Below are 72,089 nucleotides of genomic sequence, written 5' to 3' on the forward strand. Positions count from 1 at the left end.
TTCCTCTTTAAACCGTCAGCAGCTTTGCTCCGTTTTGTATGACTTTGTTCCGAGAAAAGTCGTAAAATTACTGCGTAACAACTGCAACAAGGTGTTATGAAAAGGTGCAACTAGGGGCCTGCTGGATGCCACCGGTTGGTAACATTGTTTGGGCTAATAGAAGTAAAATTGTTAATTGCCAAACGGTTGACTTGGGTTTGCCGGTTGATTTATACAGTCCAGTGGCCAGGCCATACGTGAATAATTACCAGTCGCGCTCATCGGCGAGTGGATGCTCCAAATGTCGTGGGAACGCTCTGAAATTCATGGAGGAAAAGCTCCAGGAATGCAGTCCGCCACCTCGGCAACTCAACTGGGAACTACTTTTATGCCGCTGCAGTTGCGCACAGTTTGTGCCACATGTCACATGCATTCGGGCACAGATTCAGGCACCCATTGAGGGGCGAATTAATTTCTAATTCGCATGCAGCCCGGCGCTGGATTTGGCCCGCAGTGGCACTACAAGCGATTTGAGCAGTTACCTACACATGTTTCTCGTCCAAATCCGAGCTGTCGGCCTGTCGGCACGTATAACACCTCCGTCCGGGGCCTCTGCGCATGGGCAGTCGATCGGGCGCGGCATTAGTGCGGAAATAATGTTCCCAGTTAACCATACAGAAGGGCCTCGCCCACATGCCCCGATCTGCATTTTCCCCTAATTGATTAGGGAAGTGATCCTCGACACTAAAAGATTTTATCCGTCTAGCCGAGGGGGCGATAAAGATCAATGGTGAAACATAAATTGTCATAGGTTCATATGTGGGTAACATTGAAAATCGTCGAAAGAGAAAATTCCCAAATTTCTTTTTATATTGAGATCATTAAAGGTGAGCAATACAATTTAGTATAAATTAAAATATTAACAAAACAATAAATATTTATGTACAACCATCGATTTTAGACATCATAAACAATTACATAGTAAACAAAAAATATTATTCCAATAAGAATTTGATAAAATTGTATTGTGAAGAGAAAAAAAGTTTTTCAGAGCTAAAATTAGCACAGTGTATAATAGGATATTATCATTGAATAAAAAACATATAAGTTTATTAAGAGATATCTTTTTTAGCAATAATTTCGAAATTTATAAGTGTATAAATTATGTTCTGTTAAAAAACATTCCTTGCATATTTTACCATACAAAGTTTGACATTATTCCTAGTCAAGTTATTAAATTCATATTTATTTATTTGGAAAGATAATCTTTTGAGAGCATATCCCACTGAGACAGGCACTTAATTAGGGGGCTGGAGAACAAGTGTTTAGAGCATGTTTTTGTGCGAATGCTCGAGCAGGCAACTGAAATATGAAATTATGCACTGCGAGAATGCTTAATGCATTTGTGCACAGACACAGACGTGTCTGCAGAGTGCTGGATTGCTGGATGCATTGGATCTTTGGGCTCGGCTCGAATTGCTCACGCAAAACGCTGATAATGAGCTGGCAATTATCACTTTAGCTGCGACTCGAACACGGCGAAAGCACAGTTATCACTCCAGAGCGGATTCACACGGAATTATGTGATACACGAATGGCGAGAAATGCATAAGAATAAAACACTGTATGCACTATTAGTAACGGTAGACTTCCAAGCCAGGCCATGGAACACAGCCAGCCCGACTCGTTTCGTGCCGCCAATCTGAAGACCGACTTGCCTCGACTCACGGATCACGGATCTCGGATAGTGGATGGTGGATAGTGGATAGTGAAGAGTGGAAACTGCAGCGTCAGGTCCGGAGAACCCAAGCTCCATTCGCGTGCACTGGCGCTAAATTGAGCGGAGATGGAATCAGTGACATCGCCTCCAGCAGTGTCGTCTCCCAGCGGAACAGACCCACTCAGACCTTCCAAAAAAAGGGGAAATCCGACTATGAAGGTGAGTTTTCGATGCTCTACCAGAAACAGTCATTTTTTAATGAATATTTGAACTGCTATTGGGCTTGGCAAGTAACTTTTTATACATTTTAGGCCTGCAAGTATGGCTCAAAAACTATTTACCACCTAAGATATTCAAACATAGCAGCTAAGAAAACTAAAATAGGTAAGGAAATTTGTTATGTAGTACTAGTATCGAACAGCAACACAGACATTTAGTAATTTATTTCTTTTGATAGTTATTTTTCGAAATTATAGATAGATTTATTAAAAACAAGAGTGGTACAAGCAGTCATTTTGAGTGGCTTAAATTACTAAATATACTTTAAACTCGACAAGAAGGAAAATGGGTTAGCAAGGCAAAAGTAGTGGATTTTTTTTTAATTAATGTATAATTGAATATATTTTTTTAATCATTTAAAAAAATGGGAAGATAGCTATAGATTATTCGACACATTATATATTTCAATCAGTGCTTTTCTTATTATGGTTTACTGAAATAAAAAGTTTATAGCATCTATCAAAAGAGGGTTGGAATAATTATAAGTTCCAGAAAAATGGCTAATCCCCATCGGATAGGGTATTATTGGCCGACGTTTAATAACATGCTTCCATAAACAAACTTGTTTATTGCCCGGCCGCCGAGATGTGCAAAGAAGGGCTGTGCTGGCATCTCCCACTGTGAGTGCGACTGCGAATGTGACGGCGAGTGTGAGTTGCTTGGCTCTGCATTCATTTCTGCAGCATTTGCAAAAGTCAATAACACTGCCGCCCACAAAAAAAGCAAAAGCGGGCGGAAATGGCAAGGGGGATGGGGTGGGGGCAGGGCCGGGGGCAGCGGTTGGGTTGGGGGGTGGAGGAAGTTAGTGGCGAGTGCCAGTGAAATTAATAATAATAAGTGCTGAAACAAAACAAAATGTAAACAATTAAAATGGGCTCGGGCTTGGCGAAGCGGCGCGCCGTTGCCAATTTGCAATTCCAAGCACCGCAGAGCCATCGGATCAGAGGCGGAGCTGTAGTTGCAGCTGTTTCAGGGGAGGGGTTGGGGGAACTACAGTACCCCCCCCCCCACTCAATTTCAGCCTAGCCCCCCTCTCACCACCACTTACGTGTGACATTGAGGCGCGAATCGGCGAGCGGCGACGCCAACTGTTCGGAGCTTGTTTGTAAAACAAGCGAAAGGTCACAAACTATTTATGTAGAGTGGCGACCTCTGGCGCTCAGTTTGCGGGTTCCACGCAGTTCCGTTTCCCCCACCAACACACACGCACATGCACAGGAAGAAATGAATAAATTTAAGCAACTATGAGTGGTCTTATTATTATCAAATAGGGCTAAAAGTAAGCTATGGTTACAAAAAGAATAAAGACAACTTTTTAAGCAAGAAGAAGTTGGGGCTTAAATGCTAGTTAAGTATTCATTATGAAAATGACATAATTAAATTATACTTCTTCGCCAAATATAAATTATTAGTTCTAAAAAAAATGTACTTAAATGTACTTACAAAAATATACAAATTATATATAACTTTCAAAATTTATTATAAAGTCAATATGGTACATTTACAAGAAAATTTTTATTATTGTATGTCATTGGGCTTAAGTTTCTAATAGTTCTTACAAAATGTTCAAGAAAAACTTTAGACACTGGTTGTTTCTCTCAATGTAATACAAGTACCAAATACAAAATACTTAAGAAATAACAAAAATATTTTCTTTTCGCTGTGTAAAGCTACACTCGTAATTATGGTGATAAAGATACAGATACGGAGCGTATTTTCGAGTAAGTGTTTTAATTGCAGTTGCGCAAATAGCACAAAGGCAATTAATTAATTGCGCCCACCCACCGCCCATCAGCCCCGCCCACATAACACCCACACACACACACACATTGGGATGACGATGACTATGTGTCTATGTGGGCTAGTTGCATGAGTAAGTGTTGGTATGCGTACGTACATAGTACATGTGTTCCTGGAATGTTGACATGTGTTCCCATAGATGTATGTACAAGCACGCCCGCACATACTCACAGAACACAGAACACCGAACACTGAACAACGAACACCGAACAACGAACACTACGACATTTACCCGCTGCCATGGACAGTTGCAGTTGTCATGTTCATGAATTGCCAATGGGGAGCAAAACTATGCAAAATACAGAACACACGGATATACACTCCAGCCCACTATACTCCACTACACTCTACTCATCCGGCGCCCATTTAAATACCCGAGTAAGAATATTAATGCGACCGACGATCGGCGCTTCGACACTACGCGTTACTTAATCAAATCAAACCCACATTTGCATACGGGTGTACACTGTACATGGGTAACTAAATACACGGACCTGCCTGTTGTTGTGCAACAACGTCCATATTTTCGTTTTCCATTTTCAATTTGTTTGCCATTTGAATTTACACACCCATTTGCACATCTGCATGTAATGGACGAACTCGAAAACATTCGGATTGTAATTATTTTTTAAGTAAATGCACAGACCTTAATCAACTGGAAATGGCATTCCTATTAATGAAGTCTAGGGGTTGAAAACTATTCCAAAAAAATTTGAATAAAGAAATAATCCTTACTGCACTGACGAATAAGCTGCTTACATGTGCCATCAAGTAATGTTCAATTCAATATTTGAAAGATGTATAATAAGTTTTAAAGAAGAAAAGGAATAATAAAGGAATAATTCAACTAAAGTAATGTATTCATCTAACAATTGGATATATTAGCAACTATTTCCCTTACATAAATAATATTAATAGTTTTAGTTTAATAGTTTTTCAGTTTATTAGTTGTTTCTAACTTATTCTTTAGTTAGGACTTCTACTCATTCACTTCTCCTATTTTACGAATTTTCGCTTTTTTAATTGTTTTATTTGATGAGGTATAAAATAGCAAAAACATTTGATATTGTTGATTCACAAAGTGGCAAACTCTTATCTTTGAAAACAAATTCCTAACTTCTTAGCCATGTATCTTTGCCTTAAAAATATCAATAAAATACACAAGGCTTCTCAAGAATTATTCAGAGAATGTGAGTCAGCCAGACAATTATTTCCACATTTTTCTAAGAGATATCAAAACAAAGACCACCTGTACGAAGTCAAGTTTTTGTTGGCACCCTTTTTTTTTCTCCTTGAGCTCTCAGGTATGCAGATACACACATTGTTCATTAGTGCTAAACCATCTTGTATACAAAGATCCAAGAATATGGGGACTTTGTTGGCGAGTGAAAAAAAACAAGTCCTGGCTACCTTTTGCCCGATCTGAATGCGTAACTCTTGCACTGCGATATCAATCTCCCATCAAACAAATTCCTAAGCTGCTTCAACAGCATTTAACAATCTTTTGATCATTTATCTATAATTCTCCCAAGAAGCCGATGAGATGAGGCCGGAGACCATCTCGTCAGACATTGTGTCGTCGGATCGGGCGGAGGGATTGGATTCCCGACATAGATGGGCATCCGATAAGTGCGTTTGGGGCTACCGACGCTGCCTAATTTGTTTTCAAAGAAACGCCGCGACAAGCCCTATTTTGGAAATGGCATCAAATGGACTCTATCAACCGGTCGTCATGGGCAGTATTTTGATTAATATCGCAGGTCTACGACCTCTTAAACCAGTGGATTTGATGGAATAAAAATCAATAGTAAGCCCAACACTCGAGTGGGCAGAAATGGGTTTATTTCTGACCTTTTCGGTGTAATGCATTTTATGTTATATATCTAAAAAAGATAGAGATAGATATTGACAAAAAGGCATATTATTGAAATTATATGGTCCGAAAATGTTGTTAAAACTATATACTTTAAGCCTATATTAAAGTAGCAATATGAAATGAAATATAAATTTTGATACTGAAATGATTAAAATAGTTTTGGTTATATTTGGTTATAGGTTGAGTTATTTTCTAGATTCTATAAATCAATATTGTTAATTTGATGATACTTAAACTACTGCTTCTAGAGTTTAACCTATAAAACCATATTTATCATCTGATACTTTTTAAATAATAATTTTTAAATTGTCAGGATAATCAACCCCCTATCATGCCAGTTGGATCCCCCACGACTTCCGTTAAACTTTCACTTGACCAATTCTAGATGAAGATACGCACTTTCGGAAGTGTGCGGTGCTGATGTCGGCGATGATATGCCCTGTCATCTGCGGCTCATTATGCGTATCTGCAAGATCCTTCCTGTTTATTAATATTTACCATGCTCCTTGGGCACATTGGGCAGCTCACCCCCGACTCCTACGCCCATTATCAACGCCTCCCATCTAAGTGAAAAGCAAAATTGAAAAAATTACTCATTTCCACTTCCAAGGAAACGATCGACAAGCCGCTGGACAACTCGGAACGCATATCTGCTGCGTATCTCAGGCACATTAATAAATTTTAGTTTGCTCACCTCGGAGTGTGTTCGTTAGCTAAGCTACCGGGCATTTGCCGTTGGCCAGGGCTCCTTCTTTTTTTTTTTTATTTTCTTTTTTAGTTTCTTTATACACATTTTTTAAACATTTCTTTCCAGCCCGGCACTTTTTCAATTTGTGGACGGGACCACCCGATTCGACGGCGAACGGCAGTTCGCGCGCTCATTTGACTGCTATTCGTGGCTGAAATTCTTCAAAAACAATAAAATAAAATTAAGCAAAACGGCATTTTAATAATGCTGCTGCTACCTTTCTTTCTCCCCCAAATAACTCAGGTGTGCTGGTGTCGGTGTTGGTGTTCGTAATGGCCCATAATGGATCTTCCTAACAATTCGATGATTTATGTTGTGCACATAGCGGTTGCTGTTTTCGTTTTGCTTCTTTATAGTAGTTTTATGATGTTAATAGCGTTTTTGTCTGTATCTTTATCGCCGAAACCCACACTCTGTTTCCTCAAAACGCTAGTTAGTGTTGCGACGATGACGTGCCGAGGTCTTGGATCTCTGGGCTCTGAGGTCCGAGGTCTGAGGTCTGAGGTCTTTGGTCTGGGGTCTCTGGGTCTTGGGATCTCGGAACTGGAGTGGGTTCAAGTCCCGATCCGCCGACCGCCGCGCATGGGCTGTGCCGTTCCCTTAACCTTTGTGCGCCGAAATTTGGGTTAGAGTTTGTTTTGTCATAATAAACCACTAAAACGAGCATATAAAAAGTAATTTTCCGCACCTGTCCACCAAGGTGGGCAACTCCGGTAGCAGCGGTACTTCAAGGGCTCGTCCTGCCACATGATTTACGATCCGAGCCAAGATCTAATCGGCCGACAATGGTGCCATTCAATGGCAATTGGCTTAATTGAATATATACTTTTTAAATTATTAGATGTCACACAAAATAAATAAACGGCAAATGTGATTGCTTGAAATGGGGTAATAAAGCTGTCGTTATAAAGGATTATCTTTAAGGGCTATTAACTTGGCACCGTATCTTGTTTCTTAACTTTATTGCTTAATTATTTTATTTTCAAGATAGCAACTATGAGGTGCTATTTGTTGTAAGCTTTTGCAACGAATAAAAAAAATATAAAACTAAATTGAATTAATGCACATAAAGATCTATATCAAATATATTATTAGTTTTGCGTCAACTACTTACTCTTACTTACTTTAGTATTGTAATATTACCAATATAGTAAAATAAAAAGAGTTTACTTTTAATGATCATAAGACATATTAGTAAATAAAAATCTTGGAACCTAATTAATTGTTTTTTTATTTAATAACTATTTATAACTTTATTCACATGGTACAATAAATATTGGGTAACTTCCCGTGACGCTTAAAATTTTGATTTGATTGAAAATTAAATAGTATAATTTGGTGTTCAAATTCCCTGTCACATTTATGATAATTTAAAATTTATTATTGGAGAAAAGACTTACTCATTGTGAGTCCAAATATGAAAATGTGTTTTTCCGCCAGGTGTGACGGCTTTTATCATAGCGACACAGCCCATTAAGGCCCACTTCGATTCGGGTGAAGCTCTTGTTTGGTAACGAAAAATGTTTGCCATGCTTCTTGGGCCTGTGAATGAGGTTTTTTTTTTGGGAATGGGGTTGGGTTTGGGGATGGGGATGGTGATGGGATTTTGGTGGGGCAGAGAAACCGTCGACTAGCCAAACACGACACGCTGCGCATATGAAGCGGAACATTCAAATATGATATTCCATCGATAGATCGGGCGATCCGCATCGCGTCTGATTTTGGTTGTCGTCGCACGCAGTTAACAATCGCATTACAAACAGCAAATGTGTCAGAAATATTGTCGTGAGTCTTTCTCATTTGTTTCTGGTACAATGCTCGTAATTTGGGACTTAAAGAGCTTTCAATGTGTCGTTTCGGCGTGCGCTGATGGAATTTTAAATTAATTATTTCTTTGACCCCACACATACACTCGGTTCGTGCCGTCGAGTTTGTGGGTATCTGAGTATCTACGTATCTTGCCATCCAAGTATCTGAGGAGCCGCTCGAATCGATACTTGGTAACCTGGGAATGGCTGCGTTACTGACATAATATTATTGTAATGTTCGACTTGGGTTCCATACCATTCGATTCGAATAGCTCGATCGGCCGGATGACCAACACACTGTGCCACTTTCTGTCGACTCACGAAGACATGAGCATATTTTGTTTGTAATTTATTAGACAAAGCCGTAGCTTTGCCTACCAAATTAATATCGAACTGCCGCTGGGCCCTGTGCATTTACCTCGTCCCTCGAAGTCCCCCGAAACCCACAAAACACTCGAACGAGCACATACCGTGGGCAAGCTTAATTCGTAAGAAACAATTTGCATATATATGTCTTGTCGTCCAACAATGGATTGGCAAGGTGTGAATTAATTTGCTCTGCACGCCAGAAGTCAGCCGCTGAGCAGGAAAGCCACACACAAGGGACGGATTCGATACCAATTCCACTTCCAACTCCAATTCGAATACCATCCTTCCGTCCGGTTTTTGACACTGGGTCCCTGACTTTGACACTGGGTTTGGGGGCTCTCGGTTCTGGGACACTGGGACCTCGTTTCTGCGAAAAGCCCGCATTTGGCATCCCTTTTACCACTCTGCCCGACTTATCAATGACAAATCTCCAAAATCGTTTACTCTGCCTTTGCCTGTCAATTTGGCCGGTTGACACTTCCCCGGCTTTAACACTAGAGCGTCTTCGTCCCCGATCCCCAGCTCCAGCTCCAACTCCAGCTTCATCTTCAGCTTCCAGTTCCCCAGTTTTTGGTGTTCAGTTCCCAGTTCCCAGTTGGCGGTGTTAACAACCAGACAGGTTTTGTGTACCGCCGCCACACATACCGCACTTTTTGTGTGATTTCTTGTCTCGACTCCTTATTTTCCCGGTGGGATTTGGGTTTTGGGCTCGGGATTGGGGGCTTCATGAATGAAAGGCAAAGCCAAGGCCCTGAGCCGGCAGTCCTGAGCCCCGAAATCGTCAGCGGACAAGCGGAAGTTGGCGAGCATCTTAGCCTCGATTGAGACAATAATCAAACACTCTCACAGTTCCCTCGGTGAAAGTGATGGGTGTGTGGCGAAGTAGTCGAGAATGTCCGTTCTGGACCTCACACAGCCATTAGGTCTCAAATCGCCTTCATTTATTGAGCGGACTTTCGTTGATTGAAGGGGATTGCCCCAGCCTCTGAATTCTATTCCTTTGGGTGATGACTTTTGCCTGGTCCCTGCAGTGGAAAAAATGTAGAAAAATGTAGTTTCAACATTTACTAATAGTCTTAACAAAATGCGCTTACTTAATATGCTCGAAAATAAGGCATATTTACAATTAAATTTAAGGATATCAATAAGGAATATAAATTAAATACAAATGCACTTAAAACGTTAATTAGGTATATATAATTTTATGAGTCTAAACTATTTATATCTTATTTTCTAACAAATGTTTAGTAACCCTAATTGATTTATTCCTACAAGAAGTTGTGTATTATAATTTGTATTTTAACTTATAATATTTATAGTAAAATATAAAGTATTTTTAAGCTTTGTAAATATGTATATTCTAATGGTTAAATTAGTTGTAATTAAATTTGAATTAAAGCACTAGGCACATGAACATGTTTTAATATTTAAATATATGTTATTTGGAATGTTCAATTTGACTAATTGATGACTAAATGATTTCGATTTGATGGAGGTAATTATAGATTGTTTTTTCTTACCTACTATTTTTTGATTTTTTTTCGATTTCTCTTAGTGATTAATTTACTATGTATTTCTCTCACTGTTTGACCGCGGAGATGAACCATGAATTTGTCGCCTGCACGCCGCATTTATTGCGGCCCCTCGGAGCCAGGCGGTGATTAGATCTACGAGCTCCATTGAGCAAAAGCCAGGCCAAAAGCTACGGCTACAGAAAAAGCTAAGGCCGGAGCAGAAGGATAAATATCAACGGGCGCGTTGTCAGCTCGGCCCGTCGTCCCAATCGAGACACATTTATTTAAGCCTCACGTTGCTCGCATTGCAAACGGTGATTGCCGCTGCTGCTTAAATATTTCGCGTTTCGCCACAGACAAAAGCCAGGTTGGAAAGGCTGGGGCAAATAAAAAATAAACAGCGACACAGACACGCTGACAATCGAAATTCGAAATTCTGAATGAAGGCGCAAAGTAAAACAATATCTGATTTGAAGCATCCGGTCGCGATTGTCATTGCCACCTATGCCATGCCACCGACTTGGCGACACGCGTGGTGGTTGGAGGAGGTGTTCGCTTGGAGTCCAGGAGGTGGTGGTGCAGGAGGTGGTGGTGCAGGAGGTGGTGGCGGTGCAGGAGGTGGCGGTGCAGGAGGTGGCGGTGCAGGAGGTAATGGCTCAGACAGAGGCCAAAATGAGGGCCCCAAACTCACTTCCTGCGTCTGTCCGTCCGTTTGTCCGCTTTGTCCGTTCATTCTGGCCATTCGGTTGCCATCCTTTTGGCTCTTAGCTGCTGCTGTTGCTGTTGTTTTGCTGTCGCCATTGTCACTGCTGTTGTTGATGGTGATGCTCTGCCTCTCCTGCTGCCCATTTCCAGATACAGATACATAGGACCAGGACCAGGCCCAGATACAGATACAGTACAGAACAGAACAGAACAGAACAGACCCACTGCGGGGCGAGTGTGAGATCAATCGTATTTGATTGCAGAATGCGCGGTAGGTAAGCGTTAACGACGTTTTTGAAGTCTCGCTGCTCTGCTCTTTGGTTTGCCCGTTGTTTTTCGAACGTTTCTCCTCGATTTTTCGTACTTTTTTGTATTTATTGTATTTTTGTTTGGTTACTGCGGCTGGCAGCAGGCAGCAGGCATCAGGCAGCAGCACAAGGAGTAGCGACAAAAAATTGCGACACGTTATTTCAATTTAAAATGTTTATAATTCAGTGTGTTCTGTTTTTTTTGCTACCTCCTCGCATTCACGAGTGCTGGCGAGCTGTCGCCACTTTTGTCATGCTCGACGGGAAACAAAAGCGCTGGGAAACCAAACCAAAGGCGAACGATTCGATTCCATTCGATTCGATTCGATTCGAGTCCCATCCAATCCAATCCAATCCAGATTCGGATTCAGATCCCGGGCACAATGCCATGCCATTAGCGTATTGTATTTAAAGTTTGCACACCGAGACTCAACCTCAACCCCATCACTAAAACCAGCCACTTCCCATCCCATCACCATTCCCATTCGATGGCTACATTGTTAGCGTTTGCTTATTAAGTGTACGGATGCAGGCCTCTATATAGATTACCACATCATTTTGTTCCTGCGGCGTCTTGCACTCGCGATGGAGATGAGGAGATGCGGAGCCAGAGATCCAGAGATTCGGGGGCAGACGTGCTAATATCCAATAAATGCAAATTAAATGCACTCACGGCGCCTCCGCCTGCGGCACTCCACATACATCAGGATGTCTTCACGGTTTTATCACTTTATAGTTGGCAGTCAACAAAAGGTTCTCGGCTCCCCGGCAACATTGTTTTCCTGGGTGGCCATCATCACATGCTAAAAAAACATTTTAAACTAAGCTTGGGTACACGGAAAAAAATTTAATGATTACAGTTTAGGATCTAAATTTTGTAGTTTCAAATTAATTTTGAATATTCACCAGTTGCCTCTTTGATAAATAGTAAATAGAAAACTAAACATATTAAGAACCTATTAAGAACCTATTACATTTTAATCTTCGAAATTGACAGCCTTTGGTATGAATTGCCTTAAAATGGGCGAAAGATATTTTTAAAAAAAAACATAATTTAAATAGTTTTAATAATAAATTGTATGTTGTAAAGGACATTTTATTTGCTCTTTTTTAAATGTTCGTGATATTATTGGTTGTAATAACTCAAACAATATTTATTTAAAAACATAATAATATTAATACATTTTTCTCTAAGTCATTATTTTACCTTAGTTAATAAATTTAACCTTGTTAAATTTGTATACTAGGCATGTATTTTTAGCAAAATATATTTTAAAATAAATAGTTTTGTGGACTGAGACCCAGATTTTTGTCGCTGTGCTTGGACCCACACACACAGTCCGAAAGCCCTGTCCATTAAACGGCAAATACATTTATGACCGTAATTACACCATAAAATTCAAATTATATCAACAGACCAAAAACCGCACATTGTGTCCAGGCCGTGACTCCATCCTGGGGTAGCAGCAGCCTTCGGTCTTCATTCAGAGGCCTTGGCCTTGCGGTTCGCCGGCGACATGGAGTTGGACATGATACTGGCCATAAACAGCCAGCCAGCCAGCTGTGTGTGCTGACGGCTTGGAGCCAGGCCTATTTAGCATGGCAATAGCAGCAGCAGCAGCATCTATGTTCTGGCCAGGCCACTCTTACTCACTTGCTTTTGGCCAACTTGTAGGACAATAGTAGCAAGGCTTTGTCGGCACGCCCACGCCCTTTGCCACGCCCCCGGAGAAAGTCGCCGTCGTCGTCGTTGTTGACTTGACTTGGCCCGGCCGGATTATCCAGCAAATGCTAAAAACTTTTTAGAAGTCATTAAAACCTTGTAGTGGTAAAATTAATTACTTGTAGTTGCAAACAATGTAGCCACGCCGCAAGCAACGTTTCCATACCGTCTTTCCCTTTCTCGGGACCCCTTCCCTATATAAATGGTATACTTTTTGTGTGCTTTTCGCCTTTGCCGCCGAAAACACAAGGTCCGAATGGGCCAGACGCCCCACAAAAACATTACCGGCCAGACTAAATGCATGATGGTGAAAACATATTCACTTTGAAATTTATTAACTTTGCGTGTTTTGTTGAATTAAGAATCCGAACGTAAAAGTTTCGAAAATGTTAGCTAAAAGCCGTAGAGTTGTAGGCAGACCCACTCAAGTCTCATGCATATTTATGTCGCATTTCCTTCACTCGGCCGCGGAAAGCAATTCGTTTTGAGCGTTAAGCGACTTAAAGCGCTTCCATTAAAGAGTACACACTTTCATTGAGTGATGATCGCCGAATTACGACCGAACAAGTGCTTAATCCGTGCCCAAAACAGGGAAGCAATATGCAATTCCAATTTTGTGGTTTTTATTTAATTGGGTTGATTATTTGTGCCTTAATAACGTGTTTTTGGTTGTTTTATGTAATTTATTACGAAAATGTATGATCAGGAAACTAAAATAATAGAGTGACTTGAGTAATGCATTTTCTATATTTTATTCGTTGGGTGGATTTTGTTTTTTAGTCATTAAAAATAATCAAAGAGTGACCAAGTTTTAAATATTTTCAATTTGTAAGTTTTTGTAAGGTTTACTTTTAAAAAATTTAGATAAAACAATTAACGATTGAACAATTATAAACAGTTTTAAATCACTCAAGAAAATTTACCAAGTCTCCTATTATTTTGTATCTGTCTTAAAACATTTAAAACCAACCTGATTAAAACATGGCTATATAAAATTTAAAAGTAACAATATAAAAAAATATAAAAAATTAGTAGAAAAAATGTTGAAAAAAATATTAACTAAATCTGTATTTTAAGAATAAAAACCTGAGCAAAATTAGAACATTTGAAACCAACCTGATTAAAAGATGGGTATATAAAATTAAAAAATAACAATATATAAAAATATTAAAAATTAGTAGAAAAAATGTTTAAAAAAATATTAACTGAATCTGTTCCTAAAGAATAAAAACCTAATCAAACTTATGACACATCAAAGAAGCATGGCATCATTTTTTCGCAGTAGACCTTTAGAATTGATGCCGCTGACAAGTTACATGTGCCAAACTACTTATTTTTAAATGAATTGTTATAGGTGGGCCCCTCGTTGCGAAGTGCCACTTCCACGTTTCGCCGGCTCCATTATCGATAAATGTTCATTACTTTCAATTAACGCTTCTTAATTGAACATGACGTATTTATGAGTTGGACATCGACCAATCGCAGTGGCGCAGGACGATTGCCGGGCGACAATTGCAGTGCTCTTAATTGGCGGCCAAACCCGTGGCCGTAGCTCATATGGCCATATGTATATGTATAGCCCATTGGCTCCATTAGGGCGATGATGATGCAGCCCCGAGAATTGGGCGATATCGGGGCAGAGATAACTCACTGTTCGCCGCTTCGTTAATTGTTTATAGGCGACAAACTGACAAACTGAAAAACTGCAGTGCCGGCAACAAAGCGACGAAAGTGCAAAACGCCATGAATCATATTTTGCCAATTAAGCATGATCCGATGTAACCCCACAAGGGCCATATAGTGGGCATAAGCAAAAGCCGATTCCGATTCTGATTCTGAATCCGAATCAGAATCAGAATCAGAAAAGAAAGAGGAAAAACGAAAAGCCATTGAAGGCATTCTTACACCACGCCGGAAATCCAATGTAGACAGCATTGGCGACTGGGGCGTCGACAACGCCGTGGAAGCAGCAACTTGTCCGTCCGCTTAACCGTCCATCCGACCATCCATCCATCCGTCCGTCCGTCCGTCCGTATAGCTGTCCGTCCGTCCGACCGGATGGGCTATTGGGACCACCAAAGAACAACAAAATGTGCACACTTTCCGACTGCAGAATGCGAAAATGCAATCGCTGCACTTACACTCGCGTTTGTAAATGCGATCGCCGATCATATTTCAGACCGCTCTCCCGCGATTTGCGCCCCTTCTTATTTTGCCTTTCATGTGGGGTCCGACCCCCCAGAGAGTGTGTTAGTGTGTGCAAATCACAAAACTTTCGTTTAATTACAATTTGCATTTGATTTGCATAAAACAAGCCGCTGTAATAGACCACAGAAAATTAGCTCGCGCCTTTGAAGGTCGTGATCGCGGAATGACGGAGGTGAATACAAAGCGACATGTACTCATAAAATAGTTTGTGAAACAACAGAAGTTGTTTAATTAGTGTCATTGAATAGGTATTGAAAGGAAAACAAAAAATTAGACTTTTTAAATACTTTTGTTTTGAATTTTGTTGGGCTAAGCAAGTTAGAACTCAATTTCATTAAATAAAAAAAAAAATCTTAAAAATATGGGTTGAGTTTTAAAATTATGATGAATTTTAGACCTAAAATAGAGTAAAATATAAAAATATTTAGGCCTGAAAGAATTTTTAATTTTGTTATATATGGTAGATTAAGCTTGAACAAAAAAAATAAATATATTTGAATATAAAAATATATACTTAAAAAATAAATGCCAAAAGCTAAAAGCCTATGCTTTTCCTATTTACTAATTTTGTTTAGCATCCCATCACTGACGATTTTCTATATTATAATAATGTACATATTTGATCCGGTGATGTGATTTTCGCCTATTAATAAATTCAGATTTCATTTGAGAAAATCTTCCACCCTTAAAAGAAAATGTTCACAGAACAGCTGAAATGTTTCCATTATTTTTGGCACATCCACATGCCAACCCCATTTCAACTGCGTCATCGGAATTAATTCACAGCAGCAAACATACTCATTTAATAAACGAGAACTGCACTTCTTTCTGAATGAAACCTCAGCGCTGAACTTTCCGCAGTGTCGATGTCAGCAAAGTTAATTGATCAAGCCCCCACGAAAGTACACACATGCAAATGTACATAAACACCGTAGCCCAAAAACGCTGAGATTGGGCTTTAGCACTGAGGCCAATAAAAAATCCAAAAAAAAAAGGTTTAAAGAGGCAATCTGAACGAGAAACGGAAATTGACAATGAGTTATGCGTCTTAACGAAGAAGTATAAATATAGGTGGTAGTCAAATTAATTCAATTAAAGTATTCATTTATCGTATTTTGCCACCAATTGATTAAAGGTTTATTTAGGGTTTTAAAGCATATTTTATTAGATATACATCATCGAAATATTTAGGACCGTTGTCAGGTCAGATGATTACTTGAAAGGCTTCCGGCAATTGGATACGTTTTCTGCACTTCCCAATTAATTAAGCCGATACAATCAGCCGGGCTAAGAAAATTAAATTTATCTGCTTATGCATTCATATTTCCCGTGATATTATTATATTCAATTTTGGGTAACAAGGGGCCTGGGCGCCGGCTTATCGCTGTCAAAGAAAGCCGCTGTTCAGCGCCAGACGGCGTTCAAAGTGCAGAATGTTTCATTTCGAATACGGATTTGTGGTTCTAACTCTGGTTCTGATTCCGTTTTTGCTCCAAACCATTGACTGAAAGTCTCGCCAGCTGGAAATTAATTGGCAACCGTATGGACATGACACGGGAGATCACGAGACCGAATAAAATCGAACTATTAATCGGCGCACAAGAGTGACAAACATCTATTAGGCATTTAATTAAAAGTTTCGCATGAACGGAGGCGGATGGCTTTGTTGCCATTGATAGCGACCATGGAGGCTCCACTTCTCTTGTCTGTTGTCCGTTGTCCGATGGCCGATGTCCGATACTCGGACAGAGTGTCAAATTCGAGCATTTCAAGTTACCGCTTCAGATAGCGGCAAAGAGCAAACACAAATATTTGCCTACAATTACTTACCGGCCGGATAGATAGGCCGTGGTCAGTTGGCCGGATGAGACAATGGTCTCCGCTCTGTTCTTCCCTGTCCGTGTGTCTGTACATAATTGGGCTATCAGCCCAATGGCCATCGGCGGAGGCGCTCGGAATGAATACGGCAATTAAAGTGCGATGGACAGATACGTCGGCCGATCGAGCATGAAGTGGCTATGGCGACAGGCTGCTGATCAAGGCGCCCATCCACCCATCCACCCACCGCCTTATCCCCCAATCATCACATATTTGGGTTGTACACTAAAATTCGGGTTTATTTTTTTTTATAGAAACCAAGATTTTATTTGGAACACTATTTCTGATGCTATGTTAAACAGCTGTACATTTTTATTATGTGTGTTGCTAATCTGTGAAATGTTTTTGTGGTTTCTTAAACCTTTTTAAGGTCTGGGGGGTTTTATGTGATTTTTTATTTTTTAAATTCACCAATTGAAACCTTATTAAATTTTTAGGTCAATAATTTAAAGCATTGTTTGATTATATCCTACTTTTTAAAAACTTAACATCTTCAATTATTATCCAGACTACTTTTTTTTATCGGTTTAAAAAAAAAACATGAACAAGTTTCTTGTTTATTCAATCACTGCAAATTGGATTTTAAATTTATTACTTATTTAATAGCTTATTTACAAATACATGAACTCTATTCTGACTCAATTATTACACAAAGCAATTATTTAACAAGAGTACTATTTTTCATATAAGAAAAGTTATCAATTTAACATTTTTATATTGTATAATAAAATCTTTAATCTGTATTTCTAAACCTTTCCCATGAATAAAAATTTTAAGAACTTGCCCATCATAGGATGTATTATTTGATTGCCAAGCTTAATTAACAAAATAACAAAGTAAAAGGGATAATACTTAGGGGAATGTTCTATCCTCTTTTTGTTTCTATGTTAAGGCCTTTTAGCCGTTGAATCAACGTTAATTAGTGTTGAAGGATAGACGTTCCCAGCCGCCATCCCCAGTGACATCCCCGAAATTGCAACACCTGTCCGATGGTCGAGCGGTCACCTGGCGGCGATGCGGAAAGTCAGTGACTATGTAATACACTGTGTTTTGGTCAGCCTAACCGCACGGACTACACTCATCCGATTAAACTTTTAAATAGATGTCAAACAAACTACATTCTGCTAACTACAAGGACTTTCGATGTCATCGTCCAGGTTCGCTCCACGTCGATGTCTTAGGCCTGTCCGTATATCCATACTCGCATATCCCCCAATCGCCGGTATTCAGTGTGTCCTTGTGTGTTATCCTGGGCGAGTGTTGGCCATTCAACCACCGTTCTTGCCGGTCGGTTGGGGTCGTGACGGACAAATGTCCGAAATTTGAAACTTTAAATAGCAGTCTTTGAAGCATGTTCTTTTGGGATAGGGGAAGGGGGGTTCAAGGTGCGGGTCAGAGGTGTCTATTCCGTTGGTTGTCTCCCGGTCAGACACTCCACCACTTACCTCAGCGGTTGGGCGGAGATCTGATGAGCTGGGCTTTGAAATTAGTTCTGATTTACCACTGTTCCAACAGAATGTCAGGCGGTGTGACAAGGATTGGCTTTTCGGGCACATGTCGCAGATTGTGTGCGTATCGTGTAAACACTGCGAAGGACCACACCTGCTGGAACATGTGTACACATTTATATGTTTAGGAAACTTCATACAGCCTATTAGCTATGTTTCCATAGTTCGGTTTATAATTTATAAATGGTGATTATGGAAAAGAGCTTATAGCTTTGAATTTGCATGCCTTGGGTCATTTACATATGTATTTTATATTATTTTGTAGTTTATAACAAGAAATATATTTATTGGGTTACCTATTACCAAATCAAGAGGCAATACCAATTTCATCTTTGTATTTATGTATTCAAGTGATTATACCAGCGCGATTTATATCTTAAATTTACACGGTTGGCATAAATTAATATTTATTTACATATAACCTAATTTCCGAAAAATATGTTCCTTACAACAAGTTTTCATACTTTTCTTGTTTTATCTTATCTTATCTTTATTTCCATATAATGTACAAAAATCTTATTAAAAAATTGCATTTCATTGGAAATACAGACTACTAATAAACATTTTATTATTATTTAAATAAAGCGATGACTTTCATGACCTCAAACGAAATACAGTTTTTTACTTTATTTCTACTTTACTTTGATTTTCAATTGACAGAGCCCATTCTTCGAAAAGTCAAAAAATCCGCAGAGCAAGCTGTCGTTCACAATATTCAGAACAAATATATCTTCCCCTGCTGGAATATCAATACATTTGGATAAGTCTGCCCTCTTTAAGTGACAGCTCTTCTTAATAAAAATGAATTATCCAACATCCAATGTCGCGACACAAACAATTTGTTTCGCTTTGAAGTGAAGCAATTAAATTCTATTTTTAGAGTGTGCTCCGAACAAGTTAATTTGTATTCCGAAATAATATGGGCCTTATTATAAAAAATGTGCGTTGGTGGAGAAATAAATTGGTTAATTTAAAGCATGGATTCATCCCTTATTCTTAATAAGGTAAGCCTCAAAGAAATCCTAATGCCGCAATAACTTTTTCCGCTCATCATAATATTTTCTTTAATATCTCATATTATGGTTAAATGCGTTTTTATCCATGAATGCCTTTTCTTAGCTTTTTTGGGATTGCAAATTGGTAAAAAAAAATAAGTATCAGAATGTTTTAAATTTTTCGTTAGTATATTAGGGAATATCTTTAATTTTTAAATGCTTTATTTGAGCTGAGATAAAACATTTCATGTGTTAAACCATGTGTTAAATCTCTTATCAAATATCAGTATCTGTATGGAATTATATTTTTTAAAGTGATTGCTAAGGAAATCTAGCTAAAATATGTTTTAGAACTATATAAAAAATATATATTTAAATTGGCCTTTGGTCCTTTGGCTTTTCAATTTGTAATTTCTGATTTTACAACAACTTTGTGTTTGTTAATAAGTAACTATTTCTGTTATTTATCAAATGTTCAATAAGGGACAAAACCAAATTAAAAGGCACTTTATAAACAGTGAATAAAATAAAGTCAAGCCGCACACTTTTGAATTGACGGATTCGATTTGCTCAACCAATCTCAAAAACCGCCGCTTTGGGCCCGTAAATCTGCAACGTAAAGTGACACATATCGCAGATCAATATTGGCGTTGTTGGGCTTTGAACACTTAACCCCCGGTTACGTGCGCACACATTTACATGTGTTTCGAGCGATTTCGAGTGTATACAAATGTCTCTTTCTGTTACGATTCGGGTCTAATACACTCCCAGGATCCATTAGAAGTGCAAAACACCAATTAAAGTTTTGCACGGATTACGAGCAGAGTGAAAAAAAATGAAAAAAAAATAAACCAGTGTATGTGGTATTACTACTCTATCGTGTTTGTATTCGTTGAGGGGAAAAGAGAACCGGGTGCGAGCGAGACGACTGCCTTTCTCTAGCCATCTCGCTTGCTCCAATACAGCGCAGGCCGCAGATAAATGCGCAGCCATTTTTTAACAGGCGGAGCCAAAATAACGGAAGCGCTTGGGACTTTATGGTGGGGGAAAATAGTGGGAAATTTCGGGTGGGTCGGGGAATTTTGTGCTGATTAGCCAGCTGTGCCAAGTTGGTGAGTTTTCCACGAAAAGTCAAAGAGACTGCGCGCTTTTCGAGTAATTTTCCCGACCATATGCAGTTGGAAAAGTCGAACTATCGGGACCGTGTGCAGTGCTTGCGCAAAAGCTTCCGGAAGTCCCCGAAAAAGCTCGGGAGGGAAACTTGAACCGCTTTCACAGATGCAACTTGGCAAGCTGCACCTACTTACTTGCCCAAAATGGCGGCGCTGTCGGCGAAATGCCGATAAATCGAAGTTCCCCATTTGAAAGTGCCAAGTGCCCACCGCAGCGATACACAGCTGTGGTTAACATAATAGTGGTGTATCATCTTTAAATGTACATTTTATAATTTGAAAATCGAGGAAACTGAATGAAGTGAACTTCTAATAGTGAGTATAAACAGTGGCAAACTTAATTAAAAATTATCAGACAAAAAAATTACAGAGTTTCTGGGAAACTTTAAATTGATAATTGACTTAGGCTTTTAATCACTCAATACAAATTTAATTAATGAACAATGTCAGCAAGTTCAAGTACAAAATATGCGAATAATTATTCTTGAATTTAGTCGGCCCTATCATTTTATTATTCTTCGGACAATGTTAGCAGTAACACTACCATTCTTAAGACTTGACCAATTTGGTTGCCATTTTTTTAAATGGCGATGCCAAAAAAAAAGCGCAAATGGAGGATTTCCTTGGGTTTAAAGTGTCAAGTTATCATGAATGAATGACCGTTTAAATTGGGGACGAAAAACTTACCGAATCATTGAGGATTGGCTAGGCTGCTATCACCTTAACCACAACTGTACGAGAATACGCAGCATCAAGTGGCTGGTGACTGGGGAGCGGCATTTCATCAGAGGGAATTAATCAGAGCAGATGAAGCGACAACCGAAAAATAACGACGCGGCATCTCTTAAAGAGCCCGCCGCTCCTTATCTCCTCAATCTGAATCGCCGCAGCCGGCTTTTTAGTGCGTGTCCACCGTTCGTCGGACCTCGGATCGGATCGGATCGGATCGTATCCCCAGATGCATCCCATTTACAGAGTATCTGTATCCGAGGAAGGTGTGTGTGCCGAGGGACTGGCGCTTGGAGGCGACAGCAGCGGAATGTCACCGCGGCAAGACCCTCTTCTCACAGTTTTTTTTACTTTTTATTGGCCATACATATCCCAGAACATCCATCAAATGCGCGCCCGTTCATGTCAAATTATAAAGTCCCAAAAAATTTAATTCTAATTTTGGCACAGCGGACCCACGGCCATATTCAAATATCTAATGGATTTTACTTTGTCCTGACAAGTACAAGCCCATTTAATCAATAATTAACGTAATCCATCAAGTACAAAGTGTCAAATGCACTCGCGAACGGCGGGCCCATCAGGACTAAAAGGATTTCCCCGAAAAGCGCATCGCATTGCGTTGACAAAAAATCAAGTTGTCGCAAAGATACACGAAACAAATCCGCGCCCGTCACATCTGCATGTCGAAAAACGAACAACCAGCAGACGACCCATCAGCAAAAGCAACCCCTAACTTTAACCCCTGCTTGCCGTCTGTCACTGTCGAGATATTGGGGGGAAACACAGAGTATAAAGCAGCGGCAGCAGCAGCTTATCTAAGCCGAAAAGTCGACCCTGATCAACCACTTGCAGAGTACCCTTGGCCATATAGATAGATAGCCCTTGTCCTACTCCAAATGGGTATCAAACTACAAATGTCCATTTTTCAATTTACCTGGCCCTCACGCACTGTCTCCCTTTCCACTCCATTCCACTCCCCCGCCGTAAATTGAATCTGAAATGGAATAAAATATGGACAGGGGACGGGAAGTGGACAAACAAACGGACAAACGGACAAACACCCACCGCATCGCCCTATAAATTAGCCCCTGGCCAACGACCGTTGACCAGTTGGTTAGCTGGCGGCCAAAAGACCGTGAAATTTTCCCAATATGCTGCGTTTTATTTGCGTTTCCCTCCACTCATCCTCATTTCCCCTCGCTTGACATTGCACTGTATCCATATATCCATATACCCATATAGAATTGGGAACTGCTCGCATTTAAATGGACAGTCCGTTTTTGACACATGAATAAATTATACCTTGCCCCGAGTACCCTTACGATCGATTCTTCGGCTAGTTAACATAATTTGAAAGACAAAGGCAACGCTCTACATATTATCCATGGTCAAAAGACAGTTTGACATCTCTCCGCTTCAGTGGGGGAAATTTATATGCCGCAATTTGTCAATTGTTGCAATTTCTCTGTGTGTGCGCTTGCATCTATTTATTTTGTTTATTTCCCAAAGAATAGCCCCTCATAAATAATTGAAATGTTTGTTTTTGGTAGTTGTGAGTGAGCTTGCCAAATTAGGGTATTGAACATAAGGTAAAATTCTGAAGTAAAACGAATTTAAAATATGAACTCCAAATATTCAATTCTTAAAGTATATTCTAAGATGATTAATGAACTTACCTGTAGGAACTTTTATTTTTATTTTATTTATTTTATTCTCTTTCTCTAATTACTGATCTATCAAACATTGAAACATTTTGGGCTAACTTTGATTTGAATTATTTAATTGTTATAAGCTAACAGTATCATTAAAAAAAATCAAATAAATCATTCAATATTTAGAGTGTGAAATTGTAAGATCAAGTTCAAAATTATCTTAATTTTTCTCTTTTTAGAAATCTGAATGTATTATTTAGTCAAGTAAGCATAGCTACAAATTGTAATTAAGTACGTCTTCCCTTTTTAGTAGAAGGACCCTAATTTCGCCACTCAATCATTAACAATTTGTGTTAAAGGTCTGTTAATGCTTTATATACCGACTCCGAATTAGGAACTCCTTAATAATTCATTGACTTCTCCTTTCATGTATACATTTCCCTGAATTGGTCTGCAGTAAAAGGACGCTGCCCGAGCCACTCAACCATCGAAAAGTGATTGCAACCCGATCCCGTGTCGCTGGATGTACATAAGTAAATGAGCTTTAAAATAATTTAGCTATCTCTTAAGCACATGTGTTTGTTTTCCATTCCCAGATACCAGTTTCCAGTTTCCGTCGAGCTGAGCTGAGTCCCCGATGGCTGGCCGATGTTTATACGAGTGTGTGGACTGGGAGATGTCCGGCCTGACGTTTATGAAAAGCCATCGCAGCATCAAAGCCAATTAAGATACCGGGGCAGGGCTCGTACAAGCTCTAAAGGAATACGCGGCTAATTTCTGCGACAAAGCCGACAAACGATCGAGTCCAGTGTCTGGGGGCAAGAAGCGGCACTTTTGTCGCAAACACAGGCCGTAAAATTAAGAACTCTGATTGGTAACAAATGTTTTTGTTCATTCGAGTGATAAAAACGTAGCGAACCGAAAAGATATAAAGTTCTCTTTAGTGTCTTGCCAGCGCGGCGATGATAAAATATTTAAATGAGCGCCGAAATGGGAAGGTTCTCGGCTTTTGGATAGGATCGGTTTGGATCGGATCGGTTTGGATCGGATCGGCTTGGATCGGATGGGCTTGGACATTTGGGAAACCTTAATGGCCGCGCACACGAACCCGGCCAAAACAAGCCGAAACAGTGGGCCCAAACAAGACCAAGGGCAAAAGTGTGAAACACGGAGCGGCGTAACGCCAATGGCATTCGTCGATAACCACTGTGTGTCCGGCGAGTAAGTCGGTCGGCTGTCATGATTAAACAAAAGTCCAATGCCAGCTAGGATATTAAATTACAGCCATAACGACGCAGCTAAGGACCCACTCGATGGCGAGGGCTTGCCAGATTCACTTTGGGCCAGGCCGACCGACCGACCGATGACCAAGCCCAAAAGCAAAAGGTTTGCACCAGAAACGAATCAAAACGAAACGAAACGATACGAAACGGCCACGACAAAATCATAAAAGGCATAAACAGTTGTAAAGACCCAAACCACAAAGGGCGTAGAATCAAAATTGAGCACTAAAACGTTATCGAGGTCGGCACAGATTAACTAGCCCTTTTGCTGTTGACTCGACGATGGACGAGGGAAAATATCAAGGGGAATGGGACATCCAGGCAGGTAGTTCATTCTGAAATATCGAATGCATCTTAAAGATACTTGTGCGACATTACGACCATTACTCTGTGTAACAGATACGCGGCGATGGAAAGGGGCATGGGCAATGGCAATGGGCAGTGGCTGTAGACAGGTCGACCTGTCGTGTAATCCGGTCCTGCACGGCAATTATAACCATATATATATATATGTAAAGCCCCCGCTGGCGACGGTGCCGCGTTGACGACCCACAGCCGAGCTATTGTCCAAAAATTGTCATTCACAACTGTCTCGCCGATAAGAAACAATTATCAGAGGCAAAAGGACTGCGAGGAGAAATCACATTGAATGGCGCCAGTTTCACAATGAATCTTGACCGAAGGGACAAGTCTTACGTTACGATTTCGTCATGCCCTTTTAAAAATGTAGGTTACATAAAAATATTTATGGGTTATGTCCATTGCCACACTGGCTACTTTAGAGATTTAACAACGTGGGAATGAGATTAGGGCATCATTGTATCTACTTTAAAAGTTCTGTACATGTTGTTAAATAAATTGAATTTCCATTTATTTAATAAGGTAAATAATTAGGTTGCTTAGGCAGGTGTTTATGTAAAATGTGTATCCCAAAAGTATAGTTTCGTTGTGAATGGCAATCAGCTTGGTAGAAATCCACGTGTAGCTCCTAAATTATATTTTGTGTTTTTTAAACATCTTCTTGGCTCGTGGGCTTTTCTTGCACACGAAGTTTATCTGCAGTCACTGCTGAGCGGTGACGGTATTTTATCGCGATTCTTATAACAATAAGCAAGTTTTAAGCTGTTTTGTGCTTTGCCCCTCGCCCTGCGCGTCTGCGCGAGCGAGAGGTTGTCATCGACCTGTCTCTCAGACTTACATCGTCCGATATAATGGAGAATTTACCTGCTCAATTGCGCCCCAGTAATGGATGTGATAAGTTTGAGGAGATGAGGAAAGTAGCTGATGCAGACCCTGAAGAAATACGCTGCCAGCTCCGCGCTAAGCGTACAGATGTAACTGCTTTACTCGCAGGTATGCCAACACAAGCAACGACCTCCTCGTTGGTGGCAATCAGCAGCAACGCCACTACAAGTGTAACCTGCACCATCTCCAACGTCCAGGCAAGCTCGGTCTGTACTCCAACATACACTGGGTCTGCAATCGTGGCACCTAGCATTTACCCAACTATGTCTGACAATAATTTAACAAAATGCATCTTTCAAGCAGACAATCGGAGTATTAATAGGAAACGCAAAGGAGTGACTAACTCCCCTTTACCTGTCCTGTCTCCTCCTCCGATTCGCAAAACTAAACGGCAGGCCACTGCGACTCCCAATGAGGCGGCCTCTACATCCGCTGCACCGACATTCGGAAACAATCGCTTTGCGATTCTGGCTGCTGAAGCGGAAAGTATGGAGCAAGACATGTTGGATGACAATGATGAGTCTGATGCCCCCAATGGAGATAGACAGCCTACAAAATCTAACAAGATCCCTGCTATTTGTGTACCGAACGTAAGCGATCCGGTCTTATTGGAACAATCTCTTGACCTTAGCATTGGCTCCAAAAACTACAACATCCGCACTTCCAAATTTGGTGTATCCAGAATATATACAGCCAACTCAGACGCTTTTCGGCTAGCTGTAAAAACACTGACAACTCTTAAGTGTAAATTTTGGCACCATCAGTTAAAAGAAGACAAGGCCTACAGAGTAGTTCTGAAAGGACTCCATACAAACGTTCCGAAATCTCAAATAACACAGGGATTTACTGAATTGGGCTTTGAGGTACTTAACATATACTGCCCCAAAAAGACTGATTGGAAGAACATCCAGGTGAACGAAGATGATAATGAAGCTACAGTAAATTATAAAACTAGGCAGAATATGTTTTATATCAACCTTAAGCAGGGTGCAAACGTCGCAGAGTCCCTAAAAATTACGCAACTCGGGAGATACAGAGTCACTGTCGAGCGTGCACCCCGTAGAAAAGAATTACTTCAATGTCAAAGATGCCAAATTTTTGGACATTCTAAAAACTACTGTGTTCAGGACCCTGTTTGTGGTAAATGTAGTGGTTCTCATGTTACTGGTTCCACACTCTGTGTAAGCGATACATGCTTGTGCGTAAACTGTGGCGGTAACCACGTCTCGACAGATAAAGATTGCCCGGTCAGATTAGAAAAAAATAAAAAACAAAAGCCGAGGCCTAGACTCCCGGTAACAAATGATCCAGGACGCGTATCGCGTGGATTCATACCAGCTCAGGCATTAAGAACGAATATATCGTATGCTGATATAGCTCGACCCAAGGATATGCAAGCAAGGACTGGCTCAACCTCGCAGAGTGACGCAAGCTCTCCTTCAGACCCTAGGCTCACCCTTAAATTCACAGCGTTAGATAATGCCATCCGCGACATTAATAGCAAACTGGACACTTTATTTAAGCTGATGCAGGAAAATGCTGAGTCCAACAAGGCTTTCAGAGAGCTGGTTCACGTTCTCATTGCGCGATTGCCGAAATGATTCAATCAGAATTAAATATCGGATTGTGGAACGCTCGTGGATTAGTCAGAGTATCTGAAGAGCTTCGAATATTCCTCAGCGATCATAACATAGATGTAATGCTTGCCACAGAAACTCACATGCGCGATGGTCAGCGCATCTACTTGCCAGGCTATCTTATATACCATGCTTATCACCCTAGTGGCAACAGCAAAGGTGGCTCTGCAGTCATTATAAAGGATTCCCTAAGCCATAATCCCTTGCCCGCCGCCTCTAGCAATGACAGGCAGATAGCGAGCATTCAATTACAGACTGCAGACGGAAATGTAACATTAGCAGCTATATATCTACCTCCAGCAGAAAGATGGATCCAATCAGAATTTGAGTCCTTGCTGGCCGGACTTGGAAGCAAATTTATTGCTGGCGGTGACTATAATGCCAAACATGCATGGTGGGGAAACTCAAGAGCCTGTAGAAGGGGTAAACAGTTGCAAGATGTCATTGCAAATGGGCATTACCAAGTACTTGCCACAGGTGAACCCACTTTTTACTCATACAACCCCCTGATAACACCGACAGCGCTTGATTTTTTCATAATCAACGGATACGCTATAAACAGGCTAGAAGTAAAAACACTCCATGAACTCTCCTCGGACCACACTCCAATCCTGGCCAGATTGCATGCCACACCAGTGAAAAAACCACAGCGCACGCAACTCCTTCCCAGAGGTGCTAATACAAATGCATTCAAAGCCTACCTAGAGCAGCTGAGCGAGGTTAACATAGAAGCCCAGGAACCTTCTGACATTGACAATGCCATCAGCCTTTTCATGCGCATGATAAACCAGGCTGCTGAGATAGCTGCACCTGGGAATCGCCAAAATACAGAGACCTCTAGACATCTCCAGCTACCACACAGAATTGCGGCACTTCTCAACCTAAAGCGAAGAGTAAGAAGAGAATATGCAAGAACGGGAGACGCTCGAATGCATCAGATACATAAACGGCTTGCTAACTGTCTAAGCAAGGCGCTCGCCCGAAGAAAACGAGAATCTATTGACAGCTTTTTGGATAATCTGGGCACAGACGCTAGTTCTAACTACTCTCTCTGGCGTATCACAAAACGGTACAAGGCTCAGCCCACCCCAAAGTCAGCAATTAAGAATCCCTCAGGTGGCTGGTGCCGTACGAGCCTAGAGAAAGCTGAAGCGTTCGCTAACAACCTCGAGCAACGTTTCAAGCCTTACGACTATTCACCTGAAAGCATACGTCGACAAGTTGATGAGTTTCTAGAATCTCCATTTCAAATGAGCCTGCCTGCTAGCCCTGTCACACTGACAGAGGTTAAAGACCTTGTAGCTAAACTTTCACCGAAGAAAACTCCCGGTGAAGACCTGCTCGACAACAGAACGATTCGACTTTTACCGGATCAAGCCTTGCAATTCCTGGTGTCATTATTCAACAGCATACTAACTCTTGGATACTTCCCGAAAGTTTGGAAATCGGCGAGTATAATCATGATCCCAAAACCAGGTAAATCGCCGACTGACGTGGACTCATACAGGCCCATTAGTCTTCTACCAGGCCTGGGAAAAATCATGGAAAGGCTGATCCTGAATAGGCTGCTCACTTACGAGAATGTCACCAGTGCGATCCCGGAATTTCAGTTCGGCTTTCGTCTTCAACATGGAACTCCTGAGCAATTGCACAGAGTTGTCAATTTTGCTTTAGAAGCCCTAGAGAAGCAGGAGTATGCAGTTGCTGCCTTCCTTGACATCCAGCAGGCCTTTGACAGAGTGTGGCACCCTGGGCTCCTGTACAAAGCCAAAAGTCTTTTTACGCCACAGCTGTTCCAGCTCGTGAAAAGCTTCCTGGAAGAACGCACTTTCCACGTATCTGCTGATGGGTACAAGTCGTCAACCAAACCGATCTCTGCCGGAGTTCCCCAAGGTAGCGTCCTCGGCCCTACTCTCTACAGTATTTATGCTTCAGATATGCCTACACAATCTCCAATCACTGAAGTTGCTGAACAAAACGTGCTAATTGCGACCTACGCCGATGACACTGCTGTCCTGACAAAAAGCAAAAGTATATTGGCTGCCACATTTGCATTGCAACAATATCTGGACGCATTTCACCAATGGGCCATGAACTGGAACATTCGAGTAAACGCAGACAAATGTGCCAATGTAACGTTCACCAATTGTCGAAGTAGCTGCCCTGGAGTCAGCCTCAACGGAAGTCCAATCAGAGCCCTTCCTGCATACAAGTACCTTGGTGTCACTTTGGACAAAAAACTAACATTTGGCAGGCACATTACTTGTATCCAACACTCTTACAGGACCAAAGTTTCTCGGATGGCTTGGCTTCTCGCTCCACGCAACAAGCTCGCACTTGGCTGTAAGGTCCAAATTTATAAATCCATATTAGCGCCAACTCTTTTCTATGGACTCCAGGTTTATGGCATCGCTGCAAAAACCAACCTCAACAAAATCCGGGTTCTGCAAGCGAAAACACTTCGAAGGATCTCTGGAGCTCCGTGGTTTATGCGAACCAGTGACATCGAACGTGATCTCAATGTGCCCAAACTTGGAGACAAGCTGCAGGAACTTGCTCGGAAGTACATGGAAAGGTTAAATGAGCACCCCAACAGCCTAGCCAGGAAACTTGGAACTGCTGCCATTAATAACGCTGACCCTCGAACAAGAGTCAAAAGAAGACTAAAGCGACACCACCCTCAAGACCTACCTGACCGGGTTTTGACTTAAACATCATCAATAACAACAACAGCAATATTTCTCCCTAAAATGTCTAGGTTAAATTATTAGTCTTAAGCAACAAAGAAGACCCAATGAAACCGATTATATTAAAGACTGATTAGATTAAGTTGCCAATTGAGTAGCAGTGCGCTAATCAAATAATAAATAAATAATAATAAACAAAAAAAAAAAAAAAAAAAAAAAAAAATCCCAAAAGTATGCAAGTTTTCTTTCAAAGCTCTTTACAATTATAGTGCCTTAGTATTTTTAATAAGGATCATTATTTAAACCCTATCAGTAACAAAAGAAAAAAAAGGACATCTGATTTTCTATATCCATGTCACACCATTTCCACCCCAATTCTATTTTATGGTGCATCACCATCGATTGTGGGGAGTGTCCAAGACGCACTCCGCCTAATAACAGCCCTTCAAGGAACATAATTTACTCCACGTGTCGGGGATTACATATTAACTATGCTACTGTACTTATTTCGGGGGCGTGTCGCTACAAACGTCGGCTGTTAATCCTTAGCTTCCTGGATAGACATTTATATAGCCATTTAAGGAAGTGTGTACTCACGATTGTATACATTAGATTCATTGTCAAGGCACATTCGATTGGACCGGAATAAGGATTGAATGTCACATTTAGAAATGTCTCTTTAGTGATAAAATTAACAAGCGGATAACGATCTTACTGTTTTGGAGGAGAACTAATTAAACAATGTATTTAAAATCACACCTTACAAAAATAGCCATGAAAGTATTAGCAACCCAAAATAAGGTATACTTATCAGAATGACGCTTGTATTGGCCAAGCAAATATTTTAAGTAGGTAAACATGGGATTTGTATTCCTTTAAATCACTGAGCAAAAAACGTTTAGGTCTTTAGCAAAAAATTATTTTAGTTCCCACTGATTAAAATTGTAATAAATATTCCTTTTAAAAGAATTGCTAATTATAAGTTACAATATTCTTTAGTATCTTGTCTTAAATTTAACGGATTAAAAGTTCCAGGATTATTGTTTGTTTTTTATTTAAATAATATTATTTTATTTAAATAGCAATTGAAACGCAATTGGCTTAAGTTGTACACTTTCGTATTTACTTTGTCATTCTTTGCACAGGAAAATATTTAATATATGTTATTTTCGTATTCAAAGTGTTTTGAAGTGAGCCATACTGTATGTTCTTCTGCCTGGATTGGGACAATACAAATTTGCAAGCCATTGGCCCTTCTCCCATTTCATATTCAAATTGAAATCGGCGCCGGCGCCACCTGCCAACCCATCGCTGTAGTTTTGCACGATCCGCTGCCATCGTGTAGTTGTTACCCCTCATCCGGACGCGACCCGATCCTCCCCGATCTGCCCCAGAAACTGCGAATAAAGGCGATCGCCAACGAAGCCACTGCGGTGTGGCCAAGGTTGGGACTGTAAGAACATTGTTCTCGTTAAACAGAATCATGTACTGAGGGCCCTTGGAGGTCGGTCGTGGGCAAAATGTGCGATCCGATTGCGGATGCGGGCCACACAGGAACAGGAATAGGAGAATCGAGAATCGAGAATCCCCCGGTCCCAGATAATAAAGACAAGCCCGCTGCAGCGAGGCGATTTCATTGAGGATCGGTGCCGGGTTTCTAATGACATCTATGCAGTCTAGTCACCCGGCTATCTGGTCCTGCAGATTCCGGGGAGACGGTCCCGAAAACCGCAATGACCCCGATCGCCGCAGGAGCATTGTGCGATCGTCTAGCAGTTAAAGACAATTCGGAGGACGAGGACGAGGACCAAGATATATAGATATGGAGGAGTGGCTAATGCGCCGACACCCCGCTGCGAGGTGAGCACACAGCCGCCTTTAATTGAGTTATACATGCGACTGGCCAACTGACCCTTTGGGTTCCTCTGCCAAAAGGTTCGCAGCAGCTAAGCGGACAATGTTTTGACATAAATAAATGCTTGAATGACTTTAAGTGATGGCAGTTTACTTTGACTTTCTATACCCGAACTCAGTTTGGCATGATTTATGGGGCACGATCCGGCGACTGCTCAAGACATTACTTTCGTATATATGTATATATATGCTGGCCGGGGCGGACGGGGGATGGTTGCGATGCTAATTCGTATTCAGGTAGTGAGCGGAAAACAATAAATATATTCCCAGCCGTCCTTTATCGGCCCGAGCTTGGCCTGCGATATTATGACTTATAACAATGCACAATAACTGGATCAAATTTATAGTGGATATTAAGGTGATTAAGTATTGTTCGTTCACAAATTGCTTGTCTTTTAAATATTCAAGGTTCAAGATATATGGCAAATACGATTTATTATACGATTTAGTATTAACGCCCACTGTATAATTCACTTATTTTAAATTACTAAATCTTATCCAAATTCAAATTTATTTAAAGGACATTTATGCGTATTTATTTATATAAGCAGAAGTGCAAATACGATCAGCTAGTTTCTAAATTATTCATACATGTTATTTGTAACCTTTTAATTTTGTAATAAAGGTATTTTTTGGGAAACTCATAGATAATTATTTTCATTTCGTGTGTCTTAAGATTAATCAGGGGACTCCTTTTGAAGCATTGAATTGATTAGCAATTAATAAAATCAAATAAATTTACACAACCAATACAACACATAAACTGGTTTCATACATACACAACATATGCGGTTGAATGTCAATATGTATCTGGCAATAATTAAACATATAAGTATGCTTTACAAAATGCATTACAAAAAATGTTGCATACTTTTGGGCTGAACAAGTTTTAAGTAGTGGCGTATGCGTGATCGTCTAGAATTTAATGAATCTTAATAAATAAGTATAAAAATAGCCCAATTCTGCAAAACAGTATGTAGTTTTATTGTTAATCTACATTTTTTTGACTATCTAAAAAAATATAATAGAAAAAACATGAATAACAGTGTGGCAAGCTGAGTTTGGCTAATGAAACCCATTTATGGATAAGGATGTTATAAAGCTAAAAGCTTTCTTTGCGCAAATATTCTATGGAAGGCATATCAGATTATCAGACTATTAAAACCCATATTATACTGCTCTGCTTTATCTCAATCATATAATGTAAAAAGACAACTAACCAAAAATATGTTGTCTAAGATAATGTTATAATATACGATTCGAAAAAGTGTAATATTTTTAATTATCTTAGATCTAGGTGTATTGATCTTAAAATAATAATTTTGTTTCTTATAATGTCGTCTAATTCGTTTTATGTATCGTTTGCTAATGCGTTTCCGAATAAAAATTAAATGTATTTAACGGCTCTTCAATTTAGAATACTCCTGAGACTAATATGTATTACATAACCAATTCTAGTAAGCCGTGTTTAGTTGATTCAAGATCAAAGACAACGATTTTGGAATGTTTTTTGTCTGATAAAATATAATAGTTATTTAATGTAAGGCAAAAAAAATATTATAATACTGTACGTATTTTGTTAGAAATAATCCTGGAACTATATTTTCTATTCGATACTCCGTTCTAACAGATTTTATTAACAAAATTGGAAGTCTAGATATGACTTGCATTATATATTTATATTTTTTTATAATGCGGTTTTGTTTTAATACTATTTCCATTTGGGTCTCTTAACGTTTAAGTTTTATTTTTCACATATTTCTGCCCAAAATGATGCCCAGAAGTAAATGGCATAAACTATTACTTTTATTACTTTTTGATTTACCCAGATATCGTTGTAAGTAATTCTAACAGACCAAAAACATAACACTATTTCCCTGGAGAAGTCTGAATTCACATATATTCAAAACTTGAATTTGTATTGAACAAATTTTAAAAAAGGAAAATCTCGTTTTATATTAGCAATAAAGGAAAATAATTGCAACTCTCTTTTCAGATCTCTTAACAAGAATGTATGCTCTTTAAAAAGTAATCCAATTAGAAACATAAATATATTTATAACAATATCTTATTTGGCCATATTGATAAGAACCAGAATTATAACAGTATTACAGTGATAATTATGTACATTACAATAATTATTTATAACTTTAAATGTTTATTTCCAATCGTTTCCAGCTGGTCCATAAGAAATCAAATGGCAGATGAAGAAGAAGATAGGACGCTCTGTAAATACAAATTTTTATGAATGCTTGTAATAACATTTTGTAATACTAAAATGATACACAAACCGTATATATTCAGCATAGCACCCATACAGTCTGGATTGTTCTTGGTAAACTAAAAAATAATGTGTTTTAATAATAATATCAAGTAATTTGATTCTGACTTACAAACAACTGAATTTCTCAGGGAAAAACTTGTTCCATCCAATGCACAACATTATATATTTCCTTTCCCTAGAAAGTGTAATTTTTTAGTGTTGTTTAGTACATGTCTAGAAATAAAAAGAAATCATTAATTATATAATTATATGCTTACCTCTATTGAAAATCCATGTATGCTTACGATTTTTAAGAGCAAAGAGGAGGAAAAGAATCCGCTGCCAAGTGGAGACAGTTTGTCTGGTTTGACTACCTGTTGGATGTGCACACAGTTGGAAGTGCTGAGGCTGGCCCGACTCATCCATCGGATAAGAATCTTACTCAATGGATTGAAAATGAATGAATCAATTTCATACCAAAATCAAGTTTATTTTTGTCTTAATGTCACGAATCAAGAATGCATCGGCATTTGGGCTTTCCACATCTGAAATATCAAGAAGATTCACCGTAAGATAAAGAGTTTCCGGTCAAACAAAATAAATGACACAACGAGCTGGCTACAGTGATGACTCGAAGTCGAGGTCCTAATAAAATATTTATGGGCCTTCACACTTAGAAGTAGTGTTAATTAGTAGTATTAAGTAGTATTAGAAGTAGTATTATAGTTTACGATAACTTAAAGCAGTATTTTTATAGCATTTACTTCAAGATAATTAAATCAGATAATGTGGTCAATTTGATTTTTATATTTGTGCCATTTAAATAACTTTAAGAAATAACAGTCCATTAAAAAATCTTGATAAAATCCTAGAGTCAAATAAATTAACTAAACCATTTTTATTACACATTAAGCTAATTTTCTTAAAATGAACAATAATACAATAATAGAAAAATAGAGTCGGTTTAGTTATAAATACTACAAAACTTTCTGTAAGTGAAACATTGTCTGTCTCATATTCGAGGCTTCCCTGTACCGAGCGGCAAAAGTTTTCAAAACAAAAGAACTCCTAAATGAAGCCCCAATACATTTGGGCTGTTGAACGGGCATACAAACCAAATAAACACGTCGGTTTCCATTCGTTCCCCACACTTCACGGCCAGCTAATTAATGACGTTGGTCAGTCGGTCCGGTTTCCTCGATTCCTCGATCCCGATCCCGATGCCTCGATCCCAACCGATCGGACCGGGGCAATATAGAGTGCAGGCCCTATAGAGTGATGCCATTTTGGTTTTTGGTTTTCGTTTTGGTTTTGGTTTTTCGGTCCGTGGCTTCGGTTTTTTCTCCTATACTCTGGTGACGGTGTCGTAAGTGAAGTGCCAATAAACACGTGATTTACTTAAGCTGTGATCGAGCGGCAGGGACGTGGGCTCTCTGTGGATCTCTGGGACAGTCAAAATCATGGGGCTTATCGCTGCCATCGGCCATCAAGATGCCGCTCATTAATTTTAAAATTAGGCGGGTTTTCAAGAAGAGAGAGAGCCCCAGAAATGATGTCCACCTTTGGCTGAAGACCGACTAAACTGGCCATCCCAAACCCCTGGTTACTCCATCCCAAAACCCCTTTCCCCAGTCCCCTTTCCCTTTCCCCTTTCCCGAAAGAGACCCCGCGATGCATTGCGACCGACCATGAGTGCATAAATTAATTAAGTCGGTCGGAATGGGAACGTGTCGACCTTTTGTCTGGCATTGTGGCGAAGATGGCGGCTGTGGCTCAGAGACCCACTCTGTGGACCCGGTTGCACGTATAGATACAGATACATGTGCCGTAGGACGTAGGACGTAGGACGTAGGACGTAGGACGTTGTAAATTAAAAGCCGCGGCCGGGTCCTTTATATGCAGCTACGCCGCAGACTGAGTCATTTGCATTTTGCCGACCAGGCCAGCCTGATTATGAAAGATGCTGCGTGGGTGATAAATGGTCGTTGTCAGCGTCGAAAAGCGGGGTTCCCTTCTTTAGCCCAGCGATTGTTGCACTTTCAAATCCCGGATTGGACTGGACCGGACCGGCCTGGTCCTTTCAACCCCATCGTCATCGTCATCGTTAACGCCAACGCTAACCCCTTGCTGGGAGATTAGCTGCCGTCCTGCCAAATTTATTTGTGTGTTCATCCCTCGACTGCTGACAAGGGCCGTGGCCGAAAGCCAATGCCAAAGGCTACACAAATCTAATAGATCCCGATTGAGATTTAATTATTTCACTTAATTTTCTGGCTGACTTCGTTCGCTTAACTCGCCTGTCCGTTCATCTCCGGCTGACTTCGCTGAACAAGTTAATGAAGCGAATAAATTTCTTGGCAATTATTTTGCGGATTGTTTTAATTGACCGCAAGATGCCGCGGGGCTGGCCTTGCCTGCATAGATAAATGACTGACTAGCCGAAAGGAATCAAGAGGATAAGACGTCAAGGGCCGCAGCAGGAGTTCGCTAATTAACTAATTGCCAAGTCGTTAACTCATGAGCTGAGGGGATTTTCCCCTTGAGCTGCAGCTTCACCTGCAATTTGTGTGAGTCCACCACTTCCACATCTATTTTATATTTTTTAAGGCCACTTTCTCACATAAAAAGTGACTTTGTTTATGATGAGTGATTGTTATGAGTTGTCAAAAAGGCATGCCACACGGCCACATGTGTAAAGGTTTTTCAGAACGGGGGGTTGTGATGGCCATGGCCGTTAAGCAGGAAATCCACCAGGATCTGTTAGAGTATGCCGTCAACATATGCAAATAGACTTGTCTGCGGAGTCGAAATGAAGGTGGCCGAAAGGACCAGGGACCAAGGACCAAATACCGAGAACCACGTGACTGCAGCGGGTTTTCCACCCTCGATGAAATACCCACCGCTGTCGACACCGCCCCCTGATAACAATCAACCCTGTGCGGCGGCTTCGGCGGGAGTTTACTTTAATGTTTTGACAGTAAAATAAACATATCCAAGAGCGGCTCTCATCACACGAGTGTGGGTGGATCGGTGGGTGGTTCTTTGCTGCGCATGCACGAGTACCCATACCCATTCCCATACCCCTAACTAGTACCAATGTGGCAGGATACACACATGTTAATACCAGAGGAGTGGGGGGTGCCAAGCACATAGATGTCAAATATAATTCATCATCCTGGCAAAACATCAAAGCCAGCCCTTGCAATGACCAAGGACCAAGGACCAAGGGCCAAGGACTGTGGACCAGGGCACAAGGCTACCGGCATAAGCAAACACAAAGTCGCCAACAGCATCATTATCAGTTGGGCGATGCTTTTTGCCCGGTCAAGTGAGCAAAGCCGAAAACCTGAGTGCCGTCTGGCTGGGGTGTCGAAATGAATGGAGTACACTGAGATAAGTAGATCACAAAAATGAGCATAGGAAATTATTGACCTTATGAATCATTAACTAAGTATTTTTAAAAATGAGCATACAAAATTATTGACCTTATGAATCATTAACTAAGTATTTTTAAATTGAATTCGAAATTATATATTTTTATTTTATTTCTTAACGTTTTCAAGGTAAGGTTAATATTGTAATCCAAAGAGTAAAAGTGGTACCCTATTGTTTTTTTTAGCAATAATGGATTCCTAGAAATCCATTATAATTGCATGTTTGGATTGAATCGTGATATTTAGCAACTGTATGACATAAAAATTGTTTAGCTGTCAACGCCAATTGATTTGGAAAATTTATAACTCATGCAACAAGGTATAATATTCCAACACTGGACAATTATTTTCCAGGGTTTTAAACAAAAAAACAAAAAATGAGTTGATTTTTTCGACCTTTTTCGCCAAAACTTATCCAAAATAAGACACACAGACAAAAGAATGACTTTTTTGTGCATCTAAAGACCTAAACTATCAATTTCAGGTTGATTTGAAAGAATTTATTTTTTACCGATTTTCGAATTTTTCATTCATTCTTTTTTGCGAAAACTGGACCAAATTTTAATTTTTGAACTGTGAATGCCAATCGATCAGAAATTTTATAACGAATTCAATGAGGTATGACATTCCAACATTAGAACATTATTTCTCCGGGTTTTGATTTAAAAACCAAAACTAAAGTGGATTTTTCGGAGTTTTTTCCCTAAACAACATTTTTCAGGGGTTTTTGTCTTAACTCAGTCAAAATAGGAGCCACAACCAAAAGAATGACTGTTTTATGCAGATGGGTACCTAAACTATCGACTACGGGTTGATTTGAAAGGTTATTATAATTTTGGTCAGAAGTTTGTAACGAACTAAAGAAGATATTTCCGATCGACATGATATTGCTTTCTTGGTATAAAAGCTTGAGACTTACAACTTTCGCAATCGTTTTTTTTTATATATGTGAAATAAGGTAACTATATCGAAAAGCTACTATACATTTGTAAAACTGGCCGTATGGTTTTATGGTTCTCAACGATCAAATAAATTTGCTACATTTGTATCTGCAAGGGTACTTAAACTTCGGCTTAGCTTCCCTTCCCGTTATTTGATACACTTTAAGGGCTCACAGGGAAAAGAGCTGCTCTTAGGTCGAAGGAATCGCACGACGTCCTTTTAAATAATTAATGTCAATTAGGACCAAATCTAACTTTGGCCATCAGTCCGCCCGAAGGACTCAGGACGATTGCGACGCTTAAAGCGGTGTGAACTCTTACTCGCCTACCTGTTCTGCCAACGGAACTGCCTGCTGTTGGGCTGTCTGTCATAAATATTTTATAACATCAATTACCAAGCACTTAACTTTCATGAATTTAATACGAAAGCTTCAGCTGCTGTTTCTGTTGCTGTTGCTTTTGCCGCCGAGGGTAGACACTCATTTATCTTCTGTGCCAATGACGAACAATCAACACTCAGCACTCGATGTCACTTTTTCCCTGTTTTCTTCGTTTTCTTCGATGGGACAAGTGTAAGCCGGAAAATACACACATCTGCACACATATGTTTATAGTGTCGATATCGAATCCTGGTCCATAAGGATCGACCACCACCACAACCCCCAAAAAAAAGGGCCATACTTTTCGATTTTGGTTTGGAAAAAAATACCAAGACTGCCGTGATTTACTTCCCCTGCGATGTGAGAAATCCCAAATAAAATAAAATTAAATACGCATCAGGAGCACAAGTGCTTAAGGTCCGCGTCCAGGTCTCCAGGTCTCCCTCGTCTGGCTGATAAAAACAATATCAATGGAACACCCGAAAACCCTCCCCCTCAAACCCAAAAGCCCACCAAAGGACGACCGTCTGGGCCAAGATTGGAGGCAAGGCTAAGCCATACAGTCACTGTATCGGATGAAGCCGGCGCGTGCCGATGACGCACAATTCCCCCCATTGATATTCATGGTCGATTTTCGGGCCGATATACTACTCGTTCCCGTTTCCCTTTCCCGTTCCCTTTCCCGTTTCCCAGACCAGAGCAGAGCGGAAAACAAAACGGTGCACACATAAATAAATAAAATTTATGGCAGCTAACATCGGTGAGCCGTCCCAATTGGATTTCGGGGCACTTGTAGTGGGGCTTTGATATGCCCGATTATTTCTATTTGATTGTTTGATTAGATCGGAGGGCCGGAATCCGGTGAAATGTGGCCAAAAGAACAGCCACGCTTAGTGGCATATGTTGACTAAGTTAGTCTTTTGTTTATGGGGTGGGTTCTGTAGTGATTAATTTGATTGGAAGTAGAGTGATATAAATATGCTGCCCAAAAAAATAAAGGATTTTATATCCATTGGAAGTAAGTTATTACATTGAAATGTTATTTCTAAAATGTTTATATGTAAATATAAAAACATTGTATGCGATTAAAAATCGTTTAGTTTTGTTTTTTTCTCGATTCATAAAATTAATGTATTTATTTTTGTAGATGATAAGTACCTGTTTTTCAAACCGAAAATGTACTTTATAATATTTGGAAATCATCTTAGTTATAAGTTTAAAAAAATATTGGAGTAATTAGTCATATAAACCATTAAAGAACACAGAGATAGTATTTAAATCATAAGCCACAAAGTACCTTTTAATATTTGAAAATTATCTTAGTTATAAGTTTTTAAAAAAAATTGGGGTAATAAGTCAGTCATATAAATATAATCCATTAAAAAATCCAGAAAAGTATTTAAATAATATTTATTATGTTGAAGAATAAATAAATCAGGAACCATTAATATTTTCCTTAATTGTATTTCCCTTTTTTTTCCCTAATTGTGGCAGCTATTAATTTCAATTAAATGAGGAAGACAAACTCCTGGCTCTGCTTGCCCCTTGAAGTACTATTTAACTAATCTGGCTACAAGGACGCACCCCCGCGAAGAAGGATTGATTTCCGCCCCCTCCATCCTCTAAACAGCAAACTCTAACATTTATTCCGGCCAAGTCGAAAGGGCTCTAAAGTCTCGGTTTATCTAAATGCTGCATTGTGCTGCTAAAGTGTCCCCTGAGATTTTCCGAGGCGTTGAAGCGTGCCACCCCGGTTTTGGGCCAACAAAATGCAGTGGTTTCCGGTTCGCCAGCGACCCCAGGCCCGTGGCAATACAGTGGGAGTTAATTCGCCAAAGTCAGTAACCTCATCAAAGAACGGCTAACCGTCTGCCTGCCTAACTGGTCTGCTGCTGGGGGTGTCGTCTACTCCAACGCTGCCACATTAAATTCACGCCAAACGACGTGAGGCGCATATGTTTATGAGTCTCGTCGAGATTGAAAGCCAGGAGTGGAATCGAGTGGAGTGGCATGCCCATGGTTAACCGAAAGCGAGGCAGGACGCTCCGTGCATAAAAGCCTCATGGTCACCGTTTGTCGATGCTGCCTGGATGGCTGGCTCTTGGCTTTCTCTCCTCGCCGCACGCTGCCTGCTAATGGATTTCGTGGCACTGCCAATTGAAGGGTTAGGGATACGGGAGAAGTCCTCTTCTGGCCGCGCAGCATGCTTTCAATTTACTTCCACTTCCTCCACCAAACGCCCGGCTCTGTTATTGTTGTTGCTGTGACTTACGCACCGTGAATGAATGCCAAGGGCGCAGGGGGCGGGGCAGGAGGTGGGATGCCCCAGGACGATACACACAAAATAATTATAAGTTCTTTAATTAAAGAGAAAGACTAAAAAACTACCCACATCCGAAGAAAACTTCTTGTAAAATAAAATAATATTCAACAAAAATTACAACTATATATTTAGACCAGTCTTCCACTTTAAGTTACTTAATTATCTATGTAAGTTGTAAAACTAATAAATTATCTAAGTTTAGAATTGCAACTTTAACTTTAAATTAGGTTGTTCCAAATCGTAACAATATTATACATATTTTAATAAGTTACAAAATTTAAGAGAATAAATACTTCTGTAATATTTATGAACGAGAAATAAATTTTCAACACCCAACATATGCAAATTGAATAAAGTTTTCACTTAACCAAAACGAAACCTATTCTAAATAAACTGAATGCATTTTTCCAAACATTTCTTTCAACCCTAAAAGCCTTTGGCATTTTTCTCCCAGTGTACAGCCGGGCTTTCGGTGCACGCGACTTTCACACTAACGTAATAAAGAGCTCAACGACACTCAAATTGAATACGTCTCATGGTGCGAATGCCGTAATGATTTTCTATGTGGAACTCGATGCAGATAATGGGGCGACGTACCACCCCACCCACCACCCAACCACCCATCCACTCCCCCTTTTTTTGAGGCCACCCCACGAAGCGTCTGCGGGCTGGGCGTTTTTGTTTTTGTTTGCCTGGTGATAGAAATTAACCCCTCAATTGAGGTTGAATTTAATTTGGCGCAAAATGGCAAGGGGGTGTGTTCCATCCGGCGAGTGTGTTGTGTGTGTAGTGTGTGTGTGTGCTTTCCCTTTTCCGGCGGCTGCTCACTTTGCCACCGAAAGTAATATCGCTGTTAACGCTAAAGGGCCATTGTCAAATTGTCTCTTATTAATTATGATGATGCGTGTGCCGTGGCTCCGTTGAAGTCGAAGTCGAAGGGGTGGTGTTGGAATGGAATGGAATGCAAATTTCTGGGTCTGGTTCTCTGGGCCTGGCGTCTTTAACGTAATTTATTGCGCTCTGCTCAGAGGCAGGCGGCTTACGGCTTATTCGGCACATTTACAGTGAAAAGTTAAGGCCGGCAGGGTGTTGCGAGGTCTATATCTGGTGTGACTTTCCAAATCCTTCTGTTTTTTTGGCCGACGAGTGGTGGGGGGATGAGCGAATGGAGGCCGGAGATAAGGTGGGCAGAGATGCCGGAGTCCTCGGGCTCCGGGTGAATTGATTTGGGACGAAACTATGCAAGGCGCCCATGCAAAGTTTGCTTAATTTAGCTCAGACAATGGGGCTCCGTTGAACAATGGCGCACAATGCCATCATCGGGGCACAAGCACACTCTTGTGGTGACCAGACCCCCACAATCGCTTTTTGGGGTCCTTTCGAATGCAATTCGACAGCTCAAACTCCCGGGGGAATTTCGAATTAAGCCGACTAAATATTTCTTATGCAAAATTTTAATTGAACGGGGTGAATTTCTTGTCTATTAAACTTTAAGTCCTATATAATTAAAGATGTGGTTCAAATTCGATCCTAAGCGAGTAAAATTCTGTTTATAAATTAAAGCCAATTCTAAAATCACTTTATAGTAATTAGATACTATGAAAATTAAGTTTACGATACCCAATTTTATTTCAAGAGGCTTAAGATTATTATTATTATTATTATTATTATTATTAAGATTATTTAAATGTTTGAGATTAAATATTTTTTTATATAAAACTGTAAGGCTTAACAAACTATCCTTTATTAGTCATTTACCTTCATGGAAAACATAAACCATTATGTAACTTTTACCGATTCAATATTAAGAAGTTCTATTAAGTTTATTTAGAATTATGTTATATTTCAAGCTAATGTAATGTAACTCAAATTCAAGACCTGCGTTTCGAATACCTTTCGAACACAAAAGTATGTTTTCTGACTCTTTTCCTAAACTTTTTGAAAAGGATGTTATAAAGTTAATCCCAAGAGGTCAGTTGTTGCAGTACTTCAAACTACGGTATCTCTTAGTCGAAACGATAAAGTTTTGAAAACAGCTCCTAATTAGCCCTTCACATTCATGACTTGTGTTCCCAAGGCCCAGCAAGTGCTATCTGTGACCAAAGTAAGCCAGCGGACACCTCAGGTGTTGCGGGATGCCACATCTCTCAGGCGCTGGCTGACCCCCAAAGCGCCACAATTTATGGAGTCGCAGCAAGTCGCCTTGCGCCCGCTGATCGCGTCTTGCGAATCGCGTTCCATTCACTGGCGATATTTCACTGCTTTATTAAGTTAATTTCATATATCACAACTGCAGGCGCCAGTCGCTTGTAGGGCATTTGAGTGGATATTCCCGCGACATCCCCGTTCAGAGCACTCCTTTTGACCACGACGGGCTGTGGTGCGCAGCTTGAGCTCGTTACTTTGATGCATTTGGGGCGCGCGTTTATTTGTGGACGCAACTTGAACAACAGCGGGGAACTGCACTGCACAAATTGTTTACTGGAAACTACAGTTTCCAAAAAATTTAAATTATATTAAAAAGTTCTTTACTTATACTTTACTTATATATGTATGCCCTTTTTAAAATTTTTAAAGATATTTCTTGCTTGAAGAATAATATTCCTAAAGTAAAAACCTATCAATTGCTTGCCAATATTTTTTAATTGCTTTAAAAATGTATACTATGAAAATACCTAAATACTTTATTTTTACTATTTAGTATTGACAATCTATTAATTAAATTGTTGGATAATATGTAAATATTTGTTTTTATTTTATTGATTGACTTAAATAAAATGTAAGACTTTTTTATTGTGTACTTCTTACTGGCTGGCCAGGCTAACTGGCGTTTTGGTCTTTGCAAGTGCACTAAAACAAGCGACTGGGGCTCGATTAAGATAGCTCACCAAATCTGCGGCCCGAACAATGCCCAAATTGGCAACATCACTCAATTGATTTGCGGCGACCCCCGTCTCCCTGAAAAGTCGACTGTTTCTGTTTTTTATGCCGGCGACCGCCCATTAGCCACATGCGCGCCTGCGTGACACAACGGCATCAATCAAAGTTTCACCCGTTATTCCCCATGACGTATGTGTGTGTGTGTGGGTGGTGGTGGTGGATTTTCGGGTGGGGAGAGGGGTGGAGGTGACAAGGGCGGTATTCGCGGTTCGACTTTGCCATAGGCGTGTATTGGATTTGTTTGCCTGTGCCGGCTGCGCGTAAAAAGACATTTTGACAAATTCAAGTAGCGCCATCTACACTCGACTTTAATAGCTTTTATACTGCTTGTCACGATATTTCATCAGTCAAACGGGGCCGTGGCATGGCCCAAACCCAAACCCAAACCACGGCCAACACAAGAATAAATGGATTGACACACATGGCACTGGCATTCGTGGCAGGAGGGGCCTATAAAAAATAAACCTAGAGGAAGCGCGAATTTTATTCGATGTTATTTCCATTTGAAAATGAGTTATTGACACATGTAGCCACCCCCGAAAAAAGGGACAAAGCGTCGCAACCGCAGGACCGGGTTACCGATCCCCCAATCCCCCTGGATTCCCGGATTTCCATTCCCCGATCCCCCGGAAAACTTTGGAACATTGCGTGGGAGCGGCCGGGCAAAGAGCGCGCATAAATTTTGGGCTGCCAAAAGAAAAAAACAAAGGGGGACTCCCCTTGGTTTTCCCCCCATAACACACTCAGATTGCGATTTGCCTGCTTTCTTTTCTCCGATTTGATTTATTTTATTTGCTTTGTGCGGCGCCGCAAGTGCTTCGCCCAATGGTTTATTAATATCGTAGGCGTTGCTAGTAACGTGCCGCTTGTGTTTGGCGAAGTGATTCGCCAGCCGGATACGTTATTATATTATATTCCCACAACGAGGCCGATGAAGGGCGGTTAATCAAATATCCCTCATTATGGTCGTTATAACACAAGTTATTCGCCTCGATATAAGCATTTGTGGGGATAGTTTAGCTAATTTGGAGATTAAGTAGTGGGTAAACTTGCAATCGAAAAATGATTTTGGGTTATATCCTAAGACCAGCAGTAATAATTTAATTTATTATTAATAGTCAATGTTTAAAACTATAACCTAAGTGGATTAAGTTTTAATATCTAGAACCTCATTTGGTTTAAACAATGTCAATGTATCTTATCTTTGAATTTGCAATTTGCTTTAAATAATGTAAACCAAACAAATGTTTTATTTTATAGTTAATTTTTTAGATTATATTTTTTAGATATATATTTAGATAGAAACGGATAAAATTGTTTGTAATCTGAAGTAAAACTTAAATACTTAGGAATCATTTTTAAATTTAAAATATATTTTGTGCTTTTCAGCCTTCTTACTGTATTATCATCTATTTTCAAATCAGTTTTACCCAATCAACGAAGCCATTTTGATGCATATTCTTAAAGTTTCATTTAACTACAAAGCTTAAAGGACTCCAATGACCCTGAAAATCTTATTTACCAAAAACTGTCCCTTGAAGAGCGAAGTTGCATTCCCATCTAGACTAAAGCATATGGAGCAGGATGACAGAACTAGTTAGATGACTGATTGATGAAGTAGATGAACGAACGAACAAGTGATGAAGCGGATTGCGTACGTGTGTGCCGCATTAGATATTCATACGCACCGTGGTCGGGATAGATGTATGTAGATTGCGTATGGGGGCGATGAGACGACGAATGTCCTGGGGCCGCCCAGGCGCTGTTGCTGTCTGATAAATCACATATTTTCGCTGATCAAATCAATCTAATTGACATCACTCAAAATGATGGCGGAAAAGTTTCCACATTCATTTTCGCATTTGCAACAAAAAAAAAAGAAAAAAGAAAATGCGGATAAATGAGTTCCACCCCCACGAACGCCCCGGGGTCTGTTTTGGTTTAATGGTGGCTCTGTTTTGCTCTTGTGGTGCGTTCCCATTCCGCAGCATCCAGCATCCATCTCCTCATCTCCTCACCTCCCATTTTCCATCTCCCAGTTGCCTATGCGGTAAAGCAGCGTGATTTATTTTCATTCCGATGGCAACGCCACCCAAATTCGACGCTCCGTCATCCTGACATTCGAATTGAAATGCAAATTCTGACGAATGTGCGCTGGTTTTTGCGCACATGCCAGCATGGAGTGGAGCGGTACCGGGAGGGCAAGGACATGGGTGCGGGCGTGGGTGTGGGAAAATGGGAGGACGACGGATTGACTGACGAATGACTCCCGGCAGCCAGCGGCGACAGTAGGCGGTAAATGAGCGAGCTATCCATGTGTGTTACATTCTGGATACCACACTCGTATATACACCATGCATCAATGTACTCCACACACACACACACACTCATGTCCCGAATCCATCCACATAGATATGGATTTGGATTTGGAATGGCATATGGGCATACGTATACCTTCGCATGTGCGTATCATTTCACATGCATCCCACGCCATTTGAATTGAATAGCATCTCATTTACTCTCGCATCATTATTTTTTATTCGCGTACCTAAGACTCTTGAGGACGAAATCCGGCTGCCATGCCGTGTCCAATCGATTACTGGAGTGAGGTGTTGCCTCAATCCGAATATATCGGATGAGTTATCATTTAAAGTGGATTCAAGTACGGCTTACATTATCGCCTATTAACTTTAAAGGATTATTAAAAACTCTTCAAGTCACATAAACATATGAAGATGAATGCAAGTTAATGCATACAACTTTGAGTTGCAGAGAATTTGTTCACGTCGAGAAAATAGATCAAGTTTAAGATTTATCTAAACCGACCCAACGAAATAAAAGTGGTAACTACTCAATGTCAAGTAAGAACCAAATTATAATTACCAAGATAAGTATATATTTTAAATCTTGTTAATATAAAGAAATTAAAATTTTGGCTTCATTAGATTATTTTAAACTTTTCTGTTAATGGTGTGAAACTAACCTTAAATTAAAGTTAAGCACATCGGAATCCTAATATTTCATATCTTATTACTTGCCTAAGAGAGGCCAACTTTAGGACCTAACATTGTCCACTGCCCATTTTTGTAACCCCTCTTATTAAGGTATAAAGGATAGCCTATGTACTCGGTACTATGTTACATACATGGCAAACACTCACCCTGAAACCCCTGCACTGGATCCATCCTCCGCCTCTAATGAAAGCCTCGTCGGTTAATTCAACATCTGCAAAATGCAAGGATGTAGATATTTTTAAAACAATGTCTGTTACCAGGCGGGCCTACTTAAAGCCGGCATCATCCGCTTGGGCAGGAGCAGGAGCAGAAATAGGAACAGGAGCAGAAACAGGAGCAGGAGCCCGTCCATCAGGCAGGACGTATGTAGTACGTGGTGTCGGCCAGCATGTAAATGCTGCTTACAGGCCCAGACAATATTAACAATTCCCCGCAACTTGGCCGACACTGTACTCGAAGGGTCCCTGGATTTCAGTATGTGTGCGGACATTATATGCACATAAAGTGCTCTGCTCCTTCAACTGCAAGCCCTCGTCCTTCGTCCTTCGCGACACTCGTGGCAACCATGTTTGTGTTTTTGTCCCCGCCATAGTCGCTGCTCCTTGGCCACGTTAACAACTGTATCCCTTGTGGGCGCTCTCGTTTGATGTAGAAGAGGATGTCCTTCGTGCCCTGTAGGAAATGCTGCCTGGCCGTGTCCTGCCATCGTCCTAAAAGTATGCTGCAATATTTTTCAGATTTTAGCGAAGATCGTAGGGGTAGAAAATTTATGAACATTCAGGGATGAAATTCCAATAGATATGCTTATAAGTGTGTTAGCTATTTGTAATTTATTTATAACAAATAAATAGAAATTATTAAAATTATCCAAACTTTTTCTCATTTTTAAATGGTAAATGCTCTTACAAATATTCTAAAAAACATATTAATTATGATGTTGTATAGCTAAAAACGATTGTAAGTACCAAAAATTAAAATAAAATGTATAAATTCAAAAAGTGTTGGTCTTAGAAATATTTACATTTAGTTTTCCTTAAAAGTTAAACTTAGTTTTACATTTTAAGGAAGCTTAAAAAGCAAAGTAAAGTTTTTAAAGTGTTAAGATATATTATATGTTAAGTAATTGTTTACAGTTCAATGCTATAATTTAATGAAAAACTTATGTATATATTTTATAAATATTTATTTTAATTAAGCAATTTGTTTTTAGCTTAGATACAAAAATATTTTTGTTAAAAATAATAGAATAAATAAAAATAATAAAATAATAGCTTAAAAATAAACCCAACATCAAATTCTGTCTCAATTCCGTGCACTGAAACTCATTGAAAATATCTGGACTGTTTCCCTTATAGTCCATCCACATATGAACAATCGTGTGTACCTAACACTCATGTGGATGTGCCTCGTGTGTGTTGTTCTTGGACTGCCACTGCCACTGCCGCTGTCAGTGACGTCGTCGTCGTCGTTGCCGTTGCCGTTGTCGTTGTTGTTGTCAGTGTCGGTCTCGGCGGTCCAGTCGCTGGTGGAGGCAAAGTTGTTCAAGTGGCAGCTTAATTCGCATAAAATGAAAACACGCTGTCTACATTGTTCCTACAACTTTTGGAGTTTTTTATGGCACTTAAAATGGCTGCTAGACAAAGGCTTAACAAACGGCTACTGCAGGATCTACGGCTCCTGCTCTCACACTTTATTGCGTCTGTGCTGGCGTATGTGCTCCTTTTATTTTGGCCCACTTGAAGACAATGATGGCGTATCTAACAGGCTTATTAAAGGTGGTCTAGTCAAAAAAAAAAAAGCAAACGTAAAGAAAAAGAAAAATGCAATCTCCACTGGCAAGAGAAAACCGGTTGGTAACCCGGGGGTCTTTGGCTGATTCGCTACGTGGATATGGATATGACCTCTTTTAAAGTGTCGCCTCCACAGCAACACTCCTGCCCGAAAATCAATAAATGCAAATTCATTTTTATTGTTAACATTTAAATAAAAGGTTGGACTTCATGGGCAGTATGCAATGTAAAAAGCCGGGGAATGCCACCTCCGATAAACCAACATCAATGAAAGCACTCACATTTTTTTATAAATTCACTGTTCTTCGTCCGCAATCGCCAGACCTTTGCGGGCGCAACTCCATTTCGCCCAGTCCACCTTTCACACGGACATCAGACATCAGAGTGTTAAACGGAAAGTCCGCAAATAATCGACTACGGTGGATCCCAGTTTTAAAGCAGGAAATTCAAGGAATTTAAAGGCTCATTTTCTGGTAATGCAATCAGTTTGAAATATGTAAATCTATTTAATTTTAAACTAACGCCATGTTAAGGAATAATTTCAAATATCTAATGAATATTATAAAGCTTGACATTTTAAATGCTTAAGTGTCGAGTTTGGAAAATATCAATTTTAAATGATATTTTTTCTGTTCATGACAAAAATTCAATTAAAACTATAATTTTAACTTTGAAAAAGTTAAATGTCATAGAAATGATCACCCCTATGATGAGCTAGGGTTAATAATAAAGACATTATTTAAGAATTTTTGTAGAAAACATTTCATTTACTTCCTGCAATTGGAGTCTGGTATTTTTTAATAACAGTCAAGGGGTTGCCACAAAAAGCGTGCCAAGCGAATGAACAGCTTAATCGCCAGCACGAACACTAAACACTGTAGCGGTGGCTCCCGTTAAAAGCGACCCCTAAAAGCCATAAACTAAACCTGTTCCCCCAGCGGATAGTTGGGCTTTTCATAGCTGGACGATTTTTGAAGAAGTCTCAACTGTTAACTTAACGATACCCCAACTAAATTCAAGATTTCTGAATGAAAAAGATTTCTTTTATTTTACATTTTCTATCAAAGGTAAAAAATAAATGTATACACACTATAAAACAAAGCTTGCCATAAATCATCAACATAAACTAATATTCATAAATCACTGCTTAAGATATAAATTATTGGTAAGTACTTTCTTTACTAATTATAAAAATGTATAAAAAAATATATATTAACGATAGACATAATTATAACAATAACCATGCGCAGTATTTTTGCATTGCCTCGTTCAAAACAAATTCCACATTTAATGGTGAGAATGGGTTGAAAGCATTAATAAGTTATGTTTGTTTAGAAAAAAATTAGCAATCTTTCGCAATAATTTACACTCTTAACAAGGCTTTCCCGAAGAAATGTGCGTGCAGTGGCGCTCTTCATTAAAATAAAAATTCATTTCGCTTCAAAAGTATTCATATCGCATATGGGAGGACGGCAGGCAGACGATGGATTCACTCTACCATCAAATGAAAAAAATTCTATTTTAGTCGAACGCGAGAAATAGTTGCATGCCAACAAAGTAGACTCGTTCCTAGACTGGATTATGAATATTCAGCGTTGGCCTTATTTTTCGCACAGAAAATGTAGAAATGTGACCCAAAACCCGAGAGCGTGTCAAGTTGGCGTTTAGAAAATATAGGTATTTCGTCTGCTCACTGGCCAAACTCAAAATATATATTCCCTATTTTGGAATAATCAATCGAGTACGTAAGGTATCGCAATTCCCACAGCCAAAAGCAGGCAACGACCCTTCGTGTAGGTCCAACTTCTTGCTCCACTGCACCCAATCCGGTTGCATGTGGATGTGGCCAACTGGCCGTCGCCGATCTGCGGTGTTGCAGTTGCAGTTGCAGTTTAGCGGTTATATTCTGCATAAATGAATATGTAATTTATTTTATTATGGTGCAAATTGCGAATTGAATTGTTTTTAATTATTGCATACTTCGCTGGCAACCGCCAATTTTTTTCCTAGCCGCAAACAAAGTCTAGCCAGTCGGTTAGTTACGAGCGTATGAGCACGAACAATTCGTACTTATTCGCGATCGGAAACAAAATACTTTTGGACACAAAGACCAAAACAAAACTGTTAATTAGCTTGGCTTTTAATAGCGAATAAGGAAGGTCTAAGCAGGAAAGATTGAAGTGATTTAAATAATATGCTTGCATGTTCACTTTTTTGACTTTAATTATACTGTTTAAGGCGAAAATAATGCAAATTAAGTGATTTATATGAAATTCGTTGATCTATTTATTAACATTAAATTTAATGAGCTAGGTTTTTGTAATTTTGAGAATGCGAAATGCAGACGAAAAATATAACGTTTTTGCAATTATATTTTGAGGGCAAAAATTAATAAATAATGGGAAATTAATGCAGTAATTATTATCATAATTATGGTTATTATAAATTAATTTCAAAAATACAAGCAATGATTGCATTTTTGCATGAAGCAATAAAGTAAATTTACTGCCTTATAAAATAACGAAATAATATTTTACTTTTTACTCATTTCCAATTTAAGAATTATTGTTTTATACTGTTATATTTTCCTTTGACTGGCAACCACCCCCAATTTCATTCCTTCTAAACGTAAAAACCTCACAAGAATCGAAAAAAAGATAAATCATAACACTAGCGAATTTGACCTGTGACATGTGCACTTAACACATACTTTAGTTTAATACATTTTATGGCCGTTCTCGGACCTTCAAAGCAGTATGCAAATTTAGTTTGCGTTTCGTGTGCGCTTCGGAGGATATTACTTCGTTCTCGACTGGCTCCATACCTTTTGGCCATAACAAGAGTGAGTGTGGTAGTTGAGCTACCTGGCCAACAGCCGGCTGCGGCTTTCTTGAACTAATTAAAAATTCCAGCGCCGCAATTGCGAAATTGGTCTCTTATCGGTTGTATCATCGACGCCACGAACGCTTAAACATGATGCGCTGATGAATAGCTGCCTAGGCTAAGGGTGTACCTCATATCGTATATGTTTTCGACGGGGATGGGTTTGGGGGGGGAAAATGGAAAAGCATATTTATTTATGAATACGATTATTTTGCCCATGATAATTTTTTGTTTCTCTCGCTGGGCAGGTTTATTTTGCAATGTCGATGGTGCCCGCAAAAGCGACGGAGGCGTTTTGCGAAACAATTTCTGTTTATGGTCCCAGACACGCGACGAACATAGTTGCGTGGCTTTTCATCATACGAATAAAAAATATAAATAACAAGCGCAGGAGAAAACTCTTAGTCGCTGCGCCAGGTATTTTTTTAAACCCATTGCATGGAATTTCTTTGCTCGCCAAGGAAAACTAATGGAAACGTAGCCACAGTCCGATGGTCCAGCACCTTTGATACAAAGGAACCAAACTTTTGTAACCAACTTTAAATAAAGTCTTAACTTTTCACACATAACAAAATTTCTATTAAAACGATTGTCTTATAAATAGCATTTACATAATTTGAATAATACCTTAAGTTGAATAACAAACCCTTTCTTGTAAATATAAGACTTATTTCAAATATCTAAAGGTATTTACCTTTAAGTTCAATCAATTACAATTTTTGTGAAATACTTTTTAAACGTAAAATTTATTGGACTTGATTTTATAATGATTGTAAATAAATGTATGTAACTGCCAGTTTTACTAACTCGCCAATAAATTGATTATAGTAATTATAGCAATGTCAGCACTTAATTTATATTAAATTTGATATACTTTATGTTTTTATTAATCGCTTTATTACAATTTTTGACTGATTGGAAGCTTGTTTTGTCTAGTCATGACTTGATAAATTTAATTTAATGTTAGTGGAGTTACTAATGTTTACGGGTCGTCCTAAATAGTAAATTTTAATCAGCTATATTGAATATCTTTAGTCATTCATTGTTGATTGCCAATTGTTATTGTTAAAAAGAATGTGAGTTAGTAATTTATGTACTGGCTTTTTATAATTATCCCTTCAAGTTTTTACTAAGCTTTCAAGTATTTGTATAATAAATTAGTTAAATGTTTTTAAAAATCGAAAAGTGAACATAGAAAAGCAACATAGAAAATTAATATAATATTATTATTATTTTGTATTATAAATGTTTTTACATCTATTGTGTTAATAAAATCCTCTTAAGTTAAATACAGAATCAGCAGCCACTTTTGAACCACTGATAGATGGTTATGTAATGCACTATCACGCAATTGTTGACTGAACAATACTTACATGAAAGCGCTGTGGGACTTTGGCTCAGGTTCAGGTAGTAGCAGTTACCGTTGGCCCAGTGCAAAGTCCATGCGACCGGGGGTCACTTGTAAAGCTTCAGCGTGCCCGGGGTCATGGGCGTTACAAAACCGCCGAGACGTTGACAAGCACGTGACGGTAGACTTTGGCACTCTGGTGTTTGTTTATGTCGTGTGGAGCTGTTGATCTAACGGTACTCCCACCTTGGCCCAATCAGGGGCACGCACTTTTGGGTTATTCACAACTTTGGGTTACTTTTGCGGATACCGAGACAACCACCCACTGCCACCCACCGCTACAACCTGTTTCGACCTTGCGCGCCCACTCTCGCCCATGATGTGCGCATTACCGAGTTCGAGCGCATACTAGTTGTGTTGCATGTTCGCTTTTGGCCAAAAGCGCTCGTTGCAAAAGAGAGTGACAGGGAGAGCGAGAAAGAGAGAGGGTTGCCGGTTTAAAAGTTGCGCATGTGCAGTGGAAAACGGGTTTTCTCCTCCAGTGCGAAAGAGATGGGTATGCCATCGGCGGGCGTTACTGCTCTTTCCAGGTGGGCGGCATGGGCGGCATGGGCGGCACGGGCGGTGGGCGGTGGTTGCAACTGGAAACATGGAACGTGGAAAACGCTCCGCCTCCTTGAACGCCACGAAATATGGCCAAAACGCTCGGGCAGCCTTGGTATTTTTAGGTTACGAATTTGCCAGGTTTTAATTAGTACACATGGCCGGAAAAACCAAATGGCCAGTGGTGGGTGGCAACTGTTCTTGCTTCTCCATCATACCTTTGATCCAATTTAGAAATACCATGGAGCCTGCCAAATGGCCAATTAACTCACTTCTGATCAAAGGCAGAGCACTTCCCTTTCAAGGACTCCCATATAGCCACAAGCGATCCGTAAACTAGACAGCTATCCGTGGATTTTAGTGCACTTGAAGAAATAGGTTACGGATTGGGAAAGCATACCCTAGTAATTTAATTTTAAACATTTGAATTGAATTTATTGAATAAATTAGTGATCGATTTAATGAAAATTTGCATTCATAAAATTAAAGATAATTACAGGGTGAAAGCAGATAATATAATCGAATTAAATATTTAAATTGCTTTGCTGGCGCAGTTTCAATATAATCTATGCAATGCCGGAATAATTTTAATATAAATTAGAAAATTTAAATTTACTTCAGTAAAAAATGAATATAATTTACTTTACCTTAGATAATTTTCCAAATGTCTTACATTAACTTAAAAGGACATTATCCATTAAAAATATGAAATTGTAACTATAAACTTTCACAAATAAATATTTTTAAGAGCTTATGAAACGAACTAACACACAAATAAATATTTTTAAGAGCTTATGAAACGAACTAACAAACTTTAAATTTTGTTTATATCACAATATGGATAGTTAATGCAATCGGATTTATTTTAGATGTATTCAAATATTAAAATCTAATTAGAACTATTAGCTGAAAGGTCTTAAGTTTCCAATACTTCATTAATCCTTTCTTGATTTAATTGATGTTAATCGAAAAAGTTATAAATTGATAGTTTTGGGTACTAACTGCTCGTTTTGATTTCCGCCGTGTACAAGAACGTCCGTACATATATTAGTTAGGCGGGGTGGGATTTTGGGCCTGGGATATGGCTGCGCAGAACACGAGATAATCAGGCGAGCCCAGAAAGGGGCCTAGCCTGCTCTTTGTCGAAATTGCATCCATGTCATGCATGCGCATCCATTCATTACCTAGTGGCTGAGTGGTTGGAAGACAGCGTTTGGCGTTTTGTATCCCAGCAAATATGCCGTGTTCGCATGTTATCCCAAATGTCCCTGGGAGCTCAACAGCCCCCCTTAGACCCCCCCAACCCCCCTTTTTCGAGCCCCTGACCACCCCCGGCCGACCAGACAGTGTGTACTTTATTTTGCCGAACGAACAAACATCTTGTCGGACGAGCAAGCAAATGACTTTTCCCGTCCCAACTTTCAGCCGTTGTCCTTTCTGCGTGCCGTGCTTTTTTGTTACCTCTATCGCCACTAGTTAGTCTCGGCAGTTTGTGAGGGTAACGCCACCGAAATCCTTTCAGGTGATACGAGTAATGCCAAAATATTGCATTCAGTTTGGATGGCATCGCCGGATTCAACAAGGTGCGATAGCAACTTCCTCACATGTGGGAACTGTTAATTAAATTTGTAATTGAACTCCTAGAAGATAATGTGGTAGTGTTACATCATTGCTTCGACACAACTCTCTAATTTAAAATAATAAATAATTAACTTCATTAATTATGAACATTATGATAAAAAACTAAAAATCCATCTGATTGTTAAATACTTCGGCCACAAATTGTTTTAATTTAGCCAATATTAAGCGCACAGCCTAATATCTATCGGCTCAAACTATCGATTCCGATGAATTGAAAAAATTAATTTTTGTAGCGATTTTTTCATTTTTTATAAGAGGTTATTAAAAAGGTTATAATTTAAGAAAATTTTATAGAACTGAAAGTTTTTAGCTGTGAATGCCAGTCAATTCGAAATTTTTAAATGAATACAACAAGGTGTGACATTCTAACATTTGAACATTATTTCACAGGATTTTGATTAAAGAACCAAAACTAAAGGTGATTTTTTCGGGATTTTCCCCATTTAAATTAAATTTACTAGTCAAAATAAGATACCGAGCCAAAATAATGACTATTTTGTACAAATAAAGACCTAAAGTATCGATTCCAAGATGATTCGGAAGAATTAATTTTTTGATCGATTTTCGAATTTTTTATAAGGGGTTAGTTCATCATTTTTTGCGAAAATTTGACAAATTTGAACTTTTTAAGCTGTGAATGCCAATCAATCAGAAATTTTATAAGGAATTCAATGAGGTATGACATTCCAACATTTGAACAATATTTCATCCGGTTTTGATCAAAAAACATAAACTATAGTTGATTTTTTTTGGATTTTGTTCCAACTTATCCAAAACCCGACGTATTAAATTTATTTATTGCTAGTTTTAACAAGCTTACCTATGCATCCCAAAATAATATATTTTTTGGATTTGAAGAGGTTATGACCTTACTAGCCTATTAGGAAAATTATATAGCCACTATACAGCCAATTATCTTTAAAATTGCAAAAGTTTATTGCTATTTGCTAAGAAGCAATCAAATAATTTATTATATTCCACCCTATTTTATATGGCAGCTCATCAGTCAGAACAGTTATTATACGGTGGCAACATTTATATTGGCAATTAGCTACTGATTTAACAAAGTGCATTCCGATTAGAATAATTATTTAAGCGGGCAATAAGATGAAAAAAGCTTTAAAAACTAATAGGTTAAATTCACTTATAAAACCTCTTCGCAATCGTCAATGCAGTATTTATTTAGCATTTTATGAGGCGCTCAAACGCAATGGCTAATATAAATTGTAGCCATGGAAGCCGGGCAGCATCTGTTCGGATGCAAATGCTATCTGCGAGCTGAATGGGCATATTTATGGACATGGTACAAGCAAAACCTATGACTCGCCTATCATCCCAGTTGGCTCCATGATCTCAACGATGGCGAATTTCCGCAACTGCTCATGTCAGCGCGTCCGAGTTTAAATGCGATCTGTGGCGCAGGTATCCGCGAGATACGTTCCAGCACATAAAGGTGGTGGTATTCTGGCGGGCTGGAGCCAGAGACAGCCATCGCTGGAAGAAACATGAGCCAAATAAAAAGCCCATTTGCACACAAATTTACTTCCAAAATGCCCAAGATGCGCATCATTCAAACCGAGTGTCCGTGGAATGGGCCCCGGTAACTGGACACCGGATGCAGATAAATCTTTGGGCTGCCGCCGGCTCTCTCCGCAGCCGCTAGTCTTTGTGGACTTTAAAAGCAAGTTGCGTATTGCGGAGCCGAGTCTCGGTCTCGGTCTTCGTCCTCCACTTGAAGCTCGATCGGAATCACGAGATAAGCTCGCAACAATCCCTGCTCGCAGCGAGCGGCGACAAACTTAATTGCGCCTATTCCTGCATTAATTGCACACACACGCGCGAGGATGGCGTCGCTGGGCCGCCGGAATGTGTTAATTAAATATTTAAATTATTCGTTTTCGAATTCGTACATCGTGGCATCGAATGGATCCTTCATTACTCGAATATCGGTCGCCAGCGAAATTTAAAGATGCGGCACGCACGGTTCTCTGCCCCATCCCGCCCCTCTTTCGCAGTCCTTCCGCGCAGGACATACACTTTTGGTCTAGACTGTTTGCGGTCATCGGCAAAATAACAACAACCGCAGCAGCAGCATCTGCATCTGCTGCCTAGAGACCCTACAATCGCGTTCGATCAGCGGGCATTTTTATTTCGCCATCCAACATTTCTGCTGCACAGAGAAAAAGGTCCATTATGGGGTAAATTTGCCTAATTATATTCCTATGGGAAAACTAGATATCTCGCTTCAAAAAAATTCTTAAAAAGTCTCAAAAAAATTTTTTACCATTCAGCGTTTATCAAGCTGTTTCACAGACGACCTAGAAATCCGTCACTAACGCTGATATTAAATTTAAACTTTTTTCTTGGAAGGGTTAGGCGTGTCCGCTGTTTTGTATTCCAGATTGGCGTATCTATTTATCCATTCATATATTATTTGAGTTATTGCTTAGCTAAAAATGTAATAGCATTGAAATATTAATACATCAATTGAAGTATTAATATATAATATCAATATATATAAATAGACAACGGCTTTCAAAATTCACCCAAAATTCTTATAACTTTAATTTAGAAAATACATAAAATAATTAACCGCATAAAAACATAGCGAAACAATATATATATACAAGAAAAATTTTTGATTTCCAAAAGGGTTTCTAAGTATTATTCGATCAAATTAAAAAATGGATAAACTTTTTAGAAATGTAAACTGAAAAAATATTGCAAAACTTTATAACTTTATTTAATATTTTGGCATGAATGTATAAAAAATTACCAATTTGATATTCTCAACATTTTTTCCTGTGTCTTTATGAAAAAAAGAAGAAAAATGACGCCACGCGTCCTTTGGGCGAAAGCCACAAAACATTTTCATTTTATTTTACACGAGCCAAATAGAAGCAATCGGGGCGGGCAGTGTCCTTGCGGTGGTGCAGCACAATTGAAATATATATTAATTAAATGTAGTGCCCCACGGCAGCGGGGTTCGTTGCCAATTGTCCAGTTTTGTTCGCCAATTTTGTGCTGTTTTTTTTCAGTTTTTTTTTTTTTTTTTTTTGGCCCGGGAACTGCAAATGCAAAACGACGACAGGCGAGCAATAAACATGCAGGCCATCAATGCACGTTTCGGCATAGATAAATTTGAAAATAGCAGCGCCGGCGGTGGGAGTTTGTAGTGGAGCTACAAATTAGAGCTGCTGGGCCAAAAAGCTTGGCGATATATGGCTATATATCTATATGGTAGTTCCATCAGCGCGGGCATTGAGCCGTTTAAAAGCCAACCGCATGCAAGTGGAGTGCAGTATGAGTGTGTGTGTGTGTGTGTTGGTTGTGCAACCGCGGAAGTTCCATGGGCAAAACAGAGTGAGGGAGGGGGAGGGGGGGTCAGAACAGAGGCGTCCCGTGTAACCGGCGGCGGGGGCAACTAGCAACTACCAAATACCAACTACCAACTGAAACCGCCGACGCCGCCGTCCTGCAGCGCCAGCGCTCTAGAATGAGTTATTGGCCTTGTTGGCGATTTTATTGCCACGGCGCAGCCATAAAATATGGTAAATTATAGCGGTTTGTTGTTTTGGCCATTTTGTAGCCGAATAATGTTCTACGTGTGCGTCCTCAAGCCCCAATAGACCTGTTCATGTTTCAGCCCCGGATTCGCAGCACACGCCCACAACACAAATGTGGTCTTGTCAAATGGAAACGCGACAAGTTTCTTTGTTTAACAAAAAGGCCCGAACACGCGCCGTTATAATATATCAATAGCCCGAATGCAGGCAATGTTTTATTATTTCAAATTTCAATTAATTGTATTCGCAGCCGAGAAAAAATGCTGGTCAAACAAATTATACGGAATAATAAGAGCAACATCATTTTTGTAAAAAACTGCATTGTCTTGTTGTTTATTGTAAAATATAATACCCCCAAAATGGTATAGAAACATTATAAAATATTGTTAAACAAATTTAAGACAAATGGGTATATTTTAGAGCCCTGAATGAATATATTTAATTTTTTAAAATTTTTTTTGCATCACTAACTTTTTCCTAAGAAATAGCATTGCAATTTTTTTGTGTACTACCTAAACCAAACTTATATACAAGCCAGTGTCTGTTACAAATGTTAAAAAAGAAGGATTCATGAACAATTTTCCGTTTTAAAAAACAATAAATTGTTATCTAACTTAATAATTTTGTATGACCCAACAATAATTAATATCTACAAGCGTTGCACAATTAAAAAGATGCAAGCCTGATTAAATGCACTGCCTCACTCCTTTGCATGTGCTTAAACCATTCTATTGTTCCTGACTTTTCAATTACAGCCACCCCGAAAGCGAAATGGGCATCAGATGCTGCAATCCTTTATGCAGCCGGAGTGAAATCCTTTTTGCCACATTGCACCGAAGAGGCAATTGTGCGGAAAACCCCTAAACATGTTTTGGGTTAATTTAAAATGTGGCCCAGCCCGGATTCGCACAGAACAAAGCGCTAAATTAATGTTGTCATTTTCCACTCGGCGGCTAAAATGGCCAAAGCCAGCCTCCGACAAAAGCCAACTGGACTCATTATGATCTGGACTTTGTTGCTGGCGGCAGTTGGCAGTTGGCCGTTGCATCCCATGCATTTGCGAAAAAGTGCAATTGACTGCAGATGCTACCATGATTCAAGCGGCTAATTTGAAAATTTCGAAATTTATCTAATTGTCCTTACAGCAACCAGATCCCACTGAAGCTTTAATGAGTTTTGAGGCCCTCCCATGTGCCTGTAAATTGCGTATGAGCAAGTCGCACTTTTTAAAGTTTTCAATGAGGTAGCATTGCATTTCAGATTATAAGTTAGAATGACAATATATTCAAATTGATTTATTGACCGTTTAACAATTTTCTTATAATAACAATTCATTTTATCAGAGCAACTTGCAGTCTTGGCTTGAAAAACTAACAACAATTAATTAATTTGTAAATTTTAATGGTTTTTGTAGAAAAAATAGATATGAAAGTCAAGTCAAGGTTTTACTTTTGATAAGATAATGTTTCTGGTTTAAATTCATTTAATTTATATAATTTTTTTTTCCAAATCTTTGAAACGAAGATACTTACTACTTACTATCATCTTAACTGTCTCAATTTATAAGTTTTTCTTAGAATGTATGGTTTTTGTTAAAAAATGCTAAGTGATCAGACTCCAAAAAAAGGGTTGGTGTAGTGACTCAAATTAGAAACGTGTCCCTCGTAAAGTATATCAATCTGATAAAATGAAGTTGTTGCTTCTCAGTTGGTTACGCACAGGTAGCTGCTGCTTATCCAATATTTCCAATATATTGCGATCATTATAAAGGGATCAACTGTCAATCTGAATTACACTGTTCGGTATTGTCCGAATCCGTGGAATTCCATTGCTGAGCTGTTATGGGTAGGTCGATAATTATAATGCGACACCGACGATTTATTATTTTCATTTATAGATGTGACACACGACACACATGTGAGCCCCGTGATTGAATGTATCTATATCTACATATTTCTTCGAAAAAAGCGACCGCTCCCATGTTCGCTGCGATTAATTAAGTTCATTGGGTCGGGGCGCACACATTTATTTATATGAGAGCATTTTTAAGAATATTAATAATTCGAAAGGGATTGTAATACTTTATCATAGAAACAATAAACAAAAAAGGTTTATTCAAAAGAGATGAAAAATGAAAATAAGAATGTGAAATCATGTAAGATGTTTTCACAATGCTCAATTTTTATATATTTTTATGTCGATTGCAAAATGCTGAAATCTTGAACATCACAAATGGAGTGATTTATTCAAGCTTTGCGAATTGTCAATTAATATTAAATTATATCTTAACTTAATAACTTAACGAAATGACGAAATTAAGTGCCTTTAAGTTTATTTAACAGACTTGACTTGCCAGAAATTCTATTGTATTTAGATTAATTATTATTTCAAAGTGTACCATAACCTTCTAAATCAAGTTTTGGTTATTCTCTGTAGAATTCCGGTATTCATTAATCAATAAAAGAAAAATCAATGATTTTATTCAACTTTATTTATCATTAAATTTGCAAATTTATATAAATACTATTTACAGTTACAAAATGTATGCCATAAGAAATGTCTTAAACCAGTTGCTGAACGTAAGTGCATTTTGTGTACGAAGAAGTATGTGTGAATTAACTAAATTACCGCAGTTAATTGCTCGTATAGTACGTACGTATATATGTATGTGTTTATATGCATATATCACAGATACTTAAATTTCTCTACAAATTTATCAAACGAATAAAATAACTAATTACATGTTTACGATTAAGTAACTATTTATGTTTTGCACGGATTAATTATTTGGCCGAGTATATGTCTAATGCATAAAATCGAAGGATTATGCAAAATCTTAAAGTAACTATTTGGGAAACTTAATGTTCCGTTCCACCAATTTAGGATATTTAGCACTAATACAACGTGAAATTTCCTTAAGATCTAATGATGCTATTTAAAATTATTAAGTTGTGTGGATTAAGCACTTAAGGTAGAGGAAATGTTAGTGCGCGAGCTAAGACAAAAAGTTCGGTTGATTTATAGCACGGTGGAGTAGTATTATTGGTATGCCACTGAGACTCGGCGCTCGAAAGATGAATGAGTTCGTGCGGTGTGCGTTTATTTCGAGTCATTAAACCCGAAGTCGAGTGGAGTGACTCAACCCCGGGCCCAAAAAAAAAACATGACAAAAACAAGCACCACCCAAAGTGGGCGGTTAGAAGTCTGAGCTCCACACACAACCCCACCACCACCACCACCACCAACAACCTCTAACCACTTCCCCACCAAGACGTGTGTGCGTCTCGAAATTTTCAGCGGTTGAGTGTAAATATGCTAATTAAAGTTATAAAGCGAAATAATTTATGATATGGTTGGAAATAAAGTTTTATTGCCATACTTAAGCTACATTTATTGCAAAATAATTAGTGTAGTTATCGCTATCTGGTAAATCGTACTCGTAATCGTAATCGTAATCGCGGATTGACCGCCAACTTGCACTTGTCCCGCCCGTCGAAATGTGTAAGTAGTTTCGCTTGCTATTTGGTTTGGTATCTGGTAAACTGGTAAACTGGTTCAAGGTCGCCAAATTACGACCCGGAACGGCTCTCTGTGAGATGGAAGGCATTGGTGCCACCCATATGCCCATGACCATGTCCATGATTATGACCCTGGCCGTGTCCATATCCTGCCGCATCGTTACTGTACAAAATGTTGACCATGGAAGCCACCGTCACCGGAGCGGAATGCATCGAGGAACTGTGGCTGCTCCCGCTGCTGCTGCCGCTGCCGCTGCTGCTGCTGTTGAGCTTCATAGTGGGCGGCGTTTGGGGCGGCGTATCGGGCTGGATCTCGGGAAACCCCACCCGCTGCTGCGGCACCGGATGGATACTGATGGGTGTGGGCAGGACCTTGCCGCTGGAACTGGAACTGGAACTGCTGGGCAGGTGCATGCCCATGGCCTCGGTGTACGCCGTAGGTATCCGCGAATATGGCGATCCGCCGGCGTAGCTGCTCATCATACTCAGCGGCGAACCGAGCTCCATCGAGTGGTGGTGATGGTGTTGTTGCTGCTGCTGTTGTTGTTGCTGCTGCTGCTGATGCGGTGGCGCCGCTGGATGGTGGTGCGAATGGTGGTGGTGCAACTGCTGGTCCGCCGATGAGGGCGGGTAGAAGTTCTGGCCGAGGTACGCCGCGGTGGGCGGGGGCGTCTTGCAGGCGGCTGTGTCGGCCACGCTCCAGATCTTGGGCTTGCTCGCCGGAACTGGGATGCCACAGTCTCTGCTCAGCGGGTTTTTTTGGGCCGCAAAGTCCCCCGATTCCTCCTGGCCATAGCTACTTGGGTGGTAGTAAGGCTGTTCCATTTGTGGGTGCTGCTGCTGTTGCAACTGCTGTTGCTGTTGCTGCTGCTGATGGTGATGCAATTGCTGGGGATGCGGGTGCGTATGCGTGTTGTGGGATTGCGCATACGAACTGTAGGCCGCGTGCATGGCATGGGCGCCGGGGGGCGTGGCATAGGGCGCCAGTCCCCGCATGGCCACCAAATTGTGCGGCTCCCGGTCGAGATCCAGCTTCTGGTCACTGTCCACCTCCTTTTCCGCTTTGCCCAGCTCCGATTTGATAAGTTGATTGCCAGGATCTGGAGATTAAACGATGACGGCGGGAGAGAAAGAGAGGGAGAGACCATGTGGAGACACAAAATAAATTTAATTAATTTCAAGTCGCAGGCAGGAAGCACAGACAAGTTCTTAGAGGACTGCAAAACTTGGCACTTGCAGGAGGTGGAACTTGGCAGCTGGCAGCTGGCAGTGGCAAAAACCCTTGAAATTGTTGGTGGGCGTTGATGCGTGCAACCCTCGCAGCCAGCGGAGAAAGCTTTCAGCAGCAAAATACTCGAGTTTCCGCCGACTACCGCCCAAGCCCCCTTTCCACTGCACCATTTCTATGTGTCGCCAACTCGAACAAGGCCACTTTGGAGTCGAAGTACACCGAGAAAGTCATGGAGCACAGTCACTGACATATGACCTTCTAAATTTGTAAACTACTAAATTATCCCTTAAATAAGCTTTTAATATTACAAGCTTAAACTCAATTGATACAAATTTACTGCTATAAAATGAGCATTAAAAATCATCACACCAAAATTTCAAAAATTGTAATCAATTTATCAATTGATTTATTTAAATAAGCTCATATAACCCTTTTCCGGTTATCTGTCATTTAAGGTTTCTTGTTGATAGGAATATTAATTAATTTTAAAAACCCCGTATTGAAAAATGATTGTAATTTTTAAAAAAAATATAAAATTCAAAGCAGCAAGTATTTCTAATTTTAAAATCTGATTATTAAAAATGTAACTTTTCGATGTATTTAAAAAAATACAATAATCTAGTGATACATATTTCTCCACAAAGTTTTAGGTTAACTATTTCTATGTTAAATTTAAACTATGACAACTTCCAAATACCTAACTTTATTGATATTTTCCCTCAGTGTATCTGTGAATCGGAGTGCGGGCGCAAGGCCACTTTGCCAACAATGTGCTGTCAACTTCCGGGGAGGATGTCGCCTAAGCAGTCAGACAAATAAACGGACGACGGACTTCGGACGGCGGGCAGACGAATGTTGCATAACATTCGCTTCGCCACATAAATTGTACTTAAAAGCCCAGTGCCACAAATCTGCTGAAGAGGCGGGTCAGCCAGCCAAAAAGGCGTAGGAATCATTGGGGCAAGGCGTTTGGAAAACAATATTGTGGGGCTCAAGAAATTACAAAGAGATCGTTGAGGACATACTAATTGAGGTCAGGGACAGGGGAAAACACTCGTAGACTCACCAAAGGCTTCAGTGGAGAGTTTTCCACCATCTCCCGACTCCTTCTCCTTCTCATCGTCGGACATCATGCCATCGTCATCGTCCTCGGTTTTATTCTTGGGCTCCCAGGTCATCTTGTTCTCCTTTTTCAGCCTTCGGCGGGCATTGGCGAACCAGGTGGAGACCTGGGTGAGGGTCATCTTGGTGATGATGGCCAGCATGATCTTCTCGCCCTTCGTCGGATACGGGTTCTTCTTGTGCTCACTCAGCCAGGCCTTCAACGTGGCCGTGGACTCCCGCGTGGCGTTCTTCCGCCTGGCGGCGAGATCATAGTTGGGTCCGTATCTGCAGGTTCACAAAAATCAAACAACGCGAATCAATAAGGCCCATGGTGTAGTTCTGGCCTACGCCCTATCATGGCCACTAATGAGTTTGTTTAGGCCATCGCTGCTATCAGCTTTTTGGGTAAATAGAGCCCCACACACCTTAAAGACAATAATCAGTTATTGGTGGCTGATAACAATCGCTCCCCCGAAACGGAATGCATTTGCAACTTCCTTTCGTCTAGGTCAACAGCAAATGGCAAGAATAGTATTCTATTTCAGCCAGAACCGCGCCTCGGGGCTCAAACTCTAAGCCAGACATACCCTTTTAAGCGATAAATAAAAAGAAACCCGGCAGACGACACGACGAGAAAGTTTTTGTCCCATGGCAACATTTTAAGCCCACTTAAGTTTCCCATTTGTATATTGGTACAGTGGATATTCTTGAACTATAACTATAGGGTGTTTTAGTCTACTCCAGTTTCTTATTCTTTGTGTGCTACTTTTTACAATATTGCAGTAAGTCTTCTTAAACTAATACTTCTAAGAATTCATTGGTTTGTAATACATTTTAGTTGAAGAACCAACTTGAATGAATATATTATTTAAGCTGTATTATTATTAGCTCTAAGTTTAATTTCCCTTTACTAGAATTTGTCTTAGATACCATTTCTTTAAATATAAGTTTTTAATAGGTGTTTACTTTATGAAGCGAATTTAAAATACCAAATAAAAATAAGATTACCAAAATAAGATACCATTTCTTTAAATATAAGTTTTTAATAGGTGTTTACTTTATGAAGCGAATTTAAAATACCAAAGAAAAATAAGATTTATCAAAGTTGTATGTCTAAAACAAATGTCAAAGAAATATACAACCTTTCTATAAAATTACGAAATACTCAGCATCTTAAAAAAAGGTGTCATGGGCTGTATATTTTAAGCTGATATGGCGGTCTAAATATGAAAAAAACATTTTAAAAACTTCTTGCAAGTCCCTTTAAAGCAGTTCCCCTGTATTTCCCCAGCTCTCTGAGTCCAGTCCTAAGCCAAACGTCTTAATTTTGAAATGCTCACCCGTAGGCCGCCAGCGTGGGGTCGTAGGAGTAGTATCCCGTGGTTGACTGCAGACTGGCCGAGGTCCAGGCGCTCATTTCGGTGCTGGGACTGGTGTCCTTGATGCCGTAGGGATTGCTCTGGAATTGGTTTCGGGAATCACCGATTAGTCGCACTTCTCGGGCAGAAAGTGGAGGCAGTGAGCCCCTTGTAAGTCGGAGTAGGCTGCCAGTAGTAGTCTGTGAATTTGTCAGCCCCCAGGTAATCGCGGCAGTTACAAGTTACCGGGCCTAACGAGATGACGGCCAACATGGCGATATCTGCTCGGCCCGTCAACTCGCATTTGCGCGGACTTCCACTGGCTGCACAAAGCCAATTAGCCAGGCCCCTCCCCCAGTTCCCGATCCTTACCAGAGGTGCGTAGAAGGCCGAGTTGTCCACTCCGATGCTGGGATAGGGGTTCTGCTCGTTGGAGGGATACGGTCCGCCGTAGACGCCCACTCCGCCGGATGGAAGTGCCATCCGGGAGTAGCCACCGATGGCTAACCTGGCCGGATCGTACTGACAGGAGCAGACCGTTTGGCCAGACACGGGATCCGTGATGATGGGTCGTCCGTTCTCGCAGCAGGATCCGCGGGCGGGCAGGTCCTGGGCGGCGGATGAAAGGCCGCCTGGCACATCGGCACCACCGCCCACCGCATCTTCCGCCGGCGATGTGGAGAGGCCCTTGTGGCCCGCATGATGCGATGACTGGGAAACTGCACCTGGACTCAGAGGACCGACGGTCAGGCCGGTGGCCGTTGAACCGCCCGAGGGACTCAGCGACGCCTCATTCGTCCCGGACAGCGGCGATCCTCCGCCATGGCCGCTCTGGCTGTCGGTATTGGCGGTAGTCAGCTGCAAAGATGCCAGCGGACAAAAAAAAGCACATTTTAGCAATGCCGAAAACAAAAACCTTCGACCCAAACATTTTTGCGGTCAGGGAACCTCACACTGTACGAAATAAAGTTATTTTAAGATAAAGGTACATCTATATAGAAGGCTTATTTCTATTGAGTTAAAATAAAATTGGGAAGATAATGCTCCGTAGTGAATGGAGGTTCCAAATAAACACCATCACAATTTTGAATAAATATTTTCTAATTTATATGACTGATTAGTTACCTAATATCTGTTTAAGCCAATAAAAAAAACTTGTGTATCCTAGATAAAGTAAACTTTTTAATCATATGAAAAAAAGTTGTTGAGTGATATAAAAAAAATAATCTACCTTTTAAAATAATCAAACTTAAATTGTACAATGATTAAACTGAACAAAATCAAACATCATTTTTAAAGATAATTTTGAAAGAGGTTTATTTAATTTTCATTTTAAGTGTTTAATAATTAAAGTCTTTTAGGCTTGTGTTACCCAATTATTAAATTTGATGACACAACAACGCCCCAAGTTTTGGGACAATAAAATTGCATAATGATTCCAGCCAGTTTTCTTTTAGTGCATGAACAGGTGAAGTTGGCAGGACACGAATGAGCAAAGAGTGGAGAAACCGAGAGAGGGACGAAGGGAGGGGTAAGCGCAAAGGCATGTCCCTGCCGACCAGGTCGAAATCAACAAAGCAGATTAAGATGATAACTCCAAATGTCAAAATATTTTATTGGCCTGGCGCATTTTGCGATCCGTTCCATCTATTTTCACTTCATTAATTTTCAATTTATCACAGTCAGATTTCAGATACCGCTTCGTCCGAGCGGCCTGCACATCGCACATTGGGAATCGGGGAATCGGGGAATCGAGGAATCGGGGATCTTTGAAGAGGGTTCTGTTCTGGGGTCGGGAGTATCAGTGGACCGATCGATCGACCGACCGACCGAGAATGGGCACGGCCCGGCCAAAAGGGCAATCAAATGATGAGGGACGCAGGTAGGCTCCTCACTCCCCGCTCACCGCTCTCCGATCCCAATACACCCATCCCTACATCCCATATCCTCTGGAGCGATAACCGCATCGAATCGGAGACATCTGAGCCGGCGGTTAGAAACCCCTGATTCGGATCGAAAATCCCAAAAAGTGTAAATAGAAGGTCGACCTATATGATGACTGGCTGTCAAGTCCACTTCACGCGCTTCAAAATATCTGGATTACATCTGACACCGGTCCTAATAACAATATCTTATTCTCTTTTTTTTTGAAATTCAAATTGCTACTGTTCCCAAACATTTCTCCGCCTATCGCGGCTACCGACTGCAATCCTCCCCATATGATTTAAATAATAATGGTAATTCAAGGCTAAACGAGCTGATTCGCCAACACCTCCTGCCAACTGGTGGCTATCTAATCGAGGGGCAATTTCGCGCCGACGCCAAAAAGCACCGGGAAATTATTGCATAATGAAGGTGTTTCATGAATGAAATCTAATGAATTCTGAATGAATGGAGCCAGGGCGAGTGGACAACGACTGTCTCCGCTAATGTACAAAACGCTGGACGCGCTCATTTCTTATTATTCTTTATTTTTTATGCGATTCGAACATCAATTTCAGTTTTTGTGGCCGCCCATAAAAAACACATATCGGGCGACGACGACGACAGCAGCGAACTGGGAACTTGGGACCTGGACCTGGACTTTAGTGGACTGGCTGGTCAAGTTTGGTGCGGGCTTGGGTTCCGAACAGCGCTTATTATCGGCACGCAAGTCAGTTTATTTTTAATGGTTCCCACTCACCCACTCTGCTGAAAAATCGCAGGAAGTGCAGCGAAGAGCGCCCAGCCGCTGAGTTTATCGCAAGGTGACTGCAGATAGGATAAGCCACACTCTGGAGAACCAACTTTGACTTTGGGTTTGAGTTTGGTTTTAGGTTTGGGCTTGGGTTTGGGTTTTTTCTATTCTGCGGAAATGCTGAAACTTGTTGGCACCTCCTAAATGCTGTCTTAAAGTTGTGCACTCTTTTATGACTTTTTCGGACAGTTTGCTGTCGGTGTCAAATTGCGGCCAGTTTAATAAGTAATATTCCTGGAGTGCCCACAAAGAATATTTTATATTCTCACTTGTGGCTAGCTTTCATCTATCATTTAGAGGGTTCACGGAAGGAAACTTTAATGAACTTAAATTGTACCTTCTAGATAGTTTCTAGATAGTTTTGCTATAAATTTGTGTATATGATTTAAAATATGGTGATTTATGAATAAATAAATAAAGAAAATAAAGAATTATTAATTTTAAATTTGTTATTTAATGGGTTATATAAAAATAAACCTTTCAGCACTGGAGTGGGATTTATTTCTGTAAGTTCTTCAAAAGAATCAAAAGGTACTAAATAATTTGTATAGCGCTTATATTTTAAAGCTGGTAATAAATCAAATTAGCACTTTTTTTATGATTAAGGGCTGAATATACTTATGAATAAGTGATATACAACAAAGAATGGAATAATAAATAAATAAAGAATAATACGTAAACCAATAAAACTGCTGCCAACTTAGACATTTCTTGTTTTGAGAAGGAATTAAATTACTATTTCACAGCAGTGTCTGAGAGTTGCAACAAATTCCATTCACATGCAAATGCAATGATACCAGAATATGTTTCTCTCTAATTGCAAGTATGAAACTATCCGAAGGGCAGACAACTCAAACGGGGAATACGAGCCCGATTTTTATGCGCCATGACTAAAGTTCAAAGTGGCAATTCAACCTTGCATCTTTAACCGCAAAGCAAACATGAAATCTGCAAAACAGCTGGACAAGCGAAAGTCTAAACGAGCCGAAAACCAAAAACAAAACCAAAAAAAAACAAAAACTAAACAAGGAAAAAAGAGGCGAATATTCATCGACCGTAATTCGGTTGAACCGGCATGGACATCGTGTAAATCTCTATCTCAGCCTTTGAAGTGCCCATATCCAGTCGATGGCAGTGCAAATGCAGATGCAGATGGAGATGCAGATGCAGATATATTTACAGATACGTATCCGAATGGGGCTACAGATGGCCACCCGCACCCAGTGGGTCCAAGATGTTGGGAGAACTGGTGCCGTCACTTTACGGTTATTAATTTTATGATTTATGTTAAAGCTCACGAGTCCGCCTACCAAATGCCCATGCTCATTTCACAAACGCACGAGTAGCCGTACTATAAGATATGGTATGGATGGTATGGTATAGGTATAGTATAGTACCTATATATACATATATGCCAGCCAAGACAAAGGAGATCGGCATTGTTGTTGTGGTTATTGGGTGCTGCTGCCGTTGTCGCTGTTGTTGCTGCTACCGATGGGATGCGTTTATGGATTTTGTTTTTGCACTCCTAACAACGACTGCGAAACAAAAGCTATTGGGTTGGGGTTTTTTTTTTTTGGGGCTGTGTGCATTGGGCTTTGGACTGGGGGGCCTTGACGCCAGCACCGAACAATAAGCGAAAATATGAGGATCCCAGGCAGCAAGGAAGCTGCCAGTCGAACGATTCCCTACAAAACAAACACATGTTCGCATTCGCATTCGCAATCGCAATCGCATTCGCAGTCAACTTCTCCGGCGACTGCCGCTTGGATTTGGCATATTCTCACATTCATCCGCAGGATTGCGCTGCCAAACGAGTACGCCATATTCATACAGATACCCACTTTCGAAGGCACACGGAGAGAAAAAGGACCATCTATAGAAATTACATTATAAATCCCCTTTAAAAACCTTTTTTTCACCAATGAAATAAATAAAATTAATCAAAGCGCTCCATAAAGATACCGATTATAGATGCAGATATTTCATAAAAATCAACTTTACTTTCATTCTTGCTTACATTTATTAATTGTTTATTCCAACAAATAAATTGTGATTGCAAATGAAAATAATGACGCTTTAATCATGTACAAAAAGCCATGTTTGAATTTCCTTTTCTACTAAAAAAAAATTACTTATTTGAAAAAAACTATTTAATTAAACTGTTTAATTAAAAACAAATGCTTAACATATTTAGAAAGCAAAAGATATTTTTGAACTGTGAAAAATGCGACCAGTTTTATTTACATTGGTTAAAGTTAATCTTTTTTTGATGTTACTAGTTGGTAAGCAATTTAAAAGAATTTTTTTCTGTGCATTAAAAAGCAGAAGGAGCTGGAGGACAGTCCTGAAGTGCGTTTTTGCTAATGCGAATAAGTTGCTTTGTTTTTTGCGCTCCTCGCTTATTGAATTAAGTTTCGGTCGCAGTAGTCGCAGAATTCGCAGTGGAACAACTCTTTCCCAACTGCGGTCTCAATGTTTGCATTAAAAATTCATAAATCAATTATGGAATGCACACTGCGAAATATTAGTTTTTTCTCGCATCATTTACGGGCCTGTCCTTTTGCGTCCCGAAGGAGGATTGGATGGGGGGTTGAGGAAGGGGAAGGGGAAGGGGCAGGGATATATTGCTTATGGGTTCCAGGACTCGACATCGTCGCGCCGCTTTTTGCGGCCTTAGAATTTTAGTTATTTTGCCATGAAATGCGTGAACAGCTCGCATGGGAAGTTAAGAATTCCCGATGTGCCGCTCGTCTCGGCTACTTTTACTGCCAACTGTCAGCCGTTGATTAAATTCATATATTGCATGCGTCGACGTTTTTGCCTCATTTTTGGAATGCCGTCTTGGCGTTGAAATTAAAATTAAATTAATGAATTCGCCGGCGAGTCTGTGGGCTGTACGATGTGTGCACTGCATAAATTGTAAAGTTTATAAATTTGGCACCCAGTCGACACTGTGCAGATAGCATCTCCTGACCAGTCTTTAATTGGGCTTAGTAGCCCCGACTAAATGGCTTCCATGGCAATGGGGGCAAAAACCAAATGCAAATGAGGTAAAACGATGACAAAATCCTGGTGGCTTTTAATCGATCTGGCAAAAGGCTTTGCACATCTGCAACCATAATTATAGTCGATAATCTGAGCGTTCATTATTTTAATTATTGTAATTTACCAAGTTTGCATATTATAATAAATGGTCCACCACTCCGGCGGCTTCATTAGCATAAATTTATGCCGGCAGACATGGCCCGGACATATATATATATATATATAAA

General features: G+C 39.9%; 1 protein-coding gene and 2 long non-coding RNA genes across 4 annotated transcripts in view; 1 reads left to right on the forward strand and 2 right to left on the reverse strand.

Moving 5' to 3' along the window:
• Positions 1-20,559: 20,559 nt before the first annotated feature.
• LOC108043697 lies at positions 20,560-23,991 on the forward strand. Its single transcript, XR_001769262.2, has 4 exons — positions 20,560-20,905; positions 23,285-23,333; positions 23,432-23,507; positions 23,571-23,991. It is a non-coding gene; the product is annotated as an uncharacterized LOC108043697 (long non-coding RNA).
• Positions 23,992-32,213: 8,222 nt separating this feature from the next.
• On the reverse strand, positions 32,214-53,450 carry LOC108038408. Of its 2 annotated transcripts, none has more exons than XR_006417480.1 (7): positions 53,082-53,450; positions 47,306-47,756; positions 47,182-47,246; positions 34,309-34,548; positions 34,134-34,237; positions 34,032-34,080; positions 32,214-33,966 (listed from the first exon to the last, which is right to left on the reverse strand). It is a non-coding gene; the product is annotated as an uncharacterized LOC108038408 (long non-coding RNA). The 2 variants fall into 2 exon arrangements; XR_006417481.1 differs by having other exon boundaries at positions 34,134-34,199; positions 34,282-34,548.
• Positions 53,451-62,216: 8,766 nt separating this feature from the next.
• LOC108052509 (homeobox protein caupolican) overlaps positions 62,217-72,089 on the reverse strand; it is a 12,304-nt gene continuing 2,431 nt past the window's right edge. The window contains exons 2-5 of the mRNA XM_044457896.1: positions 66,450-66,935; positions 66,060-66,178; positions 64,682-65,004; positions 62,217-63,484 (exon numbers count right to left, since the gene is read on the reverse strand). Coding sequence (XP_044313831.1) covers positions 62,436-63,484; positions 64,682-65,004; positions 66,060-66,178; positions 66,450-66,935 — 1,977 coding nt within the window. The 3' untranslated portion in view covers positions 62,217-62,435. The remainder of the gene's footprint in view (positions 63,485-64,681; positions 65,005-66,059; positions 66,179-66,449; positions 66,936-72,089) is intronic.

Source organism: Drosophila rhopaloa, unplaced genomic scaffold (genome assembly GCF_018152115.1).
Source record: "Drosophila rhopaloa isolate 14029-0021.01 unplaced genomic scaffold, ASM1815211v1 contig_163, whole genome shotgun sequence".
Classification (NCBI taxonomy): domain Eukaryota; kingdom Metazoa; phylum Arthropoda; class Insecta; order Diptera; family Drosophilidae; genus Drosophila; species Drosophila rhopaloa.